This window comes from Aethalodelphis obliquidens, unplaced genomic scaffold (genome assembly GCF_003676395.1).
Source record: "Aethalodelphis obliquidens isolate GAN/ISIS:26980383/991018 unplaced genomic scaffold, ASM367639v1 scaffold21, whole genome shotgun sequence".
In the NCBI taxonomy this organism is placed as follows: domain Eukaryota; kingdom Metazoa; phylum Chordata; class Mammalia; order Artiodactyla; family Delphinidae; genus Aethalodelphis; species Aethalodelphis obliquidens.
Genome location: NW_020837965.1, coordinates 23,349,206 through 23,419,647, shown reverse-complemented (window position 1 = coordinate 23,419,647; position 70,442 = coordinate 23,349,206). Strand labels below are relative to the sequence as shown.

The following is a 70,442-nucleotide window of genomic DNA, read 5'->3' as shown; positions in this document are numbered from 1 at the left end:
CTCCCTGCTAGAACCTGGGCCCTACCCTGACTCCTGGCCCAGCGCTTGTTACGTGGTGCCGGGGCGCCTGCGCCTGAGCACGCTCTGATCCAGAGGCGCGTAAGCTCTTTAAACGACCGGTAAATTACACATCTGGGCGTCAGCTTCTCAGCTGTGGGGGGCCTCGGTAAAGTCAAACTTCTTTCAAGATGTGCGGGCCTGAAGCAAGTCTCCCAGACCAGCGCAGGCCTGCTCTGACCCCGACGGCCCCTCCAGACCCACCAGCATTGTCATCGGAGAAGCAACAGCCAAGTAAACTCCAGATTCCGTGAAAACCAAGGTGCCGTGTTTTAATAGAGCTAGAGAGGCGTCTTGCAAGTTCACCGCGATGGGGAGGGAGGGAGGCAGGCAGGAATACGTGCTTTATAAGAAGCCCTTGGGAGCAAGACTTCCGACACAGGACTGAACCATTCCCAGCCCTCCTCGGCCTCCCCAGGAAGCCCCGGTAAAAAAATGCATAATTTATGAGGAAGAGCCTATGCATATTCAAGAGCTTGCTGCCTTCCAAGGCCAGTCGCTGTCTGTGAAAAATCCTCCCGCAATGAATTATTGCGTGAAGGAGCTATGGGGGCCGAGGGCAGGCCTCCAGTCCTCAAAATGTCTATAATCTCTAAAGCTTGCTTTGAAGAAAATGCTCCCAATGTGCCTGCCTTTGGTCAAATGAGGGGGGTTGCAGAGAATGAAGTCTCCACCGTGGGGAACCCCTGAGCCCCCAGGCTGCATAGATCAGGGTAGACCAGCAGCGTTTCAGGGAACCTGAGGCAGGTCTCCATCCCCAGAGCAACCCTGCATACCCAGCAGGTGTGACTCAAGACTGAGCCCTCCTCAGCCTCTGATCACAGACCAGCAAGAGGCTAAAAGGCCCTCTGGCCAGTTACCCTCCTTTCTGGGCTTCAGTCTTTCCATCTGTTGACTGGGGAGGCTAATCCCTCCTTCCATTGACTCTGAAACATGCTTTTCACATTTAAGGACCTTCAAGACAGAAGTGTGCCCTGCCATCAATGCCTTGACTGGGTCAGGGTTTGAAGGGCAGTGTTTCCTCTTTCTAAGCGGTCCAGAAGACAAAGTGTGTGTTACAATCAGTGCATCCCAGGCTCTGACGAAATACAGCAGTAAGCTACCATTTACTGTATGCCAGGCACCACGCACACCACTAAGCACAGGGGCTGGCGCGTAGTAGGTGCTCAATAAAGGTGAGTTTCCTCCCCTTCTCAATCCTAGGAAGAAAGGGCAGTCCTGCTCATGGCAATTTGCCTGGGAGAGAAGTCTGTTCACGGAACTCCTTATGTCCGCATTTTATTCGGGGAGCTTCATGGTGTTTGAAGCGTTAATGAAGTGGTGCAGGTTTAATGTGGATTTGCGTTGAGGTGGGAGGACTGAAAAGTTTTCCCAAACTAGTCACAACCCCATTAGAATGTTACTCATGAACCCCAGGACGGTGACTCATTGAATATCGCAGCTGGCATTTCTCGTTGACAAGCAGCTCACATGTGACTCAACTTTGATTTTGCTTGTTAAGCGCTAACCAGCACACTCGCTCATCCCCAAAAAAGTCATTTTGGAAGCCTTGCTGCACCTGAGCTTGTGCGCCCATGAGTGTATATGTGTGTGTGGGCGTGCACGCACAGGCGCGTGCACCTGTGCCCTGGGGTGAGGTCATCCAGGAGCGTCCCGGGGTGTACGATGTGAGGGTCTGCAGTGCTGGCTTTGTTGACACGTGACCTGTGCCGTCACAATAGGGCCCTGCGCTCGGCTTGACGTCCTGCTTGAAATTCTTTTCATTGTGTCGCCAGCCTGGGTGTACTTGTGCAGGTCTGCACGTCTGTGTGGGCGTGAGTCCATACGGATGGGGTGCAGGAGTGTGTGAGGACATGTGTGGGTGGGGACTGAGAAAGTGGACGTGAGGGGACATTGAGTGCCAGAGGGTGCCTGAGAGGGGGACCCACAGCCCACAAGGGGAGCCCCCAGATGCAGATTCCACGGGCCTGGGTGCAGCTCAGGAATGCAGGATTTTCGCGAGCCCCTCCCTCAAAGTGACTACGGTTTGAGAACCACCGGCCATAGGTCTTAGGTACTGAAAATCAAGGCCATGACACAGCGGCATTCTTTACGGGTGCGTCAGAAACTCATGCTGCTCAAAACCATTTCCCTGCCCACGCTATCATCCGAGTTCAGGTTCTCAGAGGACCAGCAGCCCACCAGGAACGCGAAGGAACCAGTGAACCCTGAGGCTGCTAAGCAGGGGAAGCCCAGCCGGAGGCCTCCCTCAGCTTCCCGGGCCCTGAGCCAGGTGGTGACTCACGGCAGAGCAGGACAGAGTGGCCTTGACGGCCAGCGCTCCCAGCCCACGTCCCTGCATCGGGGGGGCAGGGCCAGGGCTGCCACTGCCGTGACTTCTACGATTTATCAGCATGGGTCGTACGGCGGGCCCTGCTCCCAGGTTCCCGCCCTTGTCCGTGTTCCTGGCCTGACCCTCACCCACACTGAGACCCACCCTAAATCAGAGGTGATTGGCATTGGCCAGCACCCCCGCTGCCATCAGGGGATGCCACCTCCAGAAGCCCAGGGGAGGTCCTAACTGTACCCTCCTGGGGCCTAGCTGGCACTGGCCCTCAGATTGCTGGCACCTGACCCCACCCAGAATAACTGTTCCCAGGCTCCATCTCACTGAAAAGCCATCCCAGGGTCAAGGTGGTCCCCCTCGCTGAGCACATCACGGCTGGGTGAGGGGTTGCAGGGCAGCAGGCTGCCGCTGCCACTGGGCAATCCCTTGAGCTCTCTGAGCCTCAGTTTTCTCATCTGTGAAACGGCCCTTTCCTGTGCCAGCCCTTGGCCTGGGGCCTGGCTCCTGCCTCCGGCCTCCCTCTGGCCACACCTATTCCCAGCAGCCCCTCTTGGCCACCAGAAGCTCATCTCGGTTCCCCATCCCTGCCCTGTGGGGGGCTGGGAATGGAGCCACTCATCAGCACCAGTGTAAATTAGACTTAGAGTTCTGAAACTTACGGTTACCAAGGAAGGGAAGGGGGGAGTGGGATGAATTGGGAGACGGGGACTGACATATATACACGACTATGTACAAAACAGATAACAAATGAGAACCTACCCTATAGCACAGGGAACTCTACTCAGTGCTCTGTGGTGACCTAAATGGGAAGGAAAGCGAAAAAGGAGTGGATATATGGATACATAAGACTGATTCACTTTGCTGCGCAGCAAGAAACTAACACAACATCGTAAAGCAACTATATTCCAATCAAAAATTAAAAAAAAAAGTAAATCAATATACTCCAATAAAAAATTTTTTAAATGTATTATAAAAAACTAATGTATGGGGCTTCCCTGGTGGCGCAGTGGTTGAGAGTCCGCCTGCCGATGCAGGGGACATGGGTTCGTGCCCCGGTCCGGGAGGATCCCACATGCCACGGAGCGGCTGGGCCCGTGAGCTATGGCCGCTGAGCCTGCGCGTCTGGAGCCCGTGCTCCGCAACGGGAGAGGCCACAGTGGTGAGAGGCCCGCGTACTGCAAACAAACAAAAAAAACCTAATGTATGTTTGAAATATAGTCACAATCTGAAAACAAAACCAAAAAGAAAGACTTAGAGTTCTGCAAGTTTTGGGTGGACCAGAAGGAGCTCCCAGTTTCCCAGGAGGGAAGCGGCTCCAGGATGGGAAACAGGCTGGCCCAGCACCACACTGCCAGCCCGAAGCTGTAATGGGACAGATATTTTCTGCTACTCCCTCCCTGCCATTGAATGCTTTCTTCCATAGCTGCCCCTGCCAACCACCTACTGTGTGCCAGGCACTCTGCAGGCTGGATCCTGGAGCCCCTGAAATGTTCATAAGTGGTAGGCAGGGATGTCATAGATGAGGAGATGAGGGCTCAGAGTGGTTAGGCATCTTGCCCAAGGACACACAGCTTATGAGACCTGAGACGGAAGCTGGGGCCTTCACAGTGACACCTCGCCTCTCTGAGCAGTGTCAGCCTAGCCCCAAGCTCCTCTGGGCCCCTAGGGTCACCATGCCATCCGAGGCTGTGTAGCTCCCATGGGTCCCCCCTCAGCTCCCTGACACAGCCCAGGTGGCTGGGAGCACAAGGCCAGCCCTCCTATTATTCATGCCTCTCTTTGTCAATGGGGATCTGGCCCAGAGGCCCCAGCGTTGCCAGGAAAGATAACACGCCAACCCCTGACTCATCCTCCTCTGCGCTCCATCTCAATTTCCCCAAAGAACACGAAGGCCTGTTGTTCCTGGCCCAGTGCAGGAGGCCGGACCTCCCTCTCCTGAAAGGAAGACAAGCCATCAGCAGGATTACAGGATTAGAGTTACAGCTTTTCCTTGTGGCCACCTGTTCCCTCCTGTAACACTGCATGGGCACGAGGGGCGGGCGCCTGCCCACTGCGGGGTCTCGGGCAGGGGCGGCATCAGCTCCCACAAGCCCAGCTTCAGCTGCATCGTGGAGCCCATGCAACTCTTTTCAAGGTCGGTTCTACTAGTCTCGTGTTAGAGGTGAGGAAATTGAGGCTCACTCAGACCACACAGCCAGTGGACGACTTTGCCAGGGAGCCCTGCCCCATGCCGGGTGGCAAGCTGACTCATTTGTCCTCAAAACAAGCCTCGGAAGAAGTGAACTCATGTATGAGCAAACCCTGCCCGCCAGCACCTCCACGTCTAACTCGATGCTTGCCTCAAGCAGAAATCATAAAGAGAGAACAGAAATGCGAGGCCACGACAGGGAGCCGCGGAAGGTCGGCCTGCGGCCCCCTCACCCCTTCCTCCTCTGCCTTCAGCACAGGGAGCTGGGCAGCTGCTCTGGGAGCAAGTCACGACTCCACTCAGAGGTTCGACGGAGTCCCTGGATCAAAGGATGCCTTTGGTCTCCAAGTGTCATGGGTGCCACTGTGGGGGAAGCAGGGCAGGGAGGCAGCCTTCCAGGCTAGGAGCTGGGTCCCTCCCTGCCCTGGCAGACCCCACCACGCTGATGATGCCACTGCCCACACAGGATTAAGGTGATGTAACAGGAAGCAGCCTAGCGCTGGGACAAATTGACGTCTTCAGAATGTTGGCAGGCACTCCAGTGACACCTGGGCATGAGCAAAACGTGGCAATGTCTTGTGTCTCCCCACCCCCAGTGATGAGGCACTTTAATATCACCCACTGCAGCCCCACCCATTTTACACATCAGGGAACTGAGGACCAGAGGGGGGAAGGGATTTATCCATGAACCCCCAGGGCCAAGGGGGTTGTCAAATGGGGTGGATGGGGCATTGGTTGGAAAGCTCTCTGGCTTTGCATCCCAGCAGCCCTGCAGTTGAACCCTCATGCCCCCATGGATCCACACCCTCTGACCCTCAGTTTTCTTGTCCATAAAATGAGAGTGTTAAAAACACCCAGCTAACAGGGTTGCAGGGGAAAGATAACAGACACTACGACTTAAAGGCTTTGCAGAGAGCTCTCAACCCTAAGTCTTTGTAAGGGCTGTTGGAGGAACAATGACTAGCAGCAACAGAGAAATAACAAGACAGTTTGTTGAACACCTGCTACATGCCAGGTTCTGGGCACAAAGATGACTCAGACATAACTGCTGCCCTCAAGATGGTCAGCATCTGATGAGAAGATGCACAGAGTGGAGCAATGGAGGCACACAGAGGAGGCCCTTCCCTGCCAGGGAAGGAGGTGGGGGAGGGCAGGAGGGCATCCCTGGGAAAGATAAGGCATTCCAGGAAGAGGGACCAGCACCGGTCAGGACCAAAGGGCGAGAAACGGCATGAAATATGTGGAATTCCATCCGCTTGGCTGCACTCGGGATGTGAGGGGGTGGGGTGCTGGCAGTGCTGGGCAGGGAGCCCGGGGTGGCCAGCGGTGTCAGGCCACCCAGAGAGGGCCAGTGGGCGCCAGGCCAAAGGGCTCAGACTCAACTCTAACGGGGAATTCTCCCTGAAGGGTCTCACTAGCTGAAGTGTCAGGGACCCCAGGCCGCTGGGCTGAGACCAGAGGTTGCCCCGCGGAAAGGGCAGGTGGGGGGCTGGGGTGCTTCCGTGGGGCACAAGTCATCAATAGGCAGGACCCCCCCCAGCACGGGCTGTGCTCACTCTGCCACCTCCCCTGCCTCCTTCTCACGGCCATCTCGAGGTGGGCCCCGAGTTACAGATGGGGAAACCAAGGCTCAGCCAGGGGCAGGCGCTCAGCAGGGAGTTGAAGCCCTTGCTCCTTCCTTTGACTATGCTACCTTTCAGCTTCCTGGAGTATTTCTTCCATTAGCCACACATTTCAGGGTTTGTTTCCTAATTCAGGCTTCACTATTTTAAAAAACTTCTATTTCAAAAAAAACACAAAAAAACAAAAAAAAACCCTTCTATTTCAAAATGTGCATTTTTAATGCATCTTTTTAAAAAGTAGCAGCTGATTCTTCTGGAGTCGGTCCCCCATGCATCCTCTCCCTCCAGCCCCATTTTCTCAGGGCCATAAATCACTTTCTTAAAGGGGGCCGGGAGACAAGCTGCGGTTCACCAGCCAAAGAGGTTTGGGCTCCTGAGGCCCAGAGGGGCAGCCGGGAGTCGCCAGACCCTGAGGCAGGCACTGCTCCCCTGGGAAAACACCCCAGCCCCTCGTGTCTGTTCTTCAGACCAGCGGGACCAGAAAGCTTTCTGCCGCTGCAGGCCTGAGCTCTGAGACCCAGATCCTCACCCTCTGGCTCCACACACAGGGCTCAGGGATGTGCTGGGGGTGAAGGTCCAGACCAGCCAGGTCCTCAGTCCTGTGAGCCTGGAAGGTTCAGAACCGTCATCACGGGGGATATTCTTGGAGGGATGCTCTAGTTGCCAATAAGGAGAAATTTGGGGGTTTTACTTGCATTTAAAAAATTACCTGTTGTTGATCTGAAATTCACCCTGGAGCAGACATGTGCATTCTATCTGGCAGCCCCGGTGTCACTCACGGGAGTTACAGTGAGTGCCTACCCATGTGTGTGTGTCGTGGCGGAGTCCAGGGACAAGGACTTGGAATAAAAAACGCCTCTCCTGGGGGCTGTGCTGGCTGCACTGTCTCCAGACAGAGGGCTTGGAGCTCCCAGCACGTTTGCACTGAGAGCTGGCTGCATTTTATTTTATTTATTTATTTATTTTAACATCTTTATTGGAGTATAATTGCTCCAATATAGTGTGTGTATTAGTTTCTGCTTTACAACAAAATGAATCATATGTATATGATTCATATGTATACATATGTTCCCATATCTCTTCCCTCTTGCGTCTCCCTGCCCCCCCCACCCTGCCTATCCCACACCTCCAGGCGGTCACATTCCCACTATCTACCTACCTTACGTTTGGTAGTGTATATATGTCCATGCCTCTCTCTCGCTTTGTCACAGCTTCCCCTTCCCCCTCCCCATATCCTCAAGTCCATTCTCTAGTAGATCTGTGTCTTTATTCCTGTTTTACCCCTAGGTTCTTCCTGACTTTTTTTTTCTTAAATTCCATATATATGTGTTAACATTCAGTATTTGTTTTTCTCTTCCTGACTTACTTCACTCGGTATGACAGACTCTAGGTCCATCCACCTCATTACAAATAGCTCAATTTCGTTTCTTTTTATGGCTGAGTAATATTCCATTGTATATATGTGCCACATCTTCTTTATCCATTCATCCAATGATGGACACTTAGGTTGTTTCCATCTCCGGGCTATTGTAAATAGAGCTGCAATGAACATTTTGGTACATGACTCTTTTTGAATTATGGTTTTCTCAGGGTATATGCCCAGTAGTGGGACTGCTGGACCAGTCGTTTGCCGGGTCCATCAAGAGGGCCTCTGGAGCAGCTCCATCTGGGATGCGGTGATTAACAACTCCAGCCTGGGCTGGCAAAAGGCCTTGGGTTTGACACCTCTTATCTTCTGATGCTCAGAATCACTGGAAATTAGCATCTCCACTTCCTTCCTGCTGCTTGCTTGTAAAACCCAGTGAGACTTCTCCACTCCTCTGCTCTAAACCCTTCCACAGCTCCCACCTCACAGAGGGTCAAAGCCAAGGGCCCCTCTTGGACTGCAGAAAGGCCCTTCACAACCTTCCTGCCCCTCCTCTCTGGGCTCATCTCTCCCCACACCCCTATTCACTCTGCCCAAACTGACCTCACCTCACTGGTGTTCTTTGAAAAGATCGGGCACCTCCACCTCAGGGCCTTTGGCCCTGCTGTTTCTTCTGCTGGGAACTCCCTTCCCTCAGCTATTCCCAGGGCTCACTGTTCAACTGTCACCCTCTTAGAAAGACCTTCCCGGGCTCTCTCTAAAGCACTGCTCTCTCTCTTCCCGGATTCACTGCCCTCCATCCTTTTTACCCTCATCACCATTGTACATCCTTTGGCTATTTATTTTGTTCTGTACACTGAAGTGTCAACCCTGTGAGGTCAGGGACCACACACTCTTTACAGCTGATCAACAAATGTTTGTTGATTGATTGACCAAATGCTGCTGCTGCCTCTGCTTCTGTGCCAGGTCACCCAGGACCTTCCATGCAGCAGGCCTCGCTTCAAGGACTCGCTTTGTAATAGGAAGACCTGTATGTGAGGCTGTCTCCAGCACCCTGGAGGCTCAGCTCTTCCTGGGCCCCGGGTGGCTGTGATTTCGTGTGCCTGTGAGCCAATCATGCTGCCCTCTCCCCTCCCTTGTCACCTCCCAATTGTCCCTCAAGACCCAACTCAGGGTCACCTCCTCCAGGAAGCCTTCCCTGTCTATCCCTCATAATTTGAGTCACAGCACACGGGTTACTGGGCTCTCATTGTCCTTATTCTCAGTTGTCTCCCTTCCCAGCTGTGACAGAGAGCCCTCTGTGTCCCCAGGACCCTGCGGTGGCCCGACTGACAGCAGGTGCTCAGGGCATGATTGGCAGCTAAGTTTCTTTTTATTTTCTTTTAAGCTTCTCCTTCATAGATCCTGGTGCTTCACTGGAGGCACTGGCTCCAGACTGGTTCATTTCACAGGCAGGGAAACTGAGACCCGGAAGATGAAAGGCGTGGGAACTAATTCCTTTCCAGCATGTTCTCTGAGCCCAGCACCAGTGTCTGAGCAGGGAGACTCCTCCCCTGGCCACACCCCCAGCTGCTGTGGGACTCTCCACGGTCATTCCGTGGGGGGCGGAGGTCACAGCCTGCACCGAGGCCATGGCTTACTGGGATGTTCAGCCCAGACTGAGTCCTTCCAGAGAGAATAGACTTGGATCTTTCATAGAAAGATTAAAAGGGTTTCTAAGCCTCCAAACTTCCCTTTCCACAGCAAGAGAAAAGCCTAAAGAGCACAGAGAGGGTAGGGCAGGGCGAGGAGGGGCCACAGGTAAGGCGGGCGCTTACTGCCTCTCCCTTGGGGGCAAAGCCACCTGGGGACATCAGAGACCCTTGGGCCATTTCCTTTGGTCCCCAGCAAGAGCCCCGGGAAACTATAAGCTTCTCTGAAGAATCCTGTACTTGTGCCTGCAGTGGGCTGAAGGCCCCAATCCCTGGACCCTTTGAATGTTACCATATGTGGAGAAAGGGTCTTTGCAGGTGTGATTAAATTAAGGATGTCAAGATGGGGAGATTATCCTGGATTATCCAGGTGGGCCTAAACGCCACCACAAGCGTACTTGTAAGAGGGAAGCAGACAGAGATTTGATGCACAGAGGAGAGGGCAGTGTGGCCTTGGAGCCAGAGATGGGAGAGATGTGGCCACAAGTCCAGGATGCCCAGAACCACCAGAAGCTGGGAGAGGCCGGGGACAGAGTCTCGTCCAGTGGGAGCCGAGCCCTGCTGACCCCACAGGGAATTAACACAGCACCTCAGCCGAACTGTGCAGGAGCAGAGGGGGAGGCAGGGAGGAGGGGAGAATAAAGCGGGACCCTTGCGGTTGAAGCCACCTGACTCACTGGGGCTGGGGTGCAAAATCTGGGCCTGTTTGTCTCAGACTCCATGGTGCGGTCTGTACCCCAGAGCTTCCGCACGCAGGGCCAGGCTACGGCAAGGTCCTGGGTGACCCGGCACAGAAGCAGGGGTGGCAGCAACAGTTGGTCATTGATCATTCAACAAACATTTACTGATCAGCGCAGACGAGGAAGGCGTGGTCCCCGCCCACACTGGAGCGTACGGACAGCGAACAAAAGAAAGCTAGACGTGTTTCTCTCCAAAGTCTCCCCATGGAGTGGACAGTTTTATTAAACCACTATTTATTTTATCTCTCCAAAGTCTCCCCATGGAGTGGACAGTTTTATTAAACCACTATTTATTTTATTAAACTATTATTTAAAAAAAAAAAAAGGCTAGACGTCACCTGAAACCCTACCCTTTTTCCCTCCCTCCTCTCCTAAAAGTCTCTCCTGATAAGCCAGGTGCATAGGATAGAAGCTCTGCTCTTTGGACTAGAATCCCCCCCCCCCCACCTTCTGCCCTTGACCGCGTGTGCTATTTCATTCACACTTAGCAGCCATCCTATAAGGTATCATCAGCCTTGTTTTGCACATGAGGAGACAAAGGCCCAGGGAGATTATATGACTTGCAAAGACCACACAGCACCAGGTGCGGAGTTGGCATGCCAGGGCCAGCCTGTCTGATTCCCTGTCCCTGCTTCCCACCTGTGTCCCGCGTGACTGTGGACAGAGTGGCAGGATGAGGAAGGAAACTGGGACTCCTGCAGGCTGCGGCATCCACCCCCACCCCCAGGGCCTGGAGCCCCCTTAGGATATGACCCGCCCTTCCCAGGTTAGAGACTCAGCTGAGCGTTCCAGGGCCATCAGGGTGGGCTCCAGAGCAGGACATAATTGTTCCCTCCAGGGCAGCCTAATGAGCTCGCCGTCCAGCAGTGGATTTGTTTTCCACCAGTGATGAGCTGACTGTGTTCCCTCACCTCCCGCCTGGCTCCTGGCTCAGGTTTCTGCTACACAATCGGCCTGACCATTGGCACCTCCGCCAGGTCCCAGGCTCTCACCCAACCTCATGGGAGGATGCTCCTGGCCTAGTTCCAGAGCTCTCTTTTGACAGACGCAAGGGTACAAATCCAGGAAGGGCAACGTCACCCCCCTTGGGAGCAGCCATGGGGAGGAGGCCAAATAACTCATGATAAGAAAACCCACAGGTGCCCCTCCCCAGAAACCCAGATGACAGGCCGGGCTTATCTTCACTGCGCATGTGGTCTGGACACCTGCCTCATCTGCATTTCGCCCGGCTGCATAGACACAGCCCAGTCACTTGGACTGCCCAGCCGAGCAGAGCTTCAAAGCTGGGGAAGTCAGCCAGGGCTGGGCCACTGCCAGTCAGCACCTTCTCTGATGGTGTTTGTCCCTTTCTCTGGAACTTGCAGAAGGCTCGAGATTTCCAGCTTTCTCCATGTTCCTCCCTCACACCAGCCCTCAGAGGAGAGGCTCGGACCCCAGCCTGCAGCTTCGAGCAGCAAATGTTTGCTGACAGCCTCTCTGCACCAGGACCCTAGAATTATCTCACTGAATCCTCACCACAGCCTGTGAGGCAGGTGCTGCTCTCATTATCCCCATTTTACAGTTGAGGAAACTGAGGCATAAGTTCTCAGAGCCGAGAGGTGATGGCCAACAAGCACATGAAAAGATGCTCAACACCGTTAGTCACTAGGGGAAAGCAAATCAAAGCCACAGTGAGACACCACTTCACACCCACTGGGATGGCTAGAATCAAAAAGATCATAACAAGTGCTGGTGAGGAGGCAGGGAAATCAAGACCCCCACACGCTGCTGGTGGGAATATAAAGTGGTGCAGCCTCGGTGGAAAACAGTCCGGCCGCTTTTCAAAAAGGTAAACGTGGATCCAGGAATTCCACTCTAGGTGTATAACAACCCTAGAGAGATGAAAACCTACGTTCACACAGAAACTCGTGCACTAGCATTCACGGTGGCATTACTCATAAGAGCCAAAAAGTAGACACAAGCTAAATGTTCATCACTTGATGAATGGATAGGTACAATGTGATCTAGATCCGTACAATGGAATACTATTTGTCCACAAAGGAGCGAAGCACTGACACACACCCAAACACGAGTGAACCTAAAAATGCGGAGTGAGAGCAGCTGATCACAAAACGCCAGGTACTGTATGATTCCACTTCCATGAAATGTCCAGTACAGGCAAACCTATAGAACCAGAAAGTAGAGTACTGGTTGCTGGGGGCTGGGGGCTGACTGCTAACGGGTTAGGGGTTTCTTTGCGGGGGGGGGGGGCTGTTAAAATTGTTCTAAAATTGATTTTGGTGATGGTTGCATAACTCACGTTCAATGGGTAAGTTGTATGGTATGTAAATTACATCTCAATAAGGCAGTTACCAAAAAATTAAAAAAGTGATGGCCCAGGACTCTCCACAGAGCCTGTAGCCCTGAAGATCACTGGCTCTACCCTCCTGCTGCCCTGTGGCACTCAGAGGGGCCTGAGCACAGCTTCCCTGACCGGCTGACCCCACAGCTGATCCCACAGCTTCAGGGCAGGCTTGGGAGCCTGGGACCCCCGCATGCTCTGAGTTAAGGCCACCCACCAGACCCCGCAGGACCAGGGAGCTCCCAGCTGTGGCCTGTCCTCCTGCCAGATGCACGGGTGTGGATGCTGACTGGGGTGGGGCTCCTCCCAGGAATTGGACGGTCTCACAACGGCGCAGCTGCCAGGCCTGGTGGTTCCAATTTATTTATAGCACCTTGCCCCCTGGGTTGGGTCATGGCTGAGGTTCCTCCTCTCTCAACAAGTTTCAAGATGGAAAGAAAAGGGAAGGCATTCCATGGGGGCTGAGGGATGGAGCTTTTGCAGGGCCTCTTCGTGTCCACCTCTGACAGCACTGAGGGCTGGATTTCCTCCCGGTCACGCCCCCAGGTGTCAGGAAGGAGTACCTGCTGGGGGGGCTCCCGAGTTCCAGGCTGGAACTCAGTGGTAATTCATCACCCACAAGTGTCCAGGCCTGTGAGATGGGGACAGCGTCCCTCACAGAGCTGTGACGGCACGGGGTAGCAAACGCAGATGGCAGGGAGCTGCCCAGAGCAGGCCACACAGCCGACGCTCAGTGAACCGGAGCTCGTGGCCGCTGGTGCTTCTCTCTCTGGGAGGAACTGGGGGGGCCTGGGGTGGGAACTGCCCAACGGGTGGAGCCACAGCCCAGGCTCTGTTCCAGCCTCAGCCACACTTCTTGGGTACAAAGTTGCCAGGAGCACCCTCCAGCAGCAGTTCAGGGATGGACTGTAGCCCCGGGCTGTGTGGAGGGGCCCCACTGTCACAGTGTGGCTGAGCCCCCACTGTGGTCCTGGGGCAGAGCCGGGTGACAGTCACCGAGCAAGCAGAGAACTGCTCCAGAGAGATGCTGGGCCTTTGGAGGTCCCTGCGGAGTCCTGAGATTCTGCTACAAGAAAGAGAACTGATTATCTCACATAATATTCCTGGGTCCAGATTCTGATGGAAACCTCTTCAGAAAGGGCAAAGGACTTGCTGGAGGTCACTGAGTACTTTCATGTCAGGACTGAGCTCAGGGCCAGGTGTCCAGGCTTCAACCCCGGTGCTCCCGGTGGCACACCCCTGCCTTCCAAAGGAATTCAGAGCGAATCTCATCTGCTGTCTTGGCTCTCATAAAAGCCCTCTCCCAAGCCTGCTCCCTGACCCACTGGCCTTCTTTGGGAAGGACTGAAGCTCTCCCGGCCCTCCTCCAAGGCTGCTTGGTGCAAAAGAGGAGACCCAGGTTGGGGCCAGCACACCTGCATCCTGGTCCCACCTCCCCCACTGTGTGCTCTGGGGTAAGTCACTCAGTGTCTCTAAACCTCAGTTTGCTCATCTGTAAAATGGAAAAACAGTGTTTACCACATAGGGTTACAGTATAAGGAGAGTCACGCTGAATTAGGTATGCGAAAGGTTCTAGGAAAAGGGGAGACAGCATTTATTTAGTGCCTACTGTATACAGTCTCATTTAGTGCTCTCATAACTTAAGTCTGTTAACCCTGTAGAGGAGGAAACTGATGTGGCTTGGTGAAGGCAAGTCTGCAGGAGGAGACCCAGCTCTCCCCTCACACTGCAGGGCCCAGCAGGATATGCGCACGGAGGACATGCTTACGACAAACACTCTGAATCAGGGTGTCCACTCAGACCGCCAGCTCATCCCTCCAGCGAGAAGTGGCAGGAGGGGTGTTTTCGGCAACTGCACCAGTGCTCTGATGTGTTTTTCCACCCGAAATAAATGAGGTGGGATTCCTAGAAATGTGTTTAAAGCTGGTAGAGAGTTCTTTAAACGGTTTGGCTTAGATGTTGAAATACGGGGCCCAGAACTGCAGGAACGTTTGTGCCCCAACACGGAGCCCAGTATCCCCAAATTCCAGTTTTAAGTCTTGCAATTTGGGTGACATCATCGACTCTTGGGGCAGGGCTCGGAGACCACCTCCAGTCCCTGCAAACATTATTTTTAAACCAGGTCTGACCTCGTTATACAAAACAACGTGTGTCGTCCATTGCCACAGCCCTCTGTTAGGCTGTGCATTTTTATTGAAATTTGTTTAGTTATATACTATTAAAAGTCAGGTGGGAAAGCCTGTAACAAAACTGATGCTGCAGGATTTATTTGGTGACGTCGTACAATCGAGGAAACAGTGTCTGTACGAGAAGAAGGAGGTACAGACTCACAGTTTTTCTTTTTTCCAATATATTTGCATAACCATCTCCTTCTAAACTCACGTCCTATTTTTTTCATCTGTTGATCTCAGTGATTAAACTGGCTCATGAACTATTCGTCCCAGCTCCCTCCTTTGTGCCTTAGCAAATGGTAAGTCGAGAGAGCTTTGGGGCGACAAGCAGCAAACTTTTCTCTTGCTTTTGTTTTCCTCGTTGGTGTTGTGACCACGTCTTTCAGAAATTAATTTTTGGGCTTTTCAACCCAGGTTCACATCTGTGGGAGTGAACACGTTTTGGAAAATCTTGCCCTTGGTTTTGGGATTTGCATATCAGAAGGACTCGTGATTCACATTTCAGAGGCTTGCTGACCACAGCACGTACAATACGCTCCAAACATTTCATCATTAAAATGGATTACTTTCCAAAGAGTCAATTGGGAGAAAAGGTTAAGGGGGGCGGGGAAGACATTCCTAATCTGTTCCCTAATGGGAACCTGTACCCTGCCCTCATGCCATTAGGTGTGCCTATAGGACTTGTTTTAGCCGATGAAATGCTGGTAGTGATGATATTGATCACTTCTGGGCAGAAGCATTTAATTGCCGGTGTGATGTCTCAGCCCCTCCTGGCACCTGCCTCGTGAGAAGGGGAGCTGGGTCCCTATGGAGGCGTCACACCCACTGAGTCATCATGCAGGCGACCTGCCCTGGAGAGTTACTCAGACCTGCAACAGACTTTGCATGAGCGAGGAATACACCTTTGTTGCTTTGACCCACTGAGATTTGTTTTTTTCACAGGATACTGAGCCTGTCCTGAGTAACAGGGCAAACCAAAAGGGGCTGTTTTGATCAATGCAGAAACTGGAAATCAATAAATATGGATGACAGCAGATACCTTTGGCCCATCTCAGCCACCAGTTTCTGTATTTTATTTTGCCTGCATAGTTTCAAGAAAAAAGCTGATAAACGGTTGCAGACACCCACAGCTTTGTGTCATTTAAAAAATATAATTTAAAATATTTAAAATGTATCCCGCTCTCTCAAGAAAGGTCAGTTAGAATGGACCTAATACTTTAAAAGAACAGAAGTTGGGGGGGTGGTGGAATTCCCTGGTGGTCCAGTGGTTAGGGCTCAGCACTTCCACTGCAGGGGTCACGGGTTCCATCCCTGGTTGGGAAACTAAGATCCAGCATGTTGTGTGGCACGGGCAAAAAAAAAAAAACAAAAGCAAAACAAAAAACAGAAGAGGGTAACTTTGATTTCCTGGTTGAATTCCTAACAGCTTCTAAACTGTATTTCTTGTCCTAAGCGTAAAAGCCCCCGAGGGGGCTTCAGACACTGGAGCTGGGACTGGAGCCGCGTAGATTTCTTCATCTGCTACTCAGAGGTTCACGGGTAGAGCCGGGGCCCCTGAGTCCTGCCTGATGTCTGAACACAGGACACATGTGCAGAGCTCTGTGCTCGCCTGTAGGATTCTACCGGGGTGGATGCAAATTAAAAAAACCCCTCTGGGACCACAAAGGGCAGGAGGCTTGTTCTGGGTCACACAGCAACGAACCCCCAACACATCGCCCAACGCCCAGTATCCTGTGAGCGGTACAGGGGTGTCCAGGTTGGCACCAGTCAAGCTGTTTCTGAGCAAGACGGGCAGATGGTGGGGTGGGGGGGGGCGCCCTCCACAAGTGCAGGGCCCCTGGGGCTGCAGACTCCAGGGAAGGGTCCCTGGAGAAGGTAGGGCCCCACCAGCCTGGATGACGGGCCGGCTTTGAGCGGGAAGAGTGAAGGGCTGAAGCCCGCGCACAGGTGCCGAGAGGCCTGTGTCAGGGAATCAAGTCCGGGCTCATCGCTCTCTAGCCGCTGACCCTGAGCCAATCTCTCTTTCTCTTGGGCCTCAGTTTCCCCCTCCATAACATGGGGATCCACGGGTAGGGAGTGTGGACTTGGAGTGAACTGTGACGCGTGGGAACTGAGAGTGGTGGAAACGGGGCGCCGTCTGGAGGGTCCCGAGCCGCCCCTGACCCCAGCCTCCTGCGCCAGGTCTGATGCTTCTCAGCTTAAGCCCTTCCTGCCGACACTAGCACAGGTACCTGGACCACCTATGGCCACAGTCTGAAGGTTCATTCCTGAGGACCACCAGCTGCCACCCATACCTCTCCCGGCCCGCGGTTCACGGGAGTCTGAAGGCGACATCTCATCTAACCCCCATGACGCGCCCTAGGCCTTGGTGTCACCCGCACTTACAGCTGAGCCGGCCGAAGTTCAGAGGGCAAAGACCTGCCTGTGTCCAGGGGGGGCAGAGACCTGCCTGTGTCCGGGGGGGACAGGTGTGCCTGACCCAGGAAGCCATTCTCCATCGACTCCAACATGCTGTGCGGACCGACACCTGGGGCTTTGCCAGGTCACCCCACTGTACCCCGAGTCCCTGACGGATGAGCCCTCTGTCCTCTGGACCGTCCTGGTGGGGAGGCGGCATCGGGCCTTGGCCTGTCCTGCCCCAGCAGCTGCCCCATCCTCCCGTTCTCCCCCCACCCCCCAGTGGGCCTCACCCTCTCTGCTCAGGACCATTTCACCAGCCTCCTCCCGGGCCTCCTGGCCCCCAGAGTCTCTCTCCTGATCTTTCACCCCCCCCACATGGAAGTGATCCAGGCACCTCCCCGGCTTGAGGTTTCCCTGGCTCCCAGCCAAGAGGTGAAAATGGAACCCAGTTGCTGTCTGGGGTCGGGGACAGCCCTCACTGCCAGGAGGGGAGCCACATAGAGAAATGCTGAGGCCCAGGGGCCAAGCCTGCTTCTCCCAGGGGAAGACGCTTCCTCTCCAAGAGTGGGGCCTAAATAATTAATAATTATTAAATAAATAATAATTAAAGCGTTTTGCTTTTATCTCCTCACAGAGATGCTCGCCCCAGACCCAGGCCCAGAGGTCGGTCGGTAACCATAAAGGAGAGCAGAACCCAGCCCACACCTTGGAGGGAGGTGGACGCTGTTCTGCAGACTGGCGGGGGGCCCACCACGAGGTCTGGGGGCAGGAGGCTGGGGTAGGCTGTCTCTGGCTCTGGGATGCCAGGAGTTGAGTGAGAAAGGGGTAGACCACCCCGATGTCAGCCACCAGCCCCCCTCTCCCCAGAAAAACCACTTCCAACTGTACAAACAATGTGACTGCAGTCCCCGGGGTCGGGGGGATGGAGTGGGCAGTGGTGTTGGTGGAAGAAGGTTTTACAGGAGGAGAAAGGAGGTCACTCTGCTGGCTGAGCCCTTACTCAGGTTAGGGGCGTCCATCCTCACCACAGCCTCGGGAAAGGGCAAGTGTCCACCTGTCACTGAGCCCCAGAGAGGTTAAGTGACTTGCCTAAGACCACAGAGCCAGGGAATGGCAGAGCAGGGATTCAAACCCCAGGCTCTGATGGACCTGCATTCAGGTGCTCTGCTGAGAATACAACGGCCTAATCCTCGGCGCTTGGAATCATAAACTTGCTTTGCTGGAAACTCTCCCAAACATGGGAGGAACTGACAGCACGGAGGTTGGATTCTCTTCCTGTGGAGTTCTGTCAAGAGGTCAAAGTCACCACAAGGTCAAAGGCAGGAAAAGACAGTCAGCAGACCCAGGGTATAAGGAGCCCCTCTACCCCGGCAGGTGCCAGCACTTACAGACACTGTGTAAGTCTCAGGGCCAGTGAGGGACGCAGCAAGGCCCCACTTTACAGATGAGGAAGCCGAGCCTCAGTGAGGAAGTGACCTGTCCAGCCCGCCACCTTGCGAAGGGGCAGAGCCAGGCCTGGAAGCCAGGCGACTGTAAGGGAAGCACCTTCACTGGACATGGTTACAGGCTGGCAGTTCTCGGTGCAGGCGAGTCCCTGCTATAAATATGATGCTGACTCCCGGTAACCTTAGCCTCCAGGCTCCCTTGCCCAGGCACAGGGCCATAAATCCCAGAGCGGACTACCTGCCACTGCGCTCCGTGCTGCGGAATTTTCCTGGCGCTCTAACAAGGTACCACCTTTTCTTTTTTTACAGGCTGCAAATTATTGGAAATAATTGGAGCCTGTAACATTGGAGAAATGTTGAGCTAGCTGTCTCCCAATGAGAAGGGCCATTGCTCACAGGAGAGCCAGAAATACCTGCAAGATGGCTAGCTTCCCCACCCCCCAGGTAAGCAGGGTGGGACTTCCTGGAAGGGGCATCTGATCTGGGTTCTGCACAAACAGGGTCCAGGAAGCTGGGTTCAAAGCTGGGTGAACTTGCACAAGTCTGTCTGCCTCTCTGAGTTTCAGTTTCCTTAGTTATACAGTGGAGTTCATGCCACCCCCCTCCTGGGATTAAACGGAGTGTCCACAATGGCCAGTACACAGCAGACAGTTTGGTCCCTTCATTTTCCTTTCTGGGTCGCAGCTCATTTACTGGTTGAATAATAAAAACAACAGCTATGACTGCTAACAACAAGCCTGGCATTATGTTCAGTGTGTTACATGCTTCCTGTCACTTAATCCTCCCTGGAACTTGAAGAGCTAACGTCTATTATTGTCCCCATTTAACGGATGAGGAAACTGAGGCACAGCACCCTTGAGTAATCTGCCCAAGGTCACACAGGTCGTGGCCAGAGAGCTGAGAAATTTCCCCCTGTCTACACAGACGCAGAGACTGGATACTGAGAATAGGTGGAAATATTTCACAGCAGCCTCCTGGGCCCAATCACTGCTGCACAGTAGGAATCCAAGAAAGACTTGAATTTCAGACAACAGACTCTAGGAGCGCTCCCCCCTCACCATAAACAAACATATGTCTCTGTACACAGGCTCTGTCTTTACTCCTGCCAACCAGGTGTGATCCCAAGCCCAGCACATCAGAGACCAAAGACCATCACACGGTATTTTGTAGGCAGGAAGCCAGGCACTGACCTCACCCAGAGAAGCCCACCCAGGCAGGATGGGCAGAGCAAGGATGCTGCCCACCAGCTGACCTTCTCCCAGACCCGACAGTGAAGGCTGTCTCCTCCCAGCCTCCAGGCCACACACACACACACACACACACACACACACACACACACACACACACTCGGTACCCACTCCATCGCCCCAAAGGGCTAATATTGTCCTGGGCTTCCTGAAATACCCATCCCCACAGCAGGGTGGTTTTACAAGCTGCTAAAAGCAGCGCTGTGTCCCTGGTGGAGGCAGAGAGCTATTCCGGGTTTGCGTCAGGTGTGGGCAGAGCCAGCCAGAAAGGGCTGTCTGCACTTCCCCCACCATGCTGGCTCAGCGGACAATTCCTGGCAGCCAGCGCCACTGGCGCCCAGCAGAAGAGGGAGAGGTCAGGCCAGTTTTGTCGGTGTCCCCCTCCCCAACACACATACACACACCCTCTGTTCCACATCTGACTCAGCCAGGCCCAGGCGCTGGAACTGTCCATCCGACACCATGCAGAGTGGGCACACACCGCTGTTGCCCACAGGGCACCCTGAGGCCCTCCGGGACAGCCTGACCTGCCCGAGATTCCCCACGGCAACGTTTGACGGAGAAGGAATCCATGACCTACAGGCATGCAGCGGCTTAGGCGGCCAGACTTGGCTGGAGGGGGCCGGGCAGGGATGCACAGGCCCATGGGCTTCTGTGCGCCGGCCCGGGACCCCCACTTGCTGTTTCCACGAAGACACTGCTAAGCGCTCACTACACACCTGCAGACGCTTTCATGCGTCATCACGTTCAATGTTCACGACCCCCTGTGGGTTACGTACTGTTATCACTGTCTCCTCTCTCACCTGGGGACGCTGAGGCTCAGAGCAGTCAAGCCACTTGCCCAAGGTCACCCAACTTGGAAGTGAAGGAACTGGAACTTGAACCTGGGCAGCCTGACTCCAGAGTCCCCAGTATATTCCCAGCCCCTGCCCCACCCGAGGCAGGTTCAGGATGACGTCCACATCAGAGCTTGTCTTCAGCTGGACGGAGCCAGGGGCCGCCAGCCAGGGACATGGGCAGCCAGTCCCCACCATAGCCCCTCGCCCCGGGCAGAGCAGAGGACATGTGGGCAGACTCCAGTGTCAGACCACCCCTCCGCCTGCCTGTGTCCCTGGCCATTTCCAACCTAGAGGATTTGGGGGCCTACGGGGGGGTGGTCTGCTTTGTGCTGTCAGACCAGAAGCTCAGAACTTCCTGGAGGTCTCAGACCGCTGGGGAGTCTGATGGGTGCTGTGGACTCCCCCTTCCCCCTGATGACAGGGAAATGTTCACGCACACTCGTTTGCACGTGATTCCAGAGGCCGGCACCCTGAGCCCACCAGGGTCCAGCCGCAGCCAGGGCCCCTGCTGCACCGTGGGTCGCTCCGGATGCCCCGCTGAAAGCCGGGAGGGTCTGCAGCAGAAACAGCTTCCTGCTCTAGCCCCGTCGGGAAGCCAGGCAAGAGGAGGGGGGTGGGTGGGCGTGTGAGGCACAGTGAGCTTTGAAAGTCTCTCACCCCCCTCCAGGAGCCAGCCCCCCAGACATCAGGCCCAGAGGAAGGGGGTCCAGCCCCACAGCTGCCTGCAGCCTGCGGGGGGCCCAGCGCCCTCGGTGACCAGTGGCCTTGGCGCTGCAACCAGAGCAGCAGTGGGTAAATATAGCGCTGCCACTCACCGGCCGAGGGGCCCTCGCCGTCCGACATGGTGCAGGAGATGGGCGGGCAGCCCGCCACGGCCCGCTGGGACGCTCAGGGCCCTCGGCGCCTGCCACCCACCTGGTGGGGCTCGCGGCTGCCGGCCCTGCTCGGCGTCCAGTCCCCAGACAGTGTCCTGCCCCGGCAGCCCTGGCTACCCCCGCCCCCCATGCTGGGTCAGGCAGATAAGAACGCGCTCCAGGGCCAGGAGCCGGCGGGATTGGTGGATAAATCTGGGCACTGCCCTCCCCTGCCTGGGCCTCTCCGGCAGCCTCAGAATGTTGCCCAAGAAACCACTGCACCCCGAGGTGCTTGGTCAGGCTGCGAGACCCCCGCCCCAGCCTGGGACCCCAGAATGCCTGCAAGTTCTGTCCCGGGGACTGGTCCCACCTACGCAGTGAGGGGCACTTAGGGGCGTTAGAGAAGGATGACAAGGAGTGATACCACCCTGGAGCACATGTGCCTGGTGCCGGGGTCGTGCTGAGAGCTACCACCCTTGTCCTTGCTCTCAGATCCCTGGGGCGGCCTCCCCTATGTTCTCCATGTCACAGAAGGGCTTAAGTGACCTACCCAAAGCCAGTTAGGGGTGTGACCAGAGCTGGGCTCTGGAGCCGGGCTGTCTGTCTCCAAGGCGACTGTAAGGTGTGCCCCTCGCCTTTGTTTGGCAGATGGGAGCCATCCACACTCAGGGGCACCTCCGCCTCCTGGGTTCTAACTGCTCCATGTGTGCTGGGGGGGCGGGGAATGGAGATGGACTCCCCCCCAAGGGCAGCCATGTGACCCTGTGTCTGGCACAGAGGGGGTGGTCAGGAAATATCAGTTGAGAGAACACACCTCAGCAAGCACTTAGCATGCACTTGCTGTGTGCTTGCCTAAGAGCCACCCCAGTCCCGCTCCTGAGTCCCCACAGGGACCCAGGCCAGAGACCAGGGCAGTGAGGCAAGTGGAGGGCTCTGGGCTGAGTTCCCAGGGCTCAGTGCCGGTCCCAGGGCTCGAGCCCGCCCAGGCTCGAGGTCTACCTTGTTCTGCGCGCAGAGCAGAGAGGGAGTACGGTGACTTAAAGAGAAGGCTGGTATCAACCCCAATCAGAGAAATACTGGAGGGCTTCCTGGAAGAGTTGGCATTTGAGTTACATCTTTGAGGAATAAGAAAGTTTTTTCAGGGGAAGAAAGGACATTCCAGGAAGAGAGACCAGCAGGTGCAAAGGTGAGAAGTGGGAAAGCTCAACTGGAGAGTGACAAGGGACCCTGGCAGGGGCTGGAGATAGTAGTGACCCCAAGGAGAGAAGAAGGTTGATGCTTGTGAAAGGGGAGGCATACAAGGCTGGGGAAGCCAGGGCAGGATTCCTGGAGCAGGGGGCAGATGCTGGTGGTGAAGGGTCCACGAGCCTCAGAAAAATGAGAGGGGGGTGGAATGGTATTCCAAGGCATCTAGCAGCTCTTCCATTGGCAATGAGAGCTTTCCTAGCCTGGAGACCTGGGGAGTAGAGGCAGGAGGGGCTCCTTTCCAGAGACGGGGTCGGGGGAGGGCTGTAGAGCCACACCAGCTGTCAGAGAGAACAGCAAAGGAATTCAATCCGTGTGAGATGGTTCTAGGCCTCTTGGCCTTTGCCTGTGGGTTCCCTTGGTTAGGAATTCCCCGTCCTCCTCCCCAGTCTCCTTCTCTGGGAAGCCTTTTCTGACTGCCCCTAAAGGCAGGTCAGAGGACCCTGCACTCTGCTCTGCAAATTCTGACCTCACTGTGGTCAGTGCCTGGTCCTGGCTGTGTCTACCTCTTGGTTGGCTCTTGCTGTTATGAACAGTAATGAGCTCACTGTCACTGGAGGTATGTAAGCAGGGCTGGACAGCTACTGGGTGAGGACACAGTGGAGAGTTCAAGCATCAGGTGGAATTAGATTAAATGGCTTTGGAGTCCCTTTAGAGTGACTTGTCCTGGTTTCCCTGGACATTTCCCTGTTTTAGCTCTGAAAGTCCTCATGCATCCTGGGAACCCTGAGTCTCAGGCAAACAAGGACTGCTGGTCATCCTGGGTCTCTCCTAACTGAGATTTTTATTTTAAGTGAGAAAAAGACAAAGAAGGACTGGATCTGTCTCTGGAGCCCTAAACCCCCAGCCACTGCAACCCAGAAATCCTCCCCCTCCTTCTGCACCAGCTAGATGTGATCCCAGGACTGGGATTCTAGGCGTGAGTGGAAACCTAGCTGCCCTGTGCCTTGGGAGGGCATGCAGGAAAGAAAGGAGGCAGGTCAGCAAGGAGAGAAGCAGCTCTTCTGGGCGCCCCCTACCTGCAGAGTGGGGAGGAGTCTCTCCCACTGGGTCTGGAGGACTAACGAGATAACGCCGCAGCCGGAGCACCACAGGTGGCAGCCGTATCTCTACTGAGGGGCTGGAACCAGGTGGGACCCACGTGCCCAGGCCTCCACCTTACTTTCCCCCTGGAGCTGCAGCGGGAGGGCATGAGAGGGTTCAGACCTGTCTCGCTGTGTGTCCTTGGGCAGGTCATGGCCCCTCTCTGTGCCTCCATCTCCACATGGGTGGAGCATGTATGAGAACCTTGTGCACCCAGGCCTGGGCCAGTCCCGCGGGGCCTCGCAGGCTGGGCTGATGGCCCCATCATGTGTGTGTCATCTCCGGCAGCATGTGCCTGGGGCTCCCTGGGCTGGGCCCCCAGAGGAGCACACTGTGGAACCCACCTCAGGGTGCCCCCCGAGACCACCAGAGGCCAGGCCAGGTACCACGGGTGTGCCCAGTGCTGGACGAGCAGCGTGGCTGCAGAAAGAGCCCCACCAAGGCACCTGGACTTGCAGGCAGAGGACTCCACCGTGGCCACTTCCAGGTGGGGCTGCAGGACCAGGGTTGGGGGAGCGTGATATCAGATGAGCCTGGGTCCAGGGCCAGCTTCGCCTGCCCTCCCTGGGGACTGGGACGAGCCACCCCTGCCTTGGTTTCTCAACTGGATACGTGAGAGGTGACGCCTGTGGGGCCCTCAGACAGGACCAGCACCGGGGCGTAGACCCCCTATGGGCACACTCCACCTCCCCACCCGGCAGCCGTCTGTCTGTCTGCCCCTGAGTCCCACCCGGCTGGAGCCGGCTCCCTGTGTGCTGGCCACTTCCTCTTCCTGTCCCTGGCCCCAAGTCCCTTCCTGTTTTCTTTAGTGTGGGAACATGTATTGAGGAAAAAACAACTCGATTCTTCTGCCCCTGAGCCCACTGCGTGTGTGTTCATGAGCGTGTGTGTGACAGTGTGTGTGTGTGCACCTGCGTGCATGGAAGCGTGTACACGAGTGTAGGGGAATGTGTGTGTGTGTGTGAGCATGTATGTGCGTGTGGACTTGGGGGCGGGTACCTGTGCACCTGCGCCCTCTGGCCCCTCCCAGGCTATCCTGCAGCCCTGACTGCCCAGCCGAGGGCACCTGTCGTGTCCCTGTCACGGGCACCGAGACCTGGCATGGTCTTAGCTCACAAGCGTGTGATGTCATTTCAGCCGCCCGGTGGGCATCCGTGATGGGCAGTGGCTGCCGGGGCCTGGGGGGAACGTGGGCGCAGCCTCCTGGGGGGCTCTCGGGCACATGGGGGGTGGCGGAGGAAGGGCAGGGCAGGGCGCAGGGCGAGCTGAGGCGGTCAGGGAGGAGCAGGCTGACACCTGGACGGGCAGCTGGACACCTGGACGCCCAGGGTCAGGTTCAAGGTGGAGGAGAAGCTCCGGGGAAGAGCTCGGGGTGCCGCGGGGATGGATGCGGAGGGAGACAGGGTGAGGGGGCGGGCGGGCTGCTCCTGTGAGCTTTGCAGCTGGCCAGAGTCGGGGTGCTTGGAAGGGAACAGGGGGTAGGAGGTGCACATTTCCTGGGTTTGCTCTGAGCTGGGGACCCTCCCGGGCCCTCCCCAACATCGTGCGGTCTCAGGGGAAGCCATGTCCCGCTTCACAGGGGAGGACGACCACGAGCCTCGCAGTGACCACTCGTCTGGGGACCGTGCGCTTAGCGACCTCCCACACCCCACTCGCTCCCCCTCAGCCCCTGAGTTCCCACTGTTCAGCCAACCAGCACCGATGCTGGGAGCAAAGTGACCCAGGAGGGAGGGAGGGTCAGGCTGGCCTGATCAGAGGTGGGAGGGCATGGGAGCCTGGCGGGGTCAAGGTGGACGCCCTGCTTCCTGCGGGCACCTGCTCTCCCCACATTCACACAGACCCCAGCTGGGTCTCAGGGGTTCCGGCACCTCCTCCCTGCTGGACACCCCATCTTCCTGGGCTCTCCGCCCCATAAATAGAGGCAGAAACGTTTCAAACAAGGAGCCTCACCTGGGGCCTTGGTGACCATGACTTGAAGAAGGACAGAGGATGTCCCCGTTGGATGGACCTGCGTCCCCTGGGTGTGTGGCCTTGGGCGGACCACCTGACCTGTCGGGGTTAGGATGGGGTGTGCGATGCACAGCCAGGGCCGAACACCAGGTGTATCCACCTCCTTAGCTTAAAACAGACACCTCCTTTAGCAGCTCAGGTCACGGCAGACACACACCCAGATGCACGCAGCCTGAGACACGCAGACACGGACGCTGAGACCCGTATGCACAGCCTCACATGCGAGACACAGAGATACACAGAGACAGGGAGACCCCAGACACAGAGATATATGGAGAGACACAAATGGACACACACTTGTGGGGCTCACACACGCACCCATGGGCTCACACATACATAGGGCTTACACACACACACACACACACTCCAGTGCAGCTCTGGGAGCTGGTTTCCCACACCCGGGGCACCCCCACCCAGCCCAGGCACCCTAAGCTGATGGCTGCCTGGTGGCCTCCAGGCTCCCGGCCAAGAAAGAAGCCTGAGAGGCCCGTCAACTGCACTGGGTATCCCTGGGGTGTGAGGCTGTGGGCAGCTCCTGGGTTCCTTGGGGCAACCCCTCACCTCTGGGCGCAGGCCAAGGAGCCGCCGTCATTTGGTGTGTGCGAGGGGCAGGTGGCCCAGGGGACGCAGAGCTGCTGGGGAGACTCTGGCCTCCTCCTCAGGCTCCTGGGCTCACAGCAGGGGCGAGGCCCCCCAGAGACAGTGAGGCCCCACCTCTCGGGGCCCTGTCTGTAGAAAGGGGCCCGGGGTCACAGTACAGCTGGGCCCGGGGCTGGCCAACGCCACCATCATGGATTCCTCCTCAGCCAGGATGCCAGGGCTGCCCGAAGGGCCCTGCCCCCAGGCTGGGGATGCAGGAGCTCTGCCACGGCTGCATCACCCCCCTCTGCCCCCCAAAACCTGAACCAACGGAGCTGGGCCCAAGGACCGGGAGTGGGGAGGGGAGACAAGCCCTCTGCCGCTGCCCGCCTGGCATTGGCCCTGGGACCCTCCACACCCCACCTGGGAGGCCGGGCTCCTGCATGAAAGGCTCCAGGACTCCCCACCTCCCACCCGGCCGCACCGCCTTGAGGTCCATGGAGCCTCCTGCAGGGCAGGCCTGGGGCCTGGGCATGGCCAGCTGGAGGCTGCCTGTGGGACCGCCGAGAGTGGGAGGCTCCGGGCCTCCTCTGGCCCCATCCTCTGCCATGACCCTCAGGCCCCCCGCCCTGGGCGTGACCACTCGGCCTGGCTGGCTGGGGCTAGCCCACCAGCAGAGGCTGCCTACGGTGGGCAACACCAGGAGGGTGACCATGGTTTCCTCCAGTGGGAAGAAAGTGCGGGAGAGCCATGTTCTGGGAGGAATGAGTGTTTTTAAAGCCCTAGACCATCTGTCCCCATCCCAACCCTGATTCAGAGAAATGTCCCTCCTCTGCAAGTCTCCTGTTGCCCGCCAGAAATACCCCAGTGTCTGCCCCCTCCCCCGGCTGGGGTTATTTTTGGACGTCCAGGCAGAGATGCCCAAGGCTGTCTGGAGGAACCCAGGGTGAAGTCTGGGCAGACGTGCATTTAGGGGTTCGAGACCCCCCTTTGGGCCACATACTTATCAGGAAGCCGCCAGAAGATGCGGGATTCTTGCCTCAGAGGGGAGTAAGCGTCCACGCAGAGGGGGAGCGACGCAGAACGAACCCCTGGCTTGAGCCCCCTCTCGCCCCTCCCCTGAGGTCACCTCCAGGTGGCCAGTCCCCCTCGTGATCACCCAGGGAACCCCACACACACTGTGCTTGTGGGGTCTGCCTGGCTGGACCTACTAGGGTAGCGGACACCATACCTACTCGGCCAAGACAACCGGGCTGAGCCCCATCCAGAACATTCCCAGCAGGGCAACTAGTTGTGGCCCTCTGCCCACCCATGCTGGCTGCCACTGAGGCCCAGCAGGGCCGCCAGGCAACCCCAGAGCCAGCCTCCAGTCCCAGCACCCAGGGCACAGAGGAAGAAAACCTCCCACCTGACCACGGCTGGGCCAAGCTTCTCATCTCCACACCAGCAGACGAGGCTCCTGAGGCCACTCCCCACCCCAGCCTCCCCACCCCACCCTGAGGGTCCCCCATCACCAGCCTCCAGACCCCTGGGGCCGAGGGCACCGGAGGTGACTTCCGGGGAGGTGTTAAAGCAGCTCAAACCTGAGGGATCGGGGGAACTTGGGGGAGTGTGCAGGCTGGACGTTTCCTGCCCGGAGTGAGATTGTAGCCCCACCTCACCTTGTCCAGGTTTACAGAGGAGGGGGCGGGCTGGGAAAGGGCCATCAATGCCCGAGGTCCTGAGGGAGGGAACGGCAGGGCAGAGGGGACCAGAGAGACCTAGTGAGGCAGCAGGAAACAGCCTGACGCCATACTCATCTTTGGGCATTTCTCCACCGCGGGACTTTTCTTGCCAAAACTGCCCCTTCCAGGTGAGTCCAGACCTCCCGGCTCGTCCCACTGCGGGTCTGCCGGCATCCCACCACCAGACGCGGGCCCACCGCCCAGAGAGGTGGGGGTGGGGGGGAGCACTGAGTGATCGCTGCCCCCCCACCCGCGTGGCAGTGCCCCTGCCGCCCCACCAGCTGCCTGACCCTCGCCATGCCTCAATGCCCCATCTGTGAAATAGGGACCGTGATACCCGCCTCCCTACTCCCATCCCAGTGGTCATTGGATGCCCCAGACCACCCGCGCCTCTGGCCCTGACCCCTCCTCCAGGAGGCTGGGCTTGCGTCGCCTCGAGTCCCTCCCCCTCCGGACCTCTGGACCCTCCGAGGGTTGGGGAGGCACCGCCCACCCTGCCTGCGGCGGACCCGCAGTTCTGAGAGCTGCGCCGGGGCGCCACCGTGTGGCTCTTCTGGGAACTGCACCGCCCGGCCTCCTCCTCTGGACGTAACAGCAATAAAGGTGCCACCGCCAGTTACAGTTTACAGCTGCTGAGTGTGCAGCACTGACGCTGAAAGGCTCTGTGCTAAGCACCGTCCACGTAGAACGTTCTTAATTCTCCCACAAACCTTCAGATGCGGGGCCTGTTATTTGTCCTCCCTTACAAATGGGGAAACGGGGGGCGAAGCCCCATAACCAGTGACAGATGGGGTAGGATTTGACCCCAGGAGGTCTGGCTGCAGGACCTTGGTTTTAATCCCATCCATCTTGCCTGGGCCCCGGGGGGTTGGTACCAGCCCTGTGCACACTGAGGTCTCCTGGGGGGGGGGGGCGCTTAAAAGGAAAGGTTTCCAGCCCAGCTGACCTGATCCAGCTGGCCCAGACACACCCTTCTCAGAGCCACAGGAGGTTCTGGCCTCCCCACCCCACCCCCAAGGCAGGGAGATGGGAACAGAGAGGGTGGAGTGTAGCTTGATAAGGGCCCAGCCGAGCACTCAGGTCAGTCCGGGGTTGCGGGAGTGGGAGGACCCTCACTCGGCAAGGAACCTGCAGCTGCAGAGGCGTCCCAGAGGCCAGACGCCCAGCCCAGAGGCTCAGATGCGACTGCGCTCGTGGGACCCCATGTCCAGCCTGGGCTGGGAACGCAGCCCCATCCTAGGGCAGAACACCCACCTGTGCTGAGCATGCCACTTCCTCCCCTGAGCCTCAGTTTCCCCGTCTGCTAACTGGGAAGACCCCTTGGAGCTGTCGTTCAAGACCGCAGCAGGGGCTGAGGAGCTGACGTACAGGGGCCAGTCCGGATCTGTGCCCTCTCAGGTATGGTGGGGGGACCTGTCCGGCGCACGTACCCCGGGCAGTGGGCCAGCTGTTCCTGCATGATGACGAACTCCCAAGTGCTGAAGGAGAAACAGGCCCTTTCCCTTGGACAGGCCCAGAGGACATGGTGGGTCCAGTACTTCCTGCCCCTTGGCCACCCCTCAGCCTCGAGGAGGAAGGGACGGCTTCCTCACCCACCCACCGCCGCGAGGGTTACGGTCTCAGCCCCTGGGCCCGAGCAGCCTCCTCTGCCCAGGTCAGGAGGGGCAGCCCTGTGCCAGCAGGTGCACAGGTGCAGTGGGTGTGAGGCCAGGCGTCCACACTCAGCTCCACCAAGCTGCCCTCAAGAGAGATCCTGGGGGCTCCATCCTATGTGAGGCCCTCTGGAGTGTCAGTGGTCTTGTTGGGAGCAGACTAGACCACACAGGCCCCAGGGTCCCCAACCCTCTCAAATCAAGCTCTCAAAACTGCCCACAGTCGCAGCCTCACCCCCCAGGAGCATGGCCTTGCACATAACATGGGGCCCTCCTGGGAACCTGGGCCGTCTTCTCCCGACGTGGCATTGTCTGGGCATCTCCAGGGGCAGCTTCCAGAGCTGCCTCAGCCCTTAGGGAGATCAGTCTCAACAAGGCACCCATTTTACAGATGAGAAAATGGAGGCCAGAGCACCCTGGCCTGGTCTGGCAGTTCATTCATGCAGTCAACACATTTATTTATTGAGCATCGACTCTGTGCCAGGTCCTGGGTGGGCACAGGGGGCTCAGAGGTGAATCACACGCAGACTCTGCCCTTGAGGCACTCACAGCCTGGCAGGACAGTCGGTCACATCGAAGGACACTCATGATACAGTGTGGTCAGTGTGGTGCTAGAGGTAGCACAGGTGGCCAAGGGAGCACAGAGGAGGAGCCCCTGGCCCAGCCGGGGGGTGGCAAGGGGGGCTTCCTGGAGGAGGTGACACCTGAAGAGGTCTTTAGGGAGTGAGCAAGAGTTAGGGTGTCTGGCAGAGGGCGTGGCCTGTGCAAAGAGGTGGGGGGAGACAACAGCACATCTGGGCGGCAGCTGGGAGATGGCAGGCTCTGGTCCAGGAAGGGCAGCGGAGTTAGCAGGGGACGGAGAGCTCTCAGGGCTGTGAAGCAGGTGGCGGTGCGCAGAGGGCCCGCTGGGAGCCAGTGTGGAGGGCGCTCCCGGGGAAGAGGGCAGGGGAACAGCGTGGGCGCGGCCCTGGCGGAGGAGTCCGGTCCTGCACGGGTCCCCTCAGCAGGGCGGGGGCGGGGGCGCGGGCTGCCAGCCCCGAGGCTGCAGGGTGCAGAGCACGGGGTCCAGCGGCTTGAGCGTGGCCTGCTCCAGCAGCCTGAATCGCTGCCCGGGCACCAGCCGGAACTCCAGCCTCTGCAGCAGCTTGGCCATGACCACCTTCACCTCCATCTGTGCGCGCGGGGGCGGGGTGGGGGGGGTCAGTGGTGTGAATGAGGGAATGAACAGCAAATGCCACAGGTGCCTGGGTCCCCAGCCCCCAGCCCCCAGCCCAGGGACCCAGAGCAGGGCTCTGAAATGCTTCCTGGACAAGACGTCACCCTGCAGTCACTTCTGGGCAGAAACCCCAGCGCTGGCCCCCTACCTGAGCAAACTGCTGCCCGATGCAGGAGCGGGGTCCCAGGGAGAATGGGAAGTAGGTGAACTTCGGCCTGCGTGCGGGGAGAGAGGCGTCAGGAGGCAGCCCCGCGACAGTCGTGACAAAGCCAACCTTGTGATGACCGGCTTTGGGCCAGGGCTGGTTTTCGAACATGCTAAAGACATCAACAGCTTACTCGGCTAAGCTCTGGGTCAGCATTGCCTCATTTTATCCTCCTTTGAGCCTTCCGGAAGGAGCTGTTATTATTCCCATTTCAGAGATGGAGGAACTGAGGCTCAGAGAGGCAAAGCAACACCCCCGAGGTCCTACGTCACTCACTCCACTTATTCAGCCGGTCGCATGCCCAGCTCTGGGCAGTCTGGGTCTGGACTCAGGCATCTGTCCCCTGAGCCGGGCTCTCCTCCCCACCACTGCTTCAGTACTTGAAACCATTCACCCCCACAGCCACCTCTAGAGGGAGCCGTTGGTATTCCCATTTCTCAGATAGGAGCATCAAGGTGTGGGGGGGCAGGGAGGCCGTCACTTGCCCAAGTCACAGGCCTTCCCAGTATAAGGGACTGGTTATGAGCACAGACTTTAAAACCAGTCTGAGCTGGGCTCAAACCTTGGTTCTTCCCCTTCCTGGCTGTTCGTCCTTGTGCAAGTTACCTAGCCTCTCTGAGCCGTGATTTCCTCCTTGTAAATGCGGGTAGAGTGGGGTTCACAACTCCCTCGCAGTGATCTGGAAGGCTATGTGGGCTCAGTGAGCACAGGCAGCTCAGACCAGAGGCCGCTGGGACCAACCTCCCACCAGGTCTCCACTTGTGGACAGCTTGAAGAGAGACTTACTTGGGTGCTTTGGGGCTGAAGCGATCTGGGTTGAAAGTCAGCGGGTCCTCAAAGTATGTGTCCATCCGCCCCATGACATAGGTGCTGAACTGCCGGGCAGAGATCTGCTTGTCTCTGGCTCCGAGGATGGGTCCCCTCGAACCTCCCCAACCTGCTGCAGTCACCCAGTGGGGAGACTTGGAGCAGAGTACCCCCTCCCGCACTCCCCACCCCTGCTCTACTCCACCGGCCCATCTCCCCACCCACACATCTCCCCACCCATCTCTCCACCTGGCCATCTCTCCACCTGCCCATCTGGACCAGTGCGGAATTCCACTGGCCCCTGAAAAGTCTCTAAGAGGAAGAAAGGGGGCAGCCCAACGTGCTGCCAACCAGCTGGGCACGCTACATCATCCCATGCTTGACCTCACCCTATGGGGGGAGCTACAATTATCCCCATTTTACAGATGAGGAAACTGAGGCTCAGAGGTTCATGACTTGCCTGAAGTCACCTGGCAAGTAAGCGGCCAAAATGAGATGCAAACTCAGGTCTGCTGCAAGGCCATCTTTCTCTAGATTCCCGAGAGCTGTTATTATTCAAAGTTTCTCTTCAGCACAAGGCTTGCTTCAGCGGGGTGGGGGTGGGGGAGCCGCAGGGCCCCCACTAGCCTTTCACCTGCACACCTGGTGCCTCCTGATTGAAGTTGATGCTCCCTGCCCCGGCCCCCAGGGGCCATTCATGCCCCATAACTTGGGCCCTGCGTGCTGACCTTCGCACAAAGTGTCTCCCCAAGCCCGTGCTGCCCCTGGTTCTCTGTGTGAGAGTCTAGGGCATCCAGAGCTGGAGGGGGGGCCTGGAGCTGAGTGGGAGCCTAAGACCAGGAGGGGTCTAAGGTCAGCAAAGGGCACCTACTATGTGCCAGGGGTTTGTGCCAGACACGTGATGTACATTATCCTGTTGACTCAGGTACCATTATCCCATCTTACAGGGATGGTAGTGAGGCCTGGAGGTTCAGGGTCTTCCCTGAGATGACCCAGCCAGCAGGGAGCAGGGCCGGGATTAGAGCCTGGGTCCGCCCACTCAAGGTCCACGGAGTTGCACACGTGGGTTGAGAGTCAGCCCCAGGGCCTCGCCCTGCCAGATGCAAGGGCGTTCTGAAGAGATGGTCGTTAAGGCAGGTGGTATTATTGGTGCAGGATGTTTTAAAAAAAAATAAAAAGTACAGATACGGAATTCCCTGGCGGTCCAATGGTTAGGACTCCACGCTCTCACTGCCGAGGACCCAGGTTCGATCCCTGGTCTTGGAACTAAAATCCATGGTGTGGCCAAAAAAAAGAAAAAAAAAAAAAAGAAGCACACATGGATGAAGGTTTGATACGTGCTGGAGAGGGCTTGACAGAGCCCTGGGGACAGGAGACTCAACAGGTGGGACCGGAGCACGTCTTTCTCCTATGTAAAAATAAACATAGGTTCTGTCTGGGGCTGAACTGCATCCCCCTAAAATTCATAAGTTGAAGTCCTAACTTCAGAATGTGACTGTATTTGGAGATAGGCTCTTTAAAGAGGTAATTAAGTTAAAATGAGGTCATCGGGGCCCCTAATCCAGTATGACTGGTGTTCTCATAAGAAGAGGAGATTAGGACACAAGACACACACAGAGAAGAGGCCAGGTAAGATGGAGGGAGAAGATAGCTGTCTGCAAGCCAAGGAGGGAGGCCTCAGAAGAAACCAACACGCTGACACCTAAATCTTGAACTTCTGGCCTCCAGGACCACGGGAAAATAAATTTCTGCTCTTTAAGCTACTGTGTCCATGATGCTTTGCGATAGTAGCCTCAGCAAACACAGACCCTTACCTCACACCATACGCAAGATCATTTTCAGATAGATAGGAGCTTAACTTTCAAAAGTGTAAAATCGGTAGAAGACAATGTAAGTGAATACTCTTCTGACTTCAAAGCAGGGAAGAATTTCTTAAACAAGACAAAACAAGATAACTAACCACTAAAAAATTTAAGAACGTCAGATCATTAAAAACAAACCACTATCTAGAGATGACATTTGCAACACATCTACCTGATAAAAGATTAACATGTGAATTCGTGAAGACAACTCTACATAATAATAAGAAAAGACAAACGACCCAAGAGAGGGAAATGAACAAACACCTCACAGAAGAGGAGAAACAGGGTAGGGCTGCCCAACCTCACCAGTAGTCGGGAAAGTGCACATCCAGACCACAGCAAAATACTTCCCTTACACTTACTGAACTGGCAAAAAATAAGAAATTGGCCCCTACTAAGTGGTGAGGCAGACAAGGAACAGACTCTCTCTTACACCGCAAGGGAGTGTCTGAACTGGCAAAGCCACTTTGGAAAATAATTTGTCCCTAGTTTATAAAGTTGATCAGTCATCTGTCCTACAACCCAGCCCTCCCACTCCTGGGCACACACCCAAAAAACACATCTGCACATTGCATCAGGACACAAGGACAGGAAAGCTGACAGCGGCAGCTGTGCTCATAATGGCAACAAGCTGGGACCCTCTCAAATGCCTGTTGACCCCGGAATCAATGTGCAATAGTGCAACTCACATGGCAGAATATTACACAGCAGTGAAAATGGATGGCCTACAGCCACACGTGGAAATCTACACTATCTTAGTAGACATTGGACTGAGTCACAAAGCAAGTCCTAGGACATATTCTCGTGTGGGCGTGCGCACACACGAAGGCGAGGGAATGGCAAGCACAAAATCCAGGAGGGTGACAGCTTTTGGGGGGAATCAGGAGAATGATGCCTACATAGGTGGTTACGTTCTAGTTTTGGGGGCAGGTGGTGGGTTTGGGGAGGTCACTGTGCATGAATGGAGCCTGAATGAATGGATGAATGAGGAAACAGCCAGAGGAAGAAAATGTAAAGGAGAACGGGGGCGGGGGGGGGAGTCAACCTCAGTGGGAGGAGGGGCCGTGGAGAGAGAAGGAACTGGGGCAAATTTGGGCCAGCTCTGGAACTGGACACGTCCCATTCTGCCCCTTGCTGGCTCTGTGACCTCAGGAAAGTAACTTAACCTCTCTGAACCTCGGCAGCCTCAGCTGTAAATGAGGCGCCTCCCTTTTAGAATCACCCGCTGTAATCTTACACTGGTCAGTGGGGTGGGGAGAGAAAATTCATCACAGGGTTACGGTAGGACTCAAACAAGAATGCACGGGGAGGCCAGGGAGGATAACGGGGCCACGGACTTCGGAGGAGTCCCTGACCTCAGCGGACAGCCCCGAATTGACCAGCTAGGGGCAGGCAGGCAGGGCCCCCACGCACCAGGAGCGGGGTGTTGCCGGGGACTCGGATCCCATCGATCAAGGTCTCCTCCTCCAACAGACGAAAGGTGCCCCACGCTGGCGGGTACAGCCTCAGCGACTCTTTGAGGACCTGCAGACACCACACGGGGAGATAACGAGAGACATCAGGAGACCCCATGGAAAGTGCCAGAAGCATGTCCCGAGCCTCTGCTCCATTTCACGGTGCTGAATGTGCGCCCACGGCCGAACTGGGTCCCTGACCCCTGCAAGGTTAGCCTCTTCTGCGTGTCCAACCCCTCATGTGACAGAAGGAGAAACCAAGGCCCAGAGGAGGGGTTGTGCAAAGCCACAGTGCCAGAGACCAGACCAGACCAGAGACCAGAGCCAGGCCTCCCTCTAAACCAGGGCTCCCACCATCCCGAGGACTCTGGCAGCTCGAGGAAGGCCTCCTCCTGTGCTGTGCTGGGGGTTGGAGGGGGGTTCTGCTGAGCCTGGCCCCCAGCTGGGAAGCCTAACGCTTGTGGAACCCAGGCCTAACTGGGTTTTACTAACTGGGCTGGTTTCCACACTGGAATCACCTGGGAAACCGTAGCCATGCTGGGTCCCGCCCCCAGCGACTCAGTATCATTGGTCTGGAGCAGCCTGGACATGGGCAGTTTTTTAACCTCCCAGGGGATTCTCAGGTGCAGTGACGTTCAAGAACCCCTGTACTAAAGGGTTCAAGGAGGCAGCAGGCTGGTCGATGAATCGCCCACCTCTGCCCAGAAGCTTCTCCCCCATCCCCACACCTGGGACAGGTACTGCAGTCTCCCCAGGTCCTCGCAGTCAAGGTGCCTCTTGGAACCGATGACCTCGTCCACCTCGGCCTGCAGCCTGTCAGTCAGACAAAGACAAGTTCGTCTCCAAGGAGAGATGCCCCACGTTAGTTTTAAGAAGGGCGGGCTGGGAGGAAGCGTGAAGAGAGAGGCCTGGGGCTTCCCTGCTGCACACACTGCTCCCCAGCCCCCGTTCTTGAAAGAACCTCCCAGTCCAAACGCAGACGCCCGGGCAGCTGGGAACTACGTTCCAGGCCCTTAAAACATTCACCCGCTGTGTGTGCTGCTCGGAATCGGCTGTGGGAAACAAACCACCACAGAACAAGGTCTTTGCAAAAAGATGCCTATTTCAGCCCGGTTCACAGCAGCTGGAAACAGCAGAAGGAGCGATGCAGGGATGCAGGTACAAGCCTTAGGACGTGCACCGTTAGAATAATATGCAGCCGTACAGGTGGACCTGGACCACTTCCCACCCATGATGGGATCTTTTGTCAAAAGACAGAAAATAACAAGGCTGGTGAGGGTGTGGAGAAATCAGAGCCCTTGTGCACGGCGGGCGGGGCTGTAAAGTGGTGCAGCTGCCGTAGAAAATGGTACGGAGGCTCCTCAAAAGGGCTTCCCTGGTGGCGCAGTGGTTGAGAGTCCGCCTGCCTATGCAGGGGATACGGGTTCGTGCCCCGGTCCAGGAAGATCCCACATGCCGCGGATCAGCTGGGCCCGTGAGCCATGGCCGCTGAGCTTGCGCGTCCGGAGCCTGTGCTCCGCAACGGGAGAGGCCACAGCAGTGAGAGGCCCGCATACCGCAAAAAAAAAGTTAAACACAGAACTACCATGTGATGCAGCAATCCCACTTCTGGGTAGATGGGTCTCAAATAGATATTTACACACCGACGTTCACAGCAGCACTATTCACAATAGCCAAAAAGTGGAAGCAACCCAAGTGTCCACTGATGGATGAATGGATAAACAAGATGTGGTCCATACATACAAGGGAATATCACTCAGACTCAAAAGGGAAGGGCATCCTGCCACTTGCTGCCACACGGATGAACCTTGAGGACATTATGCTGAGTGAAACAAGCCAAACAAAAAGGACAAATACACTATGATTCCGCTCATATGAGGTCCCGGGAGGAGTCAGATTTCTGGAGACAGGAAGTTGAATGGTGGTTGCCAGGGGCTGGAGGGAGACAGGGAGTGAGGAGTTAGTGTTTAACGGGGACAATTTCCGTTTGGGATGCTGAAATGTTCTGGGGATGGATGGTGGTGAAGGATGGTGGTGATGGGTCCACAACAGTGAGAATGTACTTAATGCCACTGAACCATACACTTGAACATGGTTTAAATGGTAAATTTTATTATATATATGATATTATATATGATATATATATGATATACATATATACACATAGACACAATATTAAAAAAAAAGAACTTGGGAAGAGGTTGCAAAACTGTGGGGCAATGTTCTGCTAATATACTTGGCAAAATTCAGTCATTAATCATGAACTGTCACTGGGTGGGGGGCACACAGGTGGATCCATCATTATAATCATTATTTTAACTTTTCTGCTTTTTTCCAAATTTTTAATAAATACTATTACGTATTTTTAAACACCCATAAGCTACAGTTGACCCTTGCACAACACAGGAGCTGGGGCACCGACCCTCTGCACAGTCAAAAATCCGAGTATAACTTTACAGTTGGCCCTCCGTGTCCGTGGTTCCACATCCACGGATTCAACCAACTGCGGGTCGTGTGGTGCTGTAGCAGGTGTTTAGTGGAAAATATCCATGTGTAAGCGGACCCGCACAGTTCAAACCCTTGTCGTTCAAGGGCCAACGGTGTTATAGTCTCAGGCAATCGTTCAGTCTGCCCTTTCCTGCTGGTGATGACAACCGCTGCTCTGATGGACCCTTCCCCATGTCCACGGAGGTCCCACCCCCAAGCCTGCCGGCGGTATTTGCAGAGCGCGCTTACATTTAGCTCAGCCCATCTGTGCCACAGTCCTTGAGGGACACTGTTTGTATTTAAGGAAACCAATGGCCCAGCTCAAATGCCATCTCCCCAGCGATGCCCTCCTTTGTCTTGCCAGCTGCAGACAAGCGCTCCCTCAGCACTTTGCTTGGAATTCTGTTCAGTCCTCAGTGCCAGCCCCTGGCCAGGCCCTGAGTACATCTTGGGAGGGAAAGAGCCACGGCCCTGCCCTCTTGGAGCTTCTGGTTTCATGACTGAAATAGACTCAAAGCAAACAGTCCCAGGAGAAAAGGCATCTGTGAGCTGGGAGGAGGCTAGGAGGGGAAACAGTGTGGATGCTTCAGGGGTCTAAGAAGGCCTCTGAGGAGGGGGAAGAGGAAGGGGGAGGAGGACGAGGGGGAATTCTCCAGGAGAAAAGCAGGAAGAGGAGCTTCTAGAAGTAGGTGCAGCATGTGCAAAGACCCTGGGGTGAAGGGAGGCAGGACACATTGGAGGGGGCTCAGCCGTGGGAGGCGGGAGCAGGTGGTCCCCTAGGAACAAGACATCAGATAAACCCCTTCACCAACGTCAAGGGGAGCCCCCCATCTCCCCTCCTCGTACCTCGCCAAGATCTCCGGCTGGCGCGACAGCTCCATCACCGTGAATGCCAGGTGATTGGCAGAGGTCTCGTGACCTGCAGGAAAGGAGGAGAGCGGAGGCTCCACGAAGCCTACGGGGCTGCCGCTGTCCCAGCCTGCCTGGCCTCTGAGACCCCAAGCCCCTGGCGGTAGTTCAAGCCCTCACTTCTCCCCCTTGGCTGAGCCAGACGTACGGATACGAGGGAGACGCCTGTCCACCTCCGCGTTCCTGGTGCCACCTATGTTGTCAAAGAAATGGCCTTCGCCCCATGCATCCGTGTCTCACACCCTAAAAGCCCCTTGCTCCAACCATCCTTGTGCCTTGCCTGGCCTGGCGGGATATTCGTCCCCGTTTTGCAGAAGAGCAAGCTGAGGCTGAGAGGAATGTGTCCCTCTTCGGTCACACGGCAGGAGGAACAGAGCTAGGACTCAAGTCAAGCACAGCTTTCAAGCCCAAAGCCCATGTAGCTGCGGGCACCAGCCCCTGAGGTCTGGAGAGGGTGCATCTCCTGTCCCGGGGACCGACTTCCCAGGTGCAGAGGGCTGATTCTGGGTTCCGGCAGGATCTGGTCAAGTGGACAGCATCAACCCCACCCCCACCCCGGTTGGCCAGGGAGGGAGCCGAGTTGCACCACTTTCCTCTAAAGGGGTAGGGAGCTTAACAGGTGGCAACCACTGCCAGCCAGGGGGCCCCAGGGGCTGCTCGAATGCAAGAGAAGGGCCTACACCTTCCAGCAAGTAGGTGCTGGGAAGGAGGTCCAGCTGCTCCCAGGGCTGGAATGTGGGCAGGTCACGGCCAGGGGACCCCAGAGGGGAGGCCGGGCAGGGGAATCAGAAGTGGCCGGAAGTCCCAGCCTGGCCCTGGCTCTGCATTGCCAGCAGTGACCCAGTTTCCTCAAAGGACAATGGGAGGAGAGACGCAGCTGTCCTCTCCCCGGCCCCTTGCGGTAGGGGCACAGGGCTCGTGGTAGGCTGCGAGGGGACGTGAGGGAAGTTATTAAACCCCAGCTGGAAGGCTGGATGGACATCTCCATTTTACAGATGAGGAAACTGAGGCCCAGGCTACAGAGCCGGCCTATGGAAGAACCACATCCCGGACTCGGGCCCCTGGCTCACAGCATGAAGACCAGCCAGCCTTCATTCGGCAAGCTCTTTATCACATGCAGAAGATGGTGCCCTGAAGTCCTGCTCCAGCCCTACTGCTCCAGGTCTCCTGGGCTATCTGCGAATGTGACCCCCACCTGGAGGGCCCTCTTCCACGCCGTCCACATGGCAGACCCCCTCCCCCTTCGTGACCCTCTCGCAGGGGAGGCAGGCTTCCTCCTCTGAAAATCCACTGCCCAGCAAGGCAATTCTGTCTGTCTGTCCACCTCCACAATCAGACTATGAAGTATCCCTCCTCTTGTTCATCTCTGTCTTCCCTGTGCCTGGTCTTCGTTCATCTCATCCAATCTTTATGAGTACCTACGGCACTGGGCCCTGGGAATACACAGGTGAGCAAAACAACATAACCCCCGGTTCACCGAGCACGCAATGTGCTGGGGGAGACAGACCTTAGCGAACTACACCGATAAACATACAACTTAACACTGTGAGACGTGTGGGCAGAGAGGAGCTCTGGGCGCCATGGGGAGCTTCTAACTGGGGCCTGATGAGTCTGGGCAATCCCTGAGGGCTTCCGTGAGGTAGAGACACCTAAGGGATTGCTGAAGGGTGAGGAGAAGTTTTCCAGGTGAAGGATAGCGCTCAAGAAATATTTGATGAGCAAATGAATAAGGTCGCTTAGCACATCTTCCGGTGCTAGTGTACGGAAGGTCTCGGCATAAATTTTGAGTGAGGCAGAGACTTGAATTCAAGTGGTCAACCTCTCCTGAGCCCAAAAAGGCAGCTTCACAAATCCTCACCATCGCCAGCTCCAGAAGCAGGTGGGAGGCCACGAAGGCAGCCTCCTGGGCCTCGCCAAGCTAAGAGAGAGGGCATCTGCTCCCCTCACTCCAGCCCCCCAGTTCCACAGCAGAACTCTGCTCAGACTGTCTAAGAAAATCTCTGAGCCAGGGTTTAAGCCATCCACGGTCCCCTTCACTCCTGCAAAGCTCTGAACCTTTGGTGGCTACAAACCAGCAATGAAGAAGGTGACGAAGTTGTCCAGCAGAATCTCGTCGTCCTGGGCCCCCTCTTCAGCTGAAAGACAAGGCGAGTCTCAGAGCCCCAGGAGGAGATGCCGCCTGGGACACTAATAATCCTGGTCTCCTCCCCACTCCCCGCTCCCCTAGAGCCAGACAGAACCAGCTGGAGTCAACTGATGGGGGGCACCCCCGCTGCCTGGCCCTCCCAAGGCCCTCGAGGGAGCCCTGGCACCTTTGAGAATCTGTGTGAGGATGTCAGCAGGCACGTCCTCCCCCCTCTGCAGGGCCTCCCGGCGGCGCTGGACCCAGTCCTTGCCAACCTGACGCAGGAAACGCACGCTCTCCCGGACCTCGCGAAGCTGCTTCCACTTCCCCGGCATAAACTGAATGAGAGTTCCAGCTCAGCGTGGTGGACTGGACACAACACTTTCCCTCTCCCCTGTCCCCCCAACTCCAAAATGACTTCAGAAATCCACAGCGGCACCGGCAAGCTGGGAGGGTGGAAGAATGTGAGAACATTCTAGAAAAGACCAAGTAGCCAGGAGACTTTATCAGAATGATGGGCTATGGGGAATTCTCTGGCGGTCCAGTGGTTAGGGCACTTTCACTGCCGGGGCCCCGGGTTCGATCCCTGGTCTGGCAACTAAGATGCCGCAAGCCATGTGGCCCAAGCCCGAGCACTGGCTTCCCCTTCCTGCCCCAAATCCCTAGAAATGATGGGAAAGACGCCTTAAAGTATCCACAGAGCACTGGAAAATAAGAAGGGATTCCTGAAAGATGGAGGCAATTAGGATCACATCGAAGGAGGAAACTTCAGCCAGAGGGAAGTAGAGCGAAATTAACTGCTGAAAAGGTGCGGTGGCATCAGGGGACTCTAAGCTCAGAGTCTGAAGTCCCAGGGTACAGAAGGGGGCCCTGAGCATCTGTCTGGGAATCAACTCAAGTACTGTATCGGAGCAGGACTCTATGGGGTCTTCCCAGAACAGACAGCCCCACCCCCATGTCCTCCGCCTGCCTCTTGTCTACAGAAAAACCTTAGCCTCCTAGGCCTTCCCCGAGTTCCAAAGAGTGAATTTAATCAGAGAAGGGGAAAATGCAGAAAGAAAGGAAAACAGTCCAGCAAGACAAAATAATAGTTTAACTATTAAACAAAGTCAAGAATCTTTAGTTCCTCCTCAAGGGCTATAGAGAATATTCTGAGCCGTGTCCTTTGAGCTGTTTTCCAGATACTGAAGCCCCACCAGGTGGGAGAACTTAACTGTATGCTGCACACCAGCACGTAGACCCCAGACTGGTTGGAACCAGAAGGTTGTTGATGTTGACTCCCGATTACCTCACCACCAAGTAATCAGAAGATTGTCCACAAGCTAATCACATACCCACACCCTCCCTCCACCCCAAACACACACCCCCGTCTTTAAAAACCTTTCCCTGAAAGCCTTCAGGGAGTTTGGGCCTTTTAAGCCCAAGCTGCCTAGACTCCTTGCTTGGGGCCCTGAGATAAATGCTGCGCTTTCCCTCACCACAACCCAGTATCAATATATTGGCTTTACTGCGCGTGGGCAAGCAGACCCAAGTTCGGTTTGGTAACAGTGCCACCTTTCCCCCTTCTTCTTCCTTCATGCCTGGAACAAGGAGGCGATAGCTGGATCTGCAGCAGCCATCTTATAACAATGAGGTGATGTGCTAGAGACAGTGGAACAGAAAGACAGAAAAATCCAGGAATATCTGACATTGTGGGGTCAGCATTGCCATCCTGCTTCAGGATCATTTCACACGAGAGAAAGATTTACTCCTAATTTACTTAAACCACTTCTATTTTCAGCATCTACTTTAGGGGATGTATGCAAATCCTAACTGATTTGCAAGTCACTTCAGACATATCAGAGCTCAAAACCCATTCTGAAAAACATCACAGGAGGAAGTTCTCCAGCAAATGAGGACAAGACAAGCTACGATGGCAGGTACCTTTGCCAGGGTGTTTCGCGATGCACTGATGCCCTCCAGGATCAGTTTCACTTTCCGGGACAGAGGCTTCTGGGCACCCAGCAGCATGCTGGTCTCCATCCCAAAAGCTGCCTGGGGGAGAGAGAAGGGCAAGGTCATACGTGGGTGATGGGAGGACTGAAGACCCAGGGCAGAGCCTGAGCTAAGGGTTGTGTGCACCACGTCATCGACTCCTTACGACAACCCATGATAATCCCGAACGTGTGGGATGTGGTAGGATTAAGTGGCACATAGTAGCCACTCAACAAACCTTGGCTTCCTTCCTTGACAAGATGCATTTCCCCTGAAATGCAGCCTTCCTTGTGTGTCTCTTTCACACCCAGTTTCCCAGTGAATTGTTGAATGGTGACGACTTCACTCACTGTGCCTGAACTCCATCCTTAACCTGGGTTGGGGGTTATCTGGGCCACTGCTGAGACAGCCAGGGTGAAAAGTCAAGCAATACCCCATGGGGGCTGCTGAGGGGGAGGTAGGCTTGGGCTGGGAGTCAGGCAGACCTGAGATCCAGTCCTAGTCCTGCCACTGACCAGCCAAAGGCCTGTCTCTGCATCTCTTTGTGTCCATTTCTAGAAAATGAGTTAGGTAGCCCCAACCTCACACTGTTGTTTTAAAAGTTCGAGGAGATAAAACAGATGACCCCCACCCCAGCCCAGAGAAGGGGCAGCTTATATGTGGAGAAGTGGGGAGAGGGGAGGGAAGCAAGCAGGAAAGAGGGAGGGAAGAAGTACCCTCTGCCCGTGTGGCCCTCCCCACGGCCACTCCGCCATCCTCCCATCACCTTGGCCAGGATGTCCATGGTGGTGCAGGTCAGCATATCCTGCATGGACACCGGAGTCTGCCCATCCGCCTTGGCTTCCAGAATCTCCACCAGCTGCTCCGCTTTCTCATTGAATGTTTCCATCAAGCTAACCAAGGAGCTGAGGAAACAGCACAGACATCAGCGGCCACTGGGACCAGCCCAGGGCTGCGGACATCCTGTGCCCCCCTTTCTGAAGGGAGACCAGTGTGCAGAGTGGAGGTGGGGGCCCCTCCCAGCCTTTCTGGTCTCCCCTTAAGACCCAGCTCACAGGATGGGGCTGCAGTAATCAAACTAAGCCTTGGATTTCACCAGCCCCCTCCATTCAGGATGGCCACTGTCCCTTTACCCTTGTTTTAATGGTTTCATGGGTCCTCTGTTTGCCACTTGGCCCTTTAACTCTGACCCCAAAGAGACATGGCAATGTAGAAACTCCAGAAGACAGTGGGAAGGAAGGGAAGAAAGGCCTCTGGGGCCTCTTAGCGTCCATGAAGTTTCCCCTCCAAACTCTTGGTTGCAGTGCCCACTCTCCTTACCTGCCCTGCCTGGGGCCACCATCTGCAGCCTTTTGTTATCCCATTTCACTCTCTGTCCTTGAGCAATCATAGTGCCCAACCCTACACGGAAGTGAGTCCTCTGACCCAGAGCTCCCAACCCACAGCGCCCCTGTCCCGGGACAGCTACCTGGCTTGTCTGCCTGGCACACAGCTTAGAAAGAGGTATGGAAGGATATGCTCCAAACTCACAAAAATGGTATCCCTGAGGGGTGGAAAGGGGGGAACTTGTCCCTTTGTACATTACATATTTCTGGATTTTTACAAAAAGAAAGTGCTGCTTTTGAAATTAAAAGTCATTTTTAATGTTAGCAAATCTGGGTAAAGGGTATAAGGGTGTTTTTTTCCTCCTATTCTTATTCTTGAAACTGATCTAGAAATTTGAAATTATTTCCAAATAAGAGGTTTTGAAAAACAGTAAAGAGAGCAAATTGGGGAAGAGAAAAAAAAAAGAATAACTTTTTTAATTAGGAAAGACTATCCACTCTTCGCTGCCGATCAGCCAGCCCTGCTGTTTCCCAGCTCTAGCACAGGCCCCAGCATCTGTCTGGTCACTGCTGCTCCCACCCCATGCTGGCTGCATGTCTTGTTCTCTGTGGCCCAGGCATATAATGAAAGCACCACTCGAATCTGGTCCCTTGCCCACCTAAAATGCTTTGAAGTACCCTGTTGTGAGGGAGGGTAAATCCTCACCTGGGCCCAGGAGGCTGTCTGCTCTCGTTCATTCCCGCCTGCAGCCCTGCTTTCCTGTTACAATGACCTGTTATCTTCTCCAAAGCCCAATGCTCCTTCCCTTCTCAGGGCCTTTGCACATGTTGTCCCCTCTGCCTCAGCTGTCTCCCCTCCCACCCACCATCCCTATGCCTCATAACACCTTAACATCTGCCCTCTCTCCAGGTGGACACACAAATGCCACATCCTCAGGGAAATGTCTCTTAAGCCTAAGTAGTCCCAATATATGCTCCCATAGTACCCTTGACTTCTTTTCATAACACTTACATGGTTTGCAAGTATATATTTATTTGCAAGATTCTTTGTAGTTGTCTTTTTTTTAAAAAAAAATCACATACAAATTGACTATTTGGATCCCATGCGCTGGTTACCACACCAGTACTGAATCCCTTGCAGCTACTGCAGATACAAAATATTGGACTGGGGCTTCTCTGGTGACGCAGTGGTTGAGAGTCCGCCTGCAGATGCAGGGGAAACGGGTTCGTGCCCCGGTCCGGGAGGATCCCACATGCCGCGGAGCGGCTGGGCCCGTGAGCCATGGCCGCTGAGCCTGCGCGTCCTGAGCCTGTGCTCCGCAGCGGGAGAGGCCACAGCAGTGAGAGGCCCGTGTACCGAAAAAAATATATATATATCGGACTGGAATGTTAGCGGTACAGTAAAATCCCAACCCCTTGTCTTTTTTTTTTTTTTTTCTTTTTTTTTTTTGCGGTACGCGGGCCTCTCACTGCTGTGGCCTCTCCCATTGCAGAGCACAGGCTCCGGACGCGCAGGCTCAGTGGCCATGGCTCACGGGCCCAGTGGCTCCGAGGCATGTGGGATCCTCCCGGACCGGGCACAAACCCGCGTCCCCTGCATCGGCAGGCAGACTCTCAACCACTGCGCCACCAGGGAAGCCCCTTTTTGCATTTTTTAAAACGTCTTTATTGGAGTACAATTGCTTTACAATGGTGTGTTAGTTTCTGCTTTATGACCAAGTGAATCAGCTATACGTATACACGTTCCCATAACTCCTCCCTCTTGCGTCTCCCTCCCACCCTCCCTATCCCACTCCTCTAGGTGGTCACAAAACACTGAGCTGCTCTCCCCGTGCGATGCGGCTGCTTCCCACTAGCTGTCTAGTTTACATTTCCTTGTCTTCTATGGAATGATTGGGACCAAGATTTTCAGTAAAATTAACATCTAGAAAAGCAGAAACTGGCAGTTCATTATCACGATTTTATTAAAAGTATATAATGATGTTCTCTGTGGATAACGGCTGGAGGTGAAACTCACCAGTGGTTCCTATTTTTTTCCTCAGTAGTGAATTCGGATTAACCAGGGGTCACTGACACTTTCATAAACACAGGAATCTCCCAAAGCTTCTTTCATGCAACTTTGTGAATTTTGCATTTCCAGTAAAATAGTCATCGCTTAGCTGGCTACCTTATTGTGAAACTAAAAAATAAGAATATGTGGTGATGGTTGCATAACAATGTGAATGTACTTAATACCACTGAACTGTACACCTGAAAATGCGCAAGATGGTACATTTTATGTTATGTGTATCTTACCACAATTTAAAATTTTTTAAATAAAAATGTGAAAGCACTTAATAAAATGTAAAGTGCAGTTCAAACGTGAGGTTCAGGGGCTTCCCTGGTGGCGCAGTGGTTGAGAGTCCGCCTGCCGATGCAGGGGACGCGGGTTCGTGCCCCGGTCCGGGAAGATCCCACATGCTGCGGAGCGGCTGGGCCCGTGAGCCATGGCCGCTGAGCCTGCGCGTCCGGAGCCTGTGCTCCGCAACGGGAGAGGCCACAACAGTGAGAGGCCCGCGTACCGCAAAAAAACAAAAAAACGTGAGGTTCAGTGTAATGGAGAGGGTCAACCAAAACAGTGCTGCTGGTATTTATATCATGAGCACTATGGGCGGCCATCTGGTTAGAATCTATGTCCTCCCATAACCTCAAAGCTTCCTGAGGGTGGGACCACGTCACCTTGGTTGGCCTTCATAACCCTGGCACTTGGCACAAGTATTCATTAAATAAATGCCTCCTTCTAGTCTATTCCTTTTATCATTCCTGGCAACTTTCCAGTAAGACCAAGACCGCTCCACGTATTCATTCTATGGACATTCCTGGAGGGCTTGTGAAGTGCCTGGTGCCGTGCTGGGTGCAGGGGTCCAGGAACAGGGTACATCTTCTGCCTTCACGGACCCGAGGTCTAGTGAGGGAGGCAGATTGAATGAGAATCTTTGCAGTGGATGTGACAAGAGCCATCATGGAGACATGAACTCAGTCTTGGAAAGTCAGGAAACAGTTCCCCAAAGCAGTGACATCTTAGCTGGTTATCAAAGGAGTCAGAGGAATTTCCTGGGGTAGCACGGAAGGCAGAGAGAATGGCAGCAACACAGGCAGAGATGCCAGAAAGAGCCCAGCGTTTCCAGAAAGGTGGAGACGAGAGGGTCCAAATGTTGGAAGGGTCTCAGGGGCAGACTAAGGGGGAGTGAGGTCTGACCTTCATCTTTCAGATCATAGGGAGCCATTGAAGGCTTCAGGACAGAGGAGAGATGTGGTCAGATCTGAGTTTCAGCAAGATCTCTCCAGGGCGGTCAGGTGGATGTATTGGAGGAGGGAGACAGGAGGCAGGGAGGCCAGGGAGGAGGCTGTGATGAAAGTCTAGGTGAAAATGTTTATACGGTTGTCCACAGACTACATACAAAACAGTAACTTCACAGTGGAGAAGCCTGGAGGCTCCCTTAACCAAGAGAGCAGTTAACATCTCCAACAATGAGACAGATCAACACATGCTTCCAGATAACAATGCCCTAAGGAGGATACAACATTACTCCTGGGCCATTCCTGCCAAAAAAGGCACAACCTGAGTGTAATTGAACAGAAATAGCAGACAAACAAAACTGAAGGATGTTCTAGGAAATCGGCCTGTAATCTTAAGGTCAAGAAATTTAAGGAAAGACTAAAAACTGTTCTAGAATGAAGGAGGCTAAAGAGATATGGTAACTGGTACTTCCCTGGTAGCGCAGTGGTTAAAAATCCACCTGCCAATGCAGCAGACGTGGGTTCGAGCCCTGGTCTGGGAAGATCCCACATGTCGTGGAGCAACTAAGCCCGTGGGCCACAACTACTGAGCCTGCTCTCTAGAGCCCATGAGCCACAACTACTGAGCCCACGCACCAAAACTACTGAGCCTGCGCTCTACAGCCCACAGGCCACAACTACTGAGCCCGTGTGCCACAACTACTGAAGCCCATGGGCTTAGAGCCCGTGCTCTGCAGAAAGAGAAGGCATTGCAATAAGAAGCGCACGCACCGCAGCGAAGATCAGCCCCCGCTCGCCGCAACTAGAGAAAAGCCTGCGTGCAGCAACGAACACCCAATGCAGCCAAAAATAAATGAATTAATTTAATTAAATTACTTAAAATAAAAATAAATAAATAAAGAGATACGGTAACTAAACCTGACACATGGACCTGGATTGGATTCTAGACAAGAATACAAAAAGCTGTCATTACACAAGTGACAAAATTTGAATATGGATTAGATAACAGTATTGGATTAATGTTAAATGTCCTCATTTTGATAACTGAACTGCAGTCATGTAAAAGAATGTCCATGATCATAGGAAATACACACAGAAGCATTTAAGGGAAGAGATTACAATGTCTCCAACTTACTCTCAAATAACTTAAAACACACGCACTATGCAAAAATGTATATACACACACACACAGAGAAAATTATAAATATATTTATATATCCACATAAAGAAGAAATGACAAAACATATGGTGATTTAAACGATAAACAATTAAGTGGATCTGGGTAAAAGATAGACAGAAGTCCCTTAGACTATTCTGACAATTTTTCTGTAAATCTGAAATTATATCAAAATAAAAGATTATCTTCCTCAAAATGTTAAACATAGAATTACCATATGACCCAGCAATCCCATTACTATATACCCAAGAGAAATATATCCACCCCAAAATGTTGATAGCAGCATTATTCGCAATAGCCACAAAGTAAAAACAACTTAAATGTCCATCAACTGATGAATGGAAAATTAAATGTGGTATGTTCATACAACGGAATCTTATTTGGTAATAAAAAAGAATGAAGTTCTGACACATGCTATAATGTGGACAAGCCTTGAACATATTATGCTAAGTGAAATAAACCAGGCATAAAAGCAATGTTGTACGATTCCATTTATAAGAAATGTATAGAATATGAAAACCCATAGAGACAGAAATTAAATTAGTGGTTGTCAGAAGCTGCAGGCATTGCCAGGAAATAAGGAGTGACTGATTTGGGGGGTGATGAAAATGTTTTAGAATCAACCGTGGTGATAGTTGTACACGTTTGTGAATATACTGAAAACCATTGAATTGTACCTGTAAATGGGTGAATTGTATAGTATTTGAATTATATCTCATGAAAACAGCTATTTTAGAAATAAAATGTTACCAAAAAATGAAAACTATAATCAATGAAAAAGCCCAGACAAGGAGTGATAAAGTCTGAGCCAAGGGAGCTGCTGGGGGACAGGGACCCCACACCTCCAGGCATCGTGGTCATTCAGCTCCTGACGCTCACAGACTACTTGGGGGCCTCTCAGACGCCCACCCCGCTGGCTGTCTCGGTCTCTCTTTGACCAGTAATGCCGTGTCCTTCCTGTCTCCCTTCAGCCTGGGTGAAGGTGAAGCCCCTTCCAATGAAGGCTTGCCCTTGCCCAGCCCACCCAGGCTGGCAGCCCAGCACCGCCTCTGAGCAACCAGCCATGACCCCAGGCCTGTCTGCGGCCACACTCACCTCCGGCTGAAGGCCAGGTCCATGACCCTCCGCTGTTTGTGCCAGCGTTCATAGTCGCATTCGGACACTAAGCCTTGGCCAAACAGCCTGCGGAAGAGACAAACGCTTGATGTGAGCAACGGGGTGAAGGAATGAGAATTGACTGCCTGATGGGGTCGGGTCACCTTTTGGGGTGATGAAGATGTTCTAGAACCAGACAATGGTGATGGTTGCACCACACGGTGAATGTAACAATGCCACTGAATTGTAATTCCAATGCGGTCAAAATGGTGAATTTTATGTGATGTGAATTTTACCGTAATACATACATACATACGTAAGGGTGATTGTGTGCCCCGACCTCAGTGACCCCTGCATTCCCACCTGCCATCCGGAGGGGAAAGGACGAGAAGGAAGGTGCTGGTGACAAGAGCGGTGACCACCACAGATGGCCCCTGTTGTGCGCTCGGCAGCCAGGGTATTGGGACTGAATGCTACATCCAAAACTCTGGACCCTGTGAACCCTCCACTTGCAGCCAGAGGCTCTCCTGGCCTCGCCCCAGACACCTCGCATCTTACCTCTCACCAAACACAGTCTGGATCGCGTGGTACATCTTGGAGTCCTTGTTGTACTTGGTTGACATCAGGAACTTCTAAACATCCCCAGAAAAACAACATGAGCTCGTGCACCCATGAGAGGCTGCAGAAGACTCAGCAGTTTTCTTGTCTCTTACGAAACACATCTCCAAATAATCACCCTGAGCTGAGGGCCAGCTACGGCGTGGATGCTCATATGGTGACCTCACCTACTCCCTCCGGAAGTCCTGTCTTTCAGGGATGAGGAAAGCGGGGCACAGAGCGGTGAAGTGATTTTTTCCTGTGGTCACACAGCTGGGGACTGATGTAGGGTGGCTTCCTCACTCCAGTGCCCACACTCAGGAGCCCACACCACGCCACCTTCCAAAGTGGCAACAAGAAAAGGCCTGGGCTGCTCTGAAACCAGAGTGGGGAAGGGGAGAAGCCTGGTGGGAGGGCTTCTAGGACACAGGAGAGACATTCAGCACAGATTCAGTGTTGTTAGTGCCAACCCAGCCGTGGAAGTCAAGGAAGGCTTCCTGGAGGAAGGGTCCACTTCCTCACCAAGAGCAGGAGGGTAGCAACAGTAACATTAGCTAGCAGCTTTTGAGGCAGCACAGCCCAGGGGTTGACAGCTCAGGCTGTGGGTTCCACTGGCTTAAATCTGAATCTGGCTCAAATATTTCACCCTACCACTTGCCAACTCTATGACCCTGGGTGAGTTACTCACCTCCTCTGCCCCTGTTTCCTTATTTTACAAGATGGGATTCGGGAGAGTACCTGCCTGGTAGGGTTGCTGTGAAGAGAAAATTGTTTCTACGTGAAAAGTGCAGAGAATGGCACCTGGCACACAGCAGGTGCTCCGTGAATGCCCAATGCACACCAGCGCCCTAGAGCTCATTTAATGCCCAATCAACCCTAAGACGTGGGTGGTATTTTTATGCTTATCGTACATCTAGGTGAAAAACGGAAGTTTAAAACTGGCCCAGGGTCACCACATGGTAAATGGTGGACATAGGATTTGAATCCAGGCAATTTGCTGTGGGGCGAGGGGAGAGAAAGCTGTGATACAGGCAGGAGAACCCCTGTCACATGGTGGTGCATTCAGGCGGAGGAGTGGAGGTGTGGAGGCGGGGGAGGGGCAGCAGCAGGTGGGCTGGAGAGGCTGCTGGGCCAGACCCCCGAAGCCTGCCCTGCGGGACACTTGGCTTTACCCTGTGGGCACTGGGACGCAGTAAGGTGACATCTCTGCTATCCATTAAACCCAGGGGCTGCTGGTGACTGTGGACTCAGCTCCTGGGAATCTAAGCCAAATTTTCAGCTCAAAGGAAACCCCAGAAATGTTGACTTCAGCTCACAAGCCACATCCCGGGGACCCCACCTCTACCCCCAAACTGTCATTTGTAAACCAAGTTCTGTCACTATCCTACGCCTGCTGGTTTCCTCTTCTGCAAAAAGGCCTTGGCAGTAAAGGCCCACCTCCCAGGACCTACTCAAATACCTCTGAGTAGTCCAAGGTCTGTGCCAGCCCTTCCCAACCTGAACTGAGGAGCACCCCCTGAGGCAGAACAGCCTCGGCACAGTCTCTGACCAGGGTCCCCACAGCCTGCTGTCCCTGGAACCACAGATCCTTTGTTTGGCCCAGTGAGCTGGGCTCTGGGACCTGAGGGATGCACAGGGAACCCCCAGCACCTTGCTGCCTTCTCCTGTTGCCCATCTGACAGTGCACTTCTGCCCATGGAGGAGTAACTGCTAGGCACTTTCCCTCCGGCCATAAACAGCCAGAAAAATAAGCAAAAATTATGCAATGTCTGCTTTTAGACAGTGGGCAGTGAACCATGACAGAAGGAAAAGGGGAAAAAAAAAAAAAAAAAAGACAAGAGCCCTACAATATAGGAGCCCTACAGCTTTCTGCCCAGAGGCAATTTTAGGACAAAGGCACTTAGAGAATAAACTCAAATACAGCCCAGCAGGCTTTCCAAATTGATAAGACAGAGGTCAGAGTCCAGGCAGGCCAGAAAAGCCTAGAATTTGTAGGGCAGAGGACTCAAGAGGAGGGAGCTATGCAGAGAAGGAGGTCCTGTGCAGAAATCTGCACAGGGATCCCCTGTATGTTTGTATAACTACCAATCTGGGCATGTGTAGAGTGAAACTCCACAAGACCGGGTAAAAAACTTCTGGGGAAAGGAGAGTTACTGGGTAACTATAGGCTAAACAATTCTCAGAGCTCAAACAAGCTCAGAATTGTTCAAGTCCCCATTGGCCACAGTTAAACCTCAGACACAAGGCCTTTATTAGAGTCCTCAGAAGAGTTACTCCTTAGTCGTGGGGCTAAACTAGCTCTAGAGTAAAAGCCTACACTTGATCAACCCTCAAAAGCCTTAAAGCAACCTGGAGAGGATCGAAGTGATCTGCCAGAATGAAGTCCAGCACTCTTTAAAGGAGTAAAACAGAACTGAGCACTCAGCAATGTACAAGTCACAATGTCCATTGTGCAGCATAAAATCACTAGACATGCCAAAGAGCAGGAAAATCTGACCTATAACCAAGCCTAGAAATAATGGAGATGACGGAATTCACAGACAAGAACTTTAACACATTTATTACAATTTTACAAATATGCTCAAGGAACCCACATATCCAAGAAGTTCAAAGAATCCTACATAGAATTAACACAAAGAAAGGCACACCAAGGTGGATCATAATCAAATTTCTGAGCCCAGTGATAAAGAGAAATTCTTAAAAGTAAACAGAGATGAAGTGATATAATATTATTTGAAGATAGATTGATATAAGTTAAAGATTATCCTATGAATCCTAGGACAACCACAAAGAGAGAGAAAGAGGCTAATAAGACAATAGTGGATATAAAATGGAATACTAAAACATACTCAATCTAAAAGGCAGGGGAAAGGAGGAAAAGGGAACAAAAAACAGGTGGATCAAATAGAAAACAAACAACAGCATGGTATATTTAAACTTAACCACATCAATAATTACATTAAATGTAAATGACCTAAGCACTCCAATTAAAAGGCAGAGATTTTCAGATTGAGTGAAACAGCAAAACTCCACTATATGCTATCTATAAGAAACCCACTTGAAATATAAAATTCCAGATAGGTTAAAAGTAAAAGGATAGGGCTTCCCTAGTGGCACAGTGGTTAAGGGTGCACCTGCCAATTCAGGGGATGGAGGTTCGAGCCCTGGTCCGGGAGGATCCCACATACCACAGAGCAACAAAGCAACTAAGTAGTTGTGTGCCACAACTACTGAGTCTGCGGTCTAGAGCCCACGAGCCAGAACTGCTGAGCCTGCATGCCACAACTACTGAAGCCCACATGCCTAGAGCCTGTGCTCTGCAACAAGAGAAGCCACCACAATAAGCACACACACCTCAATGAAGAGTAGCCCCCACTTGCCGCAACTAGAGAAAACCCACATGCAGCAACAAAGATCCAGCACAGCCAAGAATAAATAAGTGAAATAAATTTTTAAAAATAAATAATAATAAAAAGTAAAAGGATAGAGGGAATTCCCTGGCAGTCCAGTGGTTAGGACTCTGCGCTTCCACTGTAGGGGGCATGGGTTCGATCCCTGGTCAGGGAACTAACATCCTGCATGCCACATGGCATGGCCAAAAAGAAAGGAAAAGGATAGAAAAAGATATGTCATGAAACACTAAACATAAGACAGCTGGAGTGGCTATATTAATACCAAACAAAATATACTTCAGGAAGTGGAATACTACCAAGGAAAAAGGGGAAATTTCTAAAGATAAAGGGATCAATTCATCACAAAGATATAACTTTGCTTAATGTGTACACACCTGGTAACTCAACTTCAAAATACATGAATCAAAATTGATAGAACTGAGAGCAAAAATAGACAATTCCATGATGGGGTCAGAGAGTTTAACACTCCTCTCTCAGTAGAGAGTAATTTACTTTCTGCATGCTAGAACGTGTAGAAAGTAAATTAGTAATGATTTAGAAGATTCAAACAACACTATCAACAAACTTCACCTAACTGACATTTCTAAAACACTCCAACAATTACAGAACATATGTTTTTTTTTTAAGTGCTCACAAACGTTCACAAATATAGACCATATACTAGGCCATACAACAAGCTTCAATTAATTTTAAAGGATTGAAATCATGAAGAACACTTTCTCTGACCTTACAGAATTAAATTAGAAATCAATAAAAGAAAAATATCTGGAACATCTTATAATACTTAGAAATTGAATAACACACGTTTAAATAATCCATGGTTCAAAGAAGTAATCACAAGGGAATTAAGAAATTATTTTAAACTGAATGAAAATAAAAGCACAACATATTGAAATGTGTGGTATATTTGTGCTAAAGTAGGGCTTACAGGGAAACGTAAAGCTTTAAATGCCTATATTAGAAAGGAAACAAAATCTAAAATCAATTATCTAAGCTATCACCTTAAAAAATTAGAACAAGAACAAACTGAAAGTGAGTAGAGGAAGGAAATAAAAAGGAGCAGAAATTGGGGCTTCCCTGGTGGCACAGTGGTTGAGAGTCCGCCTGCCGATGCAGGGGATGCGGGTTCGTGCCCCGGTCCGGGAGGATCCCATGTGCCGCGCAGCGGCTGGGCCCGTGAGCCATGGCCGCTGAGCCTGCGTGTCTGGAGTCTGTGCTCCGCAACGGGAGAGGCCACAACGGTGAGGCCCGCGTACCGCAAAAAAAAAAAAAAAAAAAAAGAGCAGAAATCAATAAAATAGGAAACAAACAATGGAGAAAACCAATAAACCAAAGGTGGGTCTTTGAAAAGATGAATATGATTGAAAAACCTCTTGCCAGCTTGTTCAATAAGATAAAAGAAAACCCAAATTACTGTTCTCAGGAACGAAAGAGGGGACATTTCCAGAGATCCAGTAGACATGATAAAGATAATAAATAAATATTGTGGACAACTTTTTATCAGTAATTTCAACAATTTAGGAGAAATTCCTTGAAAGATACAAAACTCAAGAAAAAATAGAAAATCTTAATAACCATATATCAACTTTAAAAATTGACTGCATAATTTAAAGAAAACAAAAACACTTCCCTCAAAGAAAATGCCAAGCCCAGATGGCTTCACTAGTAAATTCTATCAAACATTAAAGGAAGAAATAACACTACTCCTATACAAACTCTTTCAGAAAACAGAGGAGAGGGAACATTTCCCAACTCATCTTATGAGGCCTATTAACCTGATCCCAAAGCCAGGGATCAAGAGAAGAAAAAATATAGAAACAAAAATTCTTAACAAAAGATGAGCAAATCGTATCCATGTATCCAGGAACAAATTGTATCATGACCAGGAAGTGCTGATTTAACACTTAAATGCTAAGCAATGTAATTCATCATATTAATGTATGTCTTTCAAGTTCTTATCTCATTGAGCATCATGAAGGTCTTGTGTATGGTTTTTGGTAGCATGCTTTAAAAAGTCTTAAGGCATGTGTCTGTATTTGCAGTGAAACTTTTTAAAAATAAAATGACTTAACATCCTGTTAGAGACACCATGGTCATTCAACTTGTCTTGTGAACTAGACCCCAAGTTGTATTTTATCCCCCTTAGTGTCACCACAGCCACTGCCTAAGCAGAGCGTCATCCCCGCACATCAGCTCAGTACTCACCGTGAGAATCACAGCACAATCATTTATTGAGCACTTGCTGTGTGCCATGCGTGGGCTAGATGGTTCACACACATTATTTCAGTTCCATTCTTTTTTAAATTTTATTTTATTGGGGTATAGTTTTTTACAATGTTGTATTAGTTTCTACTGTACAGCGAAGTGGAGTTCCCTGTGCTATGCAGCAGGTTCTCGTTAGTTATCTATTTTATACATATTAGTGTATATATATGTCAATCCCAATCTCCCAATTCATCAGTTCCATTCTTATAAGCACCTGTAAGAGAGGCATCATCCCTATTTTACAGATGAGGAAATTATGGCTCAGAGTGAAACAGTAATTTGTCCAGGGTTCCATAGCCAGTTGGTGGCAGAGCCCAGATTTAAGCCCAGTTCTGCCAACTGGCCATTCTTAGTACTTACATGGCAGACACCAGCCTGCACATATTATAGGCCAACTAATGCTGCCTGTCTCTGTTTCCTCACCTCTAAAATGGGGACTAATAAGAGTCCCTACCCCTCTGTGGATTAAATGGGTTAATAATTGTGAAGCACATAGAAAAGTGCATGTTGAAGCATCTTTTGACCCTTTATTTGTTAAATAAATGGATCAATATTTAGTTCCCATCATAGTCTTCAAAGAAAGGGGTTATAATTCCACCTCGCAGATGAAGGAACTTCTAAGAGAGGTGAACTAACCAGACACGTGTGCACCAGCTGGGTAAAACTCCCAACCCAGAAGAGTCTAACAATAACTCACTGTCCACATCAAACAGCCCTGCTTTTAGGAGGTCCCCAACCCCACTGCCAAAAAGTGGGTGGTTAGAGGGGAAGATGCTGTCCCCTTCAGGATCCTTGGGAAACCAGCCCAAATGCGCGTGACTCTGGAACGTTTCTCCCACAGTCCCTGGGGTAGACTTTCATGCACCCATCCCAGGGAGGAGGAGGGCTCCCCTCGGAAACCACTCTGTCTCCTACCTTGACCGACTCGGGGCTCGTGACGATGACCGAGGTTTTGTGGAAGACATTGACCCGCACGACAGGTCCGTACTTCTTAGCCCTGGGAACCAAAGTGATGCAAAGGAGGCTGTCAGCTACCAGAGATGTGAATGTCATCAGTCAGCCCAGGCTCAGCTGGAGAAACAGGGCATCCCATCCCTGGGGGTGGGGGTGGGGGGGGCAGGTCTCAGCAGGGGTCTGGGGCCAAGGTTCTGCCTTGCTGCTGACTCACTGCTGAGTCGCATCCCCCACTGCCCTCAGTCTCCAAATCCATGAAATAGGGTCGCTACCCTCCTCCTTTGCCCCAAAAGGTTGTGCTGGGAATCAAGCAATATCACGTCTCTGAAAAGTGTAAAGCGCCACCCTAAACAATGACTGTTACCTAGTCACACCCCCACCCAATTTACAGATGAAGAAACTGAGGCTCAGAGAGCTTCTGATGCCTGGTCTAAGGCCACGCAGTTGGCAAAAGGCAGAGCTTGCCTTCTGAACCACCCTTGTGTGCCTCAGAGTAGGAACTGCTGGGGGTGGGAGTGACCTGGGCTGGGGAGGTGGGTGTGTGCCGGACTGGGGGTTAGGGGATTGGGGGAAGCTGGCTCATGAGGGGCAGAGACTGGAGTAGGGGCAACAAATGACAAGTTAGGACCCACCAATCCAAAAACATATCTTGGAGCACGCGGCCACAAACCTCATCCTTTTTCCAAAAGTAGGGGAGGTGTCCTAGAAGGAAACTAGAAGAAATGGGAAACATTAAGATGACCAGAAGTCACCATCAAAGAATGCTCCCTTCCCCACAGGACCTTGTGAAGTTGGCATTAACAGGCCCACTTCACAGATGGGAGGACTGAGGCACGGAGAGGTACAGTCCTGGCTCAGGGTCACCAGGCAGGATGCAAATCCCAGTCTGACTGGCTCCGGAAGTTTTCTTAGAAAGATGGAGAGGGATAAAACCATCTCATCTCCCTGGTGCAGAGATTGGGGGCTGGCATGAGGAATAACCTGAGACATTCAGGGAACACTTACTAAATGCTGGGCACCATGATGAGCTTGACCCCATCTGAACTCCCCACACCTCCTGCAGTAGGTCTATTATTAACGTAGTTAATAGGTAGGGCAACCGAGGCTGGGAAGAGGAAGTCACCTGGCCCCAGGTGCGTGGCTGGTACCAGGGTCCCCCACAGTCCTTCTCACCAGGACGTAGTTTGGTCATGCTAACTCGGCAGTGCGATTACCAGATTGTAAACAGGCCTGTGTGGTGTCACCTTAGGCACATTCCAAGGTACTGGTGACTTCCTGTCTCCTGTTTATTCCCATCAAGTTGACTTACTACAGCTTCCAGAATGGGCGACAACAAAACTGCAGTTGGGGTTTTCTGGGTCATGGCACTCACATTCTCCTGGGAGGAGACAGAGTGAATAAATAAGTCAGTAAGTAAATAGGGAGTCAGACAGTGATGGGAGAAAAATCAGACTTGGGGGAGGTAAGGAGAGCTGGGGATGGGTGTAGGAGGATTATTGTAAATAGGCAGGTCAGGGAACATCCCTTTAAGAAGGTGACATGTGAGCTGCAAGAAGTGAGGAACTTGGCCACGTAGGTATCTGGGGGACGAACATTCCAGGCAAAGAGAATCGTAGGTGCAAAGGTCCTGAGGTAGGAGAGTGCTTGGTAAGTTCAAGGAACAGCAGGGAGGCGGTGTGGCTGGAGCAGAGTGCTTGAGGGGAACCTGGTACACGATGAGGTCACCAAGATGGGGGGAAGATTGTGTACGGCCTTGGGGGCTGTTATCCAAACTATTTCTTTGAGCTTGGTGAAGTGGGGGCTACTGGAAGGTTTTGAGCAGAACAGAGATGGGATCTGAATTGGGTTTTAAATGAATTGTCCTTGCTGCTGCAGAGCTGAGAGTAAACAGGGCAGGTGTGGGGGGCAGGGGTAGAAGCAGGGGCACCAGTGAGGGGGCTGTGAGTGGAGATGAGAAGTCAGACTCTGAATGTACGTGAAGGTGGGCCAAGCCAAGGGGACCTGCTGATGGACTGGATGTGGGGGTGAGACAGGGGTCAGGGATGACCCTGGGGCTTTTGGCCTGGGCTACTAGGAGGCTGGATGGAGCCACCACTCACTAAGGTGAGGAGGACTGAGAGGGGGCCTGGTGGGGGCAGCAGACACTGTTGCCCCCACCCCCCACCCTTGTCCTTGCAGGTGGAGGGGCTTCCAAAGGCCAGAACCCGAGTCTCTGCCCTGTGCTCTCTCGGCTCTGTCCGCAGGCGGAGTAGCCTGGAAATTCCAGCTCAACACCCCCCAGAGCAGCCCTCCATCAACGATCCCCTCTCCCTCCACCTCGTGGTGGGGTGGGGGGAGCCTGTGTTCCACCGGGTCCCAGAGTTCGCCAGGGGGGTTGCATCTCAGTTGCCCCCAGAGGTAATTTGCTTTATCGACCTTCTGACCTTCTCTCTCCATCCAGTCCCTAACCCCACCAGGATCACCCCTCCCAAACGACTTACACTTCAATTCTTGTCTCAGGATCGGCTTCTGGGAACCAACCTGAGACAAGTGGATGGAACTGAGAGCCAGCCTTGGAGCGGTTGGGTGTGCGCTGCCCATCTAACACAGAAGGGAAGCAGGCAGGTAGGCACCTGAGGCTGCAGTTCAGGGAAGAGCTCCCAGCTAGAGATGTCAATGCGAGACTCCTCAGCAGAGAAGTGGTGTTGACAGACTGGGTTAGACCACAAGGGGTGGGTGTAGACAGGGAAGAGGCCCCAAGAGTGAGGCACTGTTGGGGGGACAGACAGTAAAGGGACAACCAGCCAGGAAGACTGAGCAGGAGATGCAGGGGAGAGAGAGGGGGAAACCTGAGAACAAAGGCTTCAAGGAGGAGGTAGGCGTGCGCCCTGCCCCCGAGCAGCGGAGTGGCAGGGCAAGATGGGGACCAAGTGCTGACCATGCGTCTAGCTCCACGGAGGTCACTGGGCCTTGATCAAACCCTGTTGGGTGGAGAGGTGGGGGCCAGAGCCTGACGGGCGGTGGATTCAAGAGAGAAGGGGAGGGAGGAACAGGGGCCGGAGACAGGCAGACTTCGGACGGGGGTGTTGCTGTGGGCGTGCAAAGCTGGGATAGGGGGGCGGCAGCTGGAGCGAATGAGGGGGAAGAGGTTTGTGTTACTGCCTATTACATAAAAATAGGAATGATGCAGAAGAGAAGGAAAAGTGATGACGGAGGAGAGGGGGCATTGCTGGAGCCTCGGAGCAGTGGGGGGGGGGGGGGCGGGCATCCTTGGCCAGGAGCACCGAGGTCCCAGGGGGGAAGGCACGTGGGCTCAGCGCAGGCCAGGGGGCTGATGTTGCGGCAGAGCCCTGGAAGGAAGTTGTCTCAGGCTGTTCATTTGCTCAGGGAAGTAGGAGGCGAGAATAAAGGCTGAGCGTGCGCTGGCTGGCACGGGAGGTGAGGGACTGAGGGGAGAGCAGGTGGGCGGGGCCTGTGCTAGGAAGCTCGGCGGGGCGCCGGGCAGCCACGCCCACTCGAGGGGAGTGGCTTTGAACTTACACCCCCCCGCCTGCAGCAAGATGGACCGTGGACATCACACATGACTGGCTGTATTTCCAGAATAATCTAGTACCCATGGTCACTCCCCAAAGCTGCAGGTTTGGAGAGAATATTCTGTTTTGAGTCACCTGAGTGAGAACAGAGTCTGGACCCTCCTCACCTTCACAGGCCTGAGAGTCTCCACCCTAAGCACCGGAGTCCAGAGCCACCTGGGGAGGCACGTGAGTGACACCTCAAGAAGGTCAAGGGCATGGCGTGGCGTGGGGTCCTCGCTGCCAGGCAAGAAAGGAGCCTACGACCCGTTCCTTCCTGTTCCTGCAGGGGGCGCTGGGGCGGGGGGCGAAGGCAGGGCCCGGAGACCAGGGGTTAGAAACCAGCAGATGAGGGATGATGGAAGGAGGGGATGGGAGACTCCTGGGATGGGGAGGGGCGGACCGAAGCCCACCTGGTGTGCCCCTGGTGGTAGACGGGATATGGCAGAGCAACCCAGGGAGAGAGGAGAGGGAAAAATCCCCTCCCCTGCCCGGTCCCCAGCACGCATGGTTTCCTATAACCCTGCGACAGGCACAGTGGGAATCCGAGGTTTCCTGTGGGCAGAGAAAGTTTGGGACAGTACTGGAGCAGAAGTCATCTGGAGAGCCCACTGTGAGGCCACACAGAAGGGTGGCGGGAGCCCACGAGATGGCTGAGGGGTGGGCCACCCACTAGGAGTGAGGGTGAGGGTGCGGGGCCAGGAAAGTGCCTCGCGCCAGAGGGATGCGGTGGCGAGTGCTCAGCTGGGCACGCCAAGTCCCCTGGATGCGCCGCCCAGCAGAACCAGCCGTGGGTCTCCACCATCACTGAGAAAGACCCAGCAACGGTCGAACAGCCCGCAGGCCTGGCGACTCGGCAAGCAGGAGAGGGTGGAGAGAAGCAACACCGCCCAGGAGTTTTGAAAAACTTATTACAAAAGAAATAAAAACTGGGGGAGAGAGATTTTGCATTGTCAGGTTTACATTCATCCCACACTACCAGGAGAGTGGGGGGTGATGAGGAAGCTCAGAGCAGTGACAGAGAAATACAGAGGCTACAAGTGTTTGTGTGGGATCTGAACATGGGGTCTGAGTTTTCAGCTGTTACATGGATCGTTGCAGTAGGATGTTGTCTGTAATCAGCACACAGAAGCAGGGCACTCAGGGAGGGCATCTTGCTGGTGACTCTTGCAGAATAAAGAGGATGAAGAGTGGGGCTGCGAGAGCACAGCAGCTGCCTCTTGCAGGGCAGAGGGTTCCTTGCTTGCAAGCTGGCAAAGCCCTAAAGCACACTACTGGAGAAATCAGTACACATAGATTTCTCGTCAACCGTGGTGTTGCCAATCATGGTTTGGGGATCCAGGCTCTGAATGCCAAAGCACCTGATTTATGCTAAAAAGAGGTTCCAGAACCTTCATTTAGTGCAGTTTTGTATTTGACCACCAACCAGTTTTTAACCCACAATCTTTTCGTATATGCATTTTTCAGTTGACCTCCTTAGAATAAAGAGCCCAACCCAAATTATAGTCAGCCTCCTCCACCCACCCACACACCTGTAGGTCACATGTAGATTTTGTGGTGTAAGACTTGAGGGAGAATTCAGGCATAAAAGGGAAAGATATATGGACACATGCTACTACATGGATGACCCTTGGAAACATTCTGCTAAGTGAAAGAAGCCAGACACAAAAGGTCAAATATTGTATGAGTCCATTTATATGAAATGTCCAAAACAGGCAAATCTATACACACAGAAGGCAGATTAGGTGGTTGTCAGGGGCTACGGGAGTTCCGGGGGCAATGAGGAGTGACAGCTAATGGTTATGGGGTTTCTTTTTGCAGTGATGAAAATGTGCTGGAACTAGCAGTGATGGTTGCATAACTCCGTCACTATACTAAAAAGCACTGTATTGTACATTTTAAAGGGGTAAATGTTATGGCATACATTATTTTTTTAATGCAATTTAAAAAATTGATGTGGGAAGAGTAGCCGAGAGGAGCTTGATTTAAGTTCTCTCTTCTTAAGACACAGAGATTGGCTCAGGTCTGCAGTGTTTGAAGCACTTGGGTTTATGAGAAGGTCAAGTCATGAGGAGGCCTGTCAGAATGAGCACAAAACTCATTCAATTCCAAGCTCTTGACGGCTGATTTGAAAACCTGAAAGGGTGAGAGTGTATCTAACAGAACTGGCAGGAGCCTTCCACCATCCACCTTGGATCACAGTTTATCCAGGGTCTACTGTGCATGCTGAGCGAGATGTCAGGGGCACAGCAGTGAACAAGACAGACACAGGCCTATGGGAGAGACAGACACTTAACAAGAGGTAGCACGAATAGTTACCCAATTACCATTCAGGTGACTTAGAGTTTATAAAATGAACAAAATATATTTGCGTGTGGGAGCAGGGAGGGCCTCCCTGAGGAGCTGGCATTTAAGACAAGCCTAGAAGGCTGGGGGAAGAACCATCTAGATGGAGGGGAAGACACAGCTGCGAAGTAAGGGAAAAGGGTGGGAGAGGGCACCTGGGAGGAGAGAGAGCTGGCAGGGAGAACAGTTGCCTCCCTGTGTCCCCAGCTAGAGATCTTTCCCAAACCCACCAAGCAGGGATTCAGGCTTCAAATGCCAGGGCATCCGGCTTGTGCTGGAGGTGGGTGCCTTCCAGAATGTTGGTGTCCTGAGGTTTTAAGAAGTGTGTCTAATACCCTTGTTTATTCATTCAGTCAACAAATATTTATTGAGCACCTGCAATGTCCCAGGCTCTGGGGATACACAAGTGAACACACAGTATCCCTGCCCTCCCAGGGCTCACATTCTAAAGGGGGAGACAGACAGTCAACAGGTGAACAGACAGTCAACAGGTGAACAGAAGGTAACTTCAGGGATGATGGCCCCATAAGGAGTTTGGAGCTAGGAGGTGGGCTTTACACAGGGTAGGTGGGGAAAAGGAAGACCCGGGAGGAGGGGTTCAGCTGAGGTGGGTGCATGCAGAAAGAACTGGAGGCAGCAGTGAGCAAGCATGGGGTTAGAACAGTACAGAGTGGGTTCTGAGAGCCCAGCAGGGGCCTTGCTGGCCCCAGAGTAGCCTTAATTTAGAATTAGATTTAGTTCTAAGTGATGGGAAGCCTTTGGAGCACAGAAATGACACGTCTGAATGACACAGAAATGACACTTCAGAAAGGTGAACTTCTGGTGGAGTAGGGGGGAGGTAAGGTGAGTGGGGTGAGGGCTGAGGATGGAATGGAAGTACCAAGGAGAAGACAAAAAGGAGATACCAGGACAGAAATTTTTAAAAAAGAGGGGGGATGTGACCAAAGTACAGTGTATGACAACCCAGGTTGAGTGACCCCATCCAAGTCCCAAAGTTAAGAGCACCCACTTTAGAACCAGGCTGACCTGGGTTTAAATCTAGGCTTACCAACTGTGTGACCTTGGGCAGGTGACTTTGCCTCTGCGCGCCTCAGTCTCCTCGTCTGAACGATGGGGTAACAATAGCGCCTACCTAACAGGGTTGTCGCTGCCATCACGTTTTCGGGGCCCAGCAGAGCGCGGTGGGCGCCGAGCAGCTGCTGCGGCTGTGAGTAATTTGTTACTAAGAATAGTTAGCGCCCCTCTCCCTGCCGCCGTTTCCAAGCGGCCGCGCGCAATGGCAAGGCTGGACCCGATGCCGGCTTGGACGCGGTCCCCCGGCCCCCCATGCGAGAGCCCCATCCAGGTCCCCGCCCCCACCCCCCGCTCACCTGGGCCGCGGCGGCCCGGGGATGTGCTCGTAGCGGCTGCGAGCGCGGTGCACGAAGGTGCAGCAGAGGCCGAAGACGACCAGGACGGCGCTGCCGAGCAGCATCAGCAGCCCGGGGCTCATGGCTCCGGGGCAGGCCAGGCCGGGGTCGGGGCCGGGCACGCAGGGGGCGGGAGGCCGCGAGCCGACTCAGCTGTCAGCGCCGCGCGCCGCCTCGGCCCCAGGCCTGGCGCGACCCAGCACCGCCCCCGCCCGTTCGGCTCCGCCCCCGCCGGCTGCGACCCCTCCCAGGAGCTCGGTCCCCGCCAACCACGTCTCCGCCTCCGGCTCCAGCTCTCCGGGCCGGCCCCGGCTTCGCACCGCCCATCCTGAAGCTCCGTCCTAACATCAACACTGTCTCCTCCCGGCTCCCAGGCCCCGCCCAGAGCATGTGATCTCCACCAATAACAACTCCACTTCTGGCTCAGACCCCCCCCCCAGCTCCGCCTTCTCTCCGCCTCCCAAGCCTCCGCCCACATCCCTCAAGCTCCACCCCAACAGCAGCTCCGCCCAGAACGCGTTGTCCCTGGCAACCCTAATTCCTCAGCGCATGCTGACCTGGCGGCGGCGCTAAATCCTGCTGGCTTCTCAGCCCGGTTTGGCGCCCCCAAATAACGGCGTTTCTCCGCGCGCGTTCCTAGGCCCCTTCCTTTCTCCCTAAACCTTCCTGGAAACCCCATCCCAGCCTCCAAGTTTCTGTATCACGCCGACTGTTCCCAAACCTCTCCCTGGAACCCCAACCTCCAAAGCTGGTTTCCTCTGCCCGGCCTGTCCACACGGGGCAGGTGAAGAGGACCCCGGGGACACAGCGAGGCCTATGCCTGCGAATGAAGAGCACACGGCTGCCACCCAGACCAAGGGGAAGCCCCACTGGGGGACCGCGACCGCAACGTCCAAGGCGTTGACCCAAGTCCGAAGGGTTGGAGTGGGTGAAAATCTGGTTACGGAAAGTCCCCTTCAAGCGCGAAAGCGAGAAATGTGCCCGGGGTGGCCAAAGGGTATTTTTGAACTGCTAACGAAGATTTTCCTCCCTTTTATAACCTGTTTCTTCTTACCAATCCGGGTATGACAGAAGAGGCCAGCTATGGGCTTTTTACTTCCCAATTCTTAGACTCAGGAGCAACCCAGAAGGAGAGCAGTGGATGGGAAGGGCCAGTTGTGCCCCCTCCCAATCCAGATAAAGATCCTTACAGCCGGGGAGGAGGTGCCCAAAGAGTTTAGATGCTGCTGGGTTTCTGAGAAAAGGACATGCCCCTGGGACAGAGTCCCAGAATCCTGAGAGGTTTGGGAAAAACAGAGAAGGCCTGTATACCTCCTTCCCAGGTACAGCCAGGGACAGTCCCCACCAGGGGCATGAGTGTTTGGGGCGTGTGGGCTATGGGGTGTCAGAGAGGGCCAAGCTGTAAGAGTGGGGTCCAGCACGGAGGAGACAGGATTTCTGTCCCCAGCACGGCAAGCTGGACATCCATTCCAGCTCGGGGAATGGGGCCCCATCCTAGGGGGAGCACCAGCCTCCCCCTAGGGCTGGGAGATGGTGGTTTGCCACCTTGCCCCCATGTGGTGGTGAAAAGCAGTCACAGGCACATACTGGCTGGCCCTGAGGGGCAGGAGAGAGGGAGGCGGGGAGACCAGGACAGACCCTCCTAGGTTGTGAAACCTCCAGGGGTTGGGGGCAATTTGAAGGGAGGACACCAAACAATTGTTCCTTAAGGGCAGGACCAGATTTTAAACTGCTCTGGCCACAGTCTGGGGCAGGCATGGGACAGCCTCAGGGTACAATTGTCAGTGTGAACCTGTCCACCTAAGCTAGGGAGAGAAGTGGGCATTAATATTCTCTGGTGCATGGGTCAATACCAGTGACCTCTGGCTCTGTCCCATCGCCACCTCATCTGAGCCTCCCGGCTCTCCTGTGAGCATCAGGGAATGCTTAAGACTGTACACTGATGCTCCCAGGGGAAGCCCTTTGCCTGGACATGCAGCACTGCAAGCCCCCAGCAGAGGGAGCTGCCTGGAAGCATGTGGCCAACCACCTGGCCCTTCACTGGGAAGATCTGGACAAATGCTATCCACTGTGGTAGCTATTGGCCACATGGCTTCCATATGGGAAGTGGTCTCCTAGGAGGCAGGGCACGGGCACAGTAACCAGGGAAAGAGAAAGATCAAGCTCCTTGGTTCAAAGCTAACCCCCCTCTGAATAAGGGACCCAGTCACATAGCCAACTTGGAGATCATCTGGAAAAGAGCTGTTGACTGAAGAAAAATGTACAACCTAAAAGTTGGGAGTTATGTTTTATTTGGGGACATTGCTGAGGACTATAGCCTGGGAGACAGCCTCTCAGATAGCTCGGGAACTGTTCCAAAGAGGTCAGGGTGGAGCCAGGATACATATATAGGAGTTTTTGCTGAAAATAAAAAACATGTAGTCAAACATCAAAAGATTACTGCTAATCACAAAAACCAGACATCTCAAGTTAATGATTTTAGTGCTGAAGATGTAAGAGTCTGGGCTCATTGAAATTATTCCTTAGACATGCATCTTAACTATCAGGGCCAGTATCCAGTTTTTCTCCATCTTGAATTCCCCTCAGGGCGCACCGTAGCGGGTGGCTGCAGTGGCTGATGGCTTGATGGCGGGCAACATTCATCGTTTACCAGGATGGCAGGCAACATTATTTTGTCCGCAGTGTCAGGGGTGCCTAATGGGGTAGTTGTGAGGATTAAATGATTCTGCATACCTGAGGCATCTGGCATATAGTAAGTGATCAATAAAGGTTAGTTTTTTGCAGCAGGACCAGAGGACAGATGCTCCCACAAGAAGATGTGGGTTCTGGGCTTCCCTGGTGGCGCAGTGGTTGAGAGTCCGCCTGCCGATGCAGGGGACACGGGTTCGTGCCCCAGTCCGGGAAGATCCCACATGCCGCGGAGCGGCTGCACCCGTGAGCCATGGCCGCTGAGCCTGCGCGTCCGGAGCCTGTGCTCCGCAACGGGAGAGGCCACAACAGTGAGAGGCCCGTGTACCGCAAAAACAAAACAAAACAAAACATGTGGGTTCTACATGCTAGCTGAAGGGGCTCATCTTCCTCCCATTTTGAGGATTTGTCCCTGGGTCATTCTAATGCTGGTCCCTCTACCTGGCATGCCCCCCACACACTGTCTTGTGCAGTTGGCAGCTGCCAGTGTGGGCGCCAACAGCCTGCTACTGAGCTTTCTGTCCAGAAACAATACGGAACGTCCTGGGCACGTTTGTAAATGTTACCTCATTTTTCTTCCAATAATCCTGCTGATTACTTCTGTTTTCCAATGAGGCTCAGAGAGGTTAAGTGACCTTGCCAAGGTCACACAGTCAAGGCTGGACCCCTAACATCCCAGGCGTTGTCTCCCAGCCAAGCATTTGCAAAGTGTAAACATAGGAATGCCTCGGGGAGCTGAAGGTTGCTCCCTAGCTTGGTTGCCTTCAGCCACTGACTGAAGCTGTCAGGGCTGCCAGGGACAGTGGGCCTTTCCTGTCATCAGAGGAGAAAGGTGGCCACCTAGGGCCCAGCCCAGTTGAGGCTTGCCAGAGGGATGCAGGTGAACAGGGAACCAATGAGACCCAGCCAACACCTGGAGTGTTGTTACCTGAGGCTGACACCATGCATGCAGTCCTGGGTGCTGGGCCACACCTGGGACATCCCTGCAGCGGTGGCTCCAAGGGCTCCAGAACTAAGCTGTGTGACGCTGGGCAGAGGCAGTCCCTCTCTGGGCAGGTTCTGAGAGATCACTGTAGCTGCTGACTGGATGCCCGATTAGAGGCAGTGAGGGCAGAGGCCTATAGGGACACGGAGAGCCTTGGTCCGGACTAGCCTCCATCCCCAGCGACTTCAGAGGACTCAGAGACAGGATCAAAGTCCCTGGGGACAGAGTCACTTGTGACTGCTCCCTTGGCTTGCCGAGGCTGGTGGTGGAGTGAAAGGAGCACGGGACAGGGAGTCTGCGCCTAACCCTGCCCCTCCCTGGGCCCGTGTCCCCATCTGCACAATGATGGGGCCCAACGAGGGGGACACTGAATTCAGTGCTCTTGAGGTAGCACAGCGTGACAGCACACAGCTGGGGCTCCAGAGCCAGGCTACCTGGTTTCTAATATTGGCTGTGTGACATCTGACAAGTAACTAAGGCCCCCTGGGCCTCAGCTTCCACATCTGTAAAATGGGTGGGAGGGTGACCCTAGCACCTACCTCGTAGAGTTAATACAAGGATTAAAGAGTGACTAATATGTAAAGCCTTTAGAACAGTGCCTGGCATAGTAAGTGCTCAGCCGGTGTCAGCCACCTGCCCTTATTATTACCAGTAAAGCAGCAGTGTGTCTCTGTGAGCTGCATTCTCAGGAGTCAGGCCGCAGCCTCAGCCTTATTTGGAGCCTGAGGGGTGATGGGAGGGGAAGCACCCTTCTTGCAACACTGACGGGCCAAGGCCAGCACTGCCCAGAGGAGTGATGGGACCTGGGACCTCCCCTACTTGCCCCAACAAACAACAGTGACACTTAGGGCCCAGCAGAGGGCTGGACCACTCCCCCTCGCCACTTGGGGAAAGTGCCACGGGCCCCAGATGGTGGGCCCAGGCTGTGGGTGCTGAGCTGCAGTGGGAGGTGCCCACCTCCCAGGCCCCGCCTTGTGGCATCATGTCCTCCAGGCCTTGAACTGAGGAAGGGGGCTCCACAGGGTGGGGAGGGGCAGGAATGAGCACAGAGGAGCCCTAGGAAGAGGAGGCAGAGGCTGCTAAAAGCCATACCCCACCTCGAAGCCAGAGGGACCAACAGCCCTGGCCCTTCCGCTGAGCAGGGCCATGGTGCTGTCCTGCTCTGAGGGCCCCGAGAGCCACCCCGCCTTCCCTGGGCTCTAGTCTTAGCTCGGCCCCATCTGACCAAAGGCCTGGGACACTCAGCCTCCCAGGTTCATTTCCCCATCGGCACAGTGAGGAGTTTGGCCTGGATGGTCCCCACGGGCCTCCCAGCTCCTAACACTTCCGGATGTCCCAGCGACCTGGAAGCTGCCCAGTCAACCACCCCTGGGCAGTGGGGGGTCTCCATCAGCTGTTTCCCAGCGAGGCTGGCAGCCTACAGCGGGCAGGGGCCCTGGGCCATGCTGAGACTTTCTGCGGGTATAGCCAGGGGGTTCAGTGGTTATACACCTGGCGGGTGCTAGGGCTAGCCAGCTCGTGTTCACATTTGGCTTCCCCCTCCCTGGCTGGGTGATCTCAGCTAAGATATTTAAGGTCTGTGCACCTCGGTTTCCTCATCTGTGAAAGGGGAGGAAGAGGGCTGTTGCGGGGATTGAATGACTTCAGGTATGCGGCACCGTTCTTACGACGGTGCCCAGCACACAGGCTACACTCGGTGGCAGGGTTAATTGTGGTTTCCACGCGGGGCTCAGCAGGGTTAGAGGAGCCACAAGGGTCTGGGTCCCTCGCCCACCCCACTTCAGGCAGAGGCCGGGGGGAGTTCGAGAGGGTGACGCTAAAGCTTTTTTCTGCAGCCTCATACTCCTCACTCAGCTTCAGCGAGCAGCTGGGAGACCCCGACAGGCTTCTGCCCGCACCATTTCCTCTGCCAGGCACACCATCCCTAGTGCCAGCTCAACTCCCAGGACAACACTCAGGTTGGGTTGGGATGCCCCACCCAGAGCCCTCCCCCACGCCCCCGACACGGGCCATATCTGGTCCTCACTGCCCGGTGACCATCTATCTGCTTCCCCTCCTTGGCCCCCTATCAGAGGCTGAGCCCAGCCATACTTGATGCCCCTTGACCGGCCTGGCATGAGCCAAGGCTGAGGCCCTTAGTGGGCAAAGGGACTTCCGCCTGTGAGCAGGACAGAGGCTGCAGGCCCAGCCCCCTTCTCCCACCCCCTCCCTCCGCTTCCAGGCAGGTGCGAGTCAGAGAAAAGAGGCAGGAAGGGGTTTGTAAACAGTCGCGCTGTTGGCGCAGCACAGGGTGATGGAGCACCCGTGGTCTCACTGGGTCCGCAGCCCGGTCGGCCCCCGGGGTTGGGTTGAGGGGGCAGAGGGTTCCCTGGGATCTCACTGAGCAGGGTGGGTGGGGAATGGAGATGACGGAGGTGGCCCTGGCACCGGCTCGGAAGTGGAGAGATCTGAAGCCTCACCAGCGACCGTGGTGCTTGGAGTGGCCGGGTCCAGTGTGATGCTGAGGCCCAGAAGGCTCCTCCCGGAAGTCATCCAGTCATCCCTGCCAGCCCACCCCGGCACTCGCTTCCTCCCAGGCAGCCTGACCCTCGCTGGGACAGCCACAGCCCAGGGGTCACCCTGGACCCATCAGTCTGATGACTTGCCTTGGCCCTACTAGATGCCTTCGTGTTCTCTTCAGCAACTCTGACTGCCAGGCCACCGGTCCACGCCCTTTGGGCCACGTTCCTCAAGCCGTGC

The 70,442-nt window shown here is 54.2% G+C and overlaps 1 protein-coding gene across 1 annotated transcript; it reads right to left on the bottom strand.

The window, feature by feature from the left end:
* Nucleotides 1-30,021: 30,021 nt before the first annotated feature.
* CYP46A1 (cytochrome P450 family 46 subfamily A member 1) lies at nucleotides 30,022-64,204 on the bottom strand. The gene is made up of 15 exons (XM_027120554.1): nucleotides 63,992-64,204; nucleotides 57,357-57,437; nucleotides 56,686-56,767; nucleotides 50,054-50,127; nucleotides 49,496-49,582; nucleotides 43,386-43,524; nucleotides 42,569-42,679; nucleotides 40,833-40,983; nucleotides 40,593-40,655; nucleotides 38,458-38,530; nucleotides 35,853-35,937; nucleotides 35,084-35,194; nucleotides 31,788-31,876; nucleotides 30,945-31,011; nucleotides 30,022-30,751 (listed from the first exon to the last, which is right to left on the bottom strand). The coding sequence occupies exons 1-15, from the start codon at nucleotides 64,111-64,113 to the stop codon at nucleotides 30,581-30,583; spliced, it is 1,506 nt and encodes a 501-aa protein (XP_026976355.1). The 5' UTR covers nucleotides 64,114-64,204; the 3' UTR covers nucleotides 30,022-30,580.
* Nucleotides 64,205-70,442: the final 6,238 nt, after the last annotated feature.

Bases quoted from the DNA above. Each gene is read 5' to 3' on its own strand.
- CYP46A1 (XM_027120554.1), bottom strand. From the start codon at position 64,113: ATGAGCCCCGGGCTGCTGATGCTGCTCGGCAGCGCCGTCCTGGTCGTC. The intron at 49,583-50,053 runs GTAAGATGCGAG...TCTCTTCCGCAG, and splicing joins CAGACTGTGTTTGGTGAGAG to GCTGTTTGGCCAAGGCTTAG. The intron at 35,195-35,852 runs GTGTGGGGATGG...TGGTGTCTGCAG, and splicing joins GACTGCAGTACCTGTCCCAG to GTCCTCAAAGAGTCGCTGAG.